Here is a 72089-nt window from a genome sequence, read left to right as displayed (position 1 = left end):
TACTGTATTAGGTTGGCAGGTGACTTGCTTGTTACTCATTGGTCCAATTATTAAATATGGAGGTTCAATGTGCTCTATATTAAAGGTTGAGTCCAATTCAATGATTTTGGAAAGTATAGAGACTAAAAGTGTCATTTTCTTGTGAAAGTTAGATTTTGGTTTTGAATTTTATTCTTTGAATACGTTACTTTTACACAAAAAGATATAATTTCGACTACATTGCGTGCACCATGTCCAACTTATATCTTATTTATAGTATTTGTACTTCTAAGTCTCACTTTTTGAGCGTAGTCTTCCATTTAAAAACCATTGAACTGGTTTTAAAGAAAAACTTGTTGTCATAATTAAATAAAAAATAAGTATAAAAGTCAAAAAATAAATAAATTAATTAACTAATCACATTCCACAAAGTTAGCCTAACCTGATAACCTGCCCTCAACTATTATTAATGTCACTTTGAATGATTTTTATTTATTAAAAATATTTAAATTTTGTTTCGACTATTTATAGAATGCTCATATAAAATTTAGCATAATGCTCCTAATATCTCAGGACGGGCCGTGTTTGGCTATTCCATTTATATTTTTAACATTATACGCGATGAAGGTCCGATTTGGACATTTCAAAAGTATAACAACATATGATGGTAGGTTGAAAGCTAGAGGTGAATATGATTCCATTTTGGTTTTGATTCCAAAATAATCAAACTCTAAATCAATAATTTTTGGATAATGGAATCAATTATTTTTGTTTTGAGATATGGAACAAAATCTAAACAAACTATTCGGTTCTGGTTCCATTAATTAAATTTTCAACTAATAAAATACAAATTAAAATCTATCACTATGTCCACAAATTATTAACACATAAAAATAAATATCAAACATTCAGCAACTTCAACTTCAAATTATCAATCATCAAGTAATATTTTATAGTAAAATTCATTCACAAAAGTCCAGACTAACAAACAAAATATAATCATAATTTGAATACACAAACATCAATTTCCAGCCTTATACAAAAATATTGTCTAATAACAATAATTCACTAATATAGATGAACAAGTCATCGACAAAAATTCAATTTTTTTGGTTTGATATACTAATAAATACCGGTGCTTAGATTATAACAGGACAAGCTAATATTGAGTTTGATTCTTGATTCTAGTTCAGGTTCTAGAAATAGAACCAAACCAGAACCAGAATCAAATAGTTATTAGTTTTAGAAACAAAATCATCATCATCATCATCATCAAACCGAATCATTCTATTTGATTCGTACTGGTTTTGTCTGATTTGATCAGCTCATTTTGTCCACCCAGTTGGAAGCTTTGGGGTGCACTTAGGAAAGATAAATATTTTTAATTTTAGATTTTTTTTTTTTTCCTTATTTAACTTTAAGAGCGCATCTATCTTTTCATGGGATAAAAGTCACAAAACAATTGATATGGACTACTTGCACATAAACCTTGAAGGTTGGGGTGAAAATGTTTAGAACAAAAGTGGGGGACTCTGTATGCTATGTAGAAAATAATTAGGTAAGAGAGGCAATAATAGAAAAAGCAAAGGGGTTTAGGGTTTTTCTCAAAATCCAGAAGCACAAGTGCATTTGAGATACAGAGAAGAAAAAGGTGGAACATGGATTCATTCTCCTCGCCTTCTGCTGGATCTTTGCCAAAATTCTCAACTGAGGATTTGATGGGTAAGCTTAAAGTACAGCTTGCCCAGGCTTACGCTGAGGAATTCCTCGAGGTATTATACATTTTATTGTGTGTACATTCACATTTAAGCTTACCAGGCTTACGCTGAGGAATTCCTCGAGGTATTATACATTTTATTGTGTGTACATTCACCATTACTAGACCTCTAGCTATGTCAAAGGGTTTTCAAATTGTAGCAATCCCTTATTGATATTGTGATTGTAACGATCAAATGTCCTTTTTTTTTACTTCTATTTTTCTATTTTTGTCATGTAAGTCTTTTTGTTCTTTTGGGCCTTCTGTTTGTTTTTGTCTTTGGGAAGTAATGTGTTGTAGACAAGATTTAAAGGAACGTTTTAGCATTTGATGCATATCATGATTAATTTAAATATTTCCTAGGAGTACCATCTTGTAGAACCAACTGAGATTAATTTTATCTTGATTCTGGAAAATGAAGTGAAGAATGAGGAGATCTTGTGGGTTTTAGGCCTAACCCTTGCATTTTTATCAGCTCACTGGCTAGATGATGGATTTGGCAGATAATAGAAAAGATGGGGTTTGGATTGAATATTGAACAATATCACTGCTTCGGGTAGAACTTGGGTGTGACAACACACTACCTTTGCAGAAATAAAAGCTTGAGTGTAGAGTAGTTAACTTGGATTAGGCTTGAGATTTGACCCATCCAGTTATAGAGCTTAGTTTTAGCTTGAGTGAATCTGAATTTGACTATAGACTTTATGGAACTTTTAACATGTTTTAAAATCCCAATAGTTTTTAATATTTGAAAACTATTCTTGATGACAAAAACTAAACTTGTAACATTATTTTGTCCTACCAATTGGTCAAACAAACAAAAAATGTTTGATGAGAAAAGATCTTTCTTTTGTGTTATTACACCTGCATGACTAATGTGGATTGGGTTAGGATTACCCAAGGTAACTACGGACATAAGAAACACCGATACTTGTAAACTCAGTACGTACCCATATTCGATATGCATCAAACTTGGTATACCCTTAGATATGTACTGGAGACATATTTTTTAATTATTTTATATATTTTTTTATTTTTAAAATTTTTGATACGTATCGGATACTATTTTTTAATAATTTTTATATTTTTTTATTATTTTTGATACATATCCACTACACTAGGACGCGTGAAGAATAGTATTATTAGTTTCAAACTCTTTTAAAATTCATTGTTATTAACTATAGATTGAAAAAGTTTTTTTACTTTATTGAATATTAATAATAATTATTTTAAATACATAATTTAGAGTTTTAAATTAATTACAACTCCACGTTTTATTGAAAATATACAATATTATTTAATCTTTTAATACATGTAAAACCAAGTTAATGGTTGATAAATAGATTTTTATTATGAAAATAGATAGTAACTAATATTAAGTTATTGGGGTTTGTTATCTTTTGTGCACTATATGAGAGAGAATAAAATAACTTCACGACAAGCTGAAGAATTGGTTTTCATTAATAGCAATCTACGTCTTTTATCAAGAAAATTAGATCTCTATTCAAAATGAGAATCCAAAATGTGGGACATTGTCGGAAACTCATTTGATACTTTTGAAGGTATTGGACTGTTTAAAGTTGCTAATATATCATCGGATTAGCTAGAGTTGAAAAATGCTAATTTTAATGATGATGAAGAAGCCGATGTTGATGATATTGAAGAAATTGAAGTTGGGACCATTAAGGATTAAGAATCAATGTTTTAGTATTTTATTTCATATTTATTGTTATGTTTCTATTTTTTAAATTTTCTTATATTTATGAGATTATGTTAAATTTTATAACACGTATCCACATATCCTAATTAAAAAAGAAAAAACTGTATCAACGTGCCTTTATTTTATCGTATTCGAATTACATATCCGTATCCTTACTTCTTAGCTATGGACTCTGTGTTTAGGGAAAATGGGTTTAACTGACGAAGTGTTTAACTGACAAAGTATCATTGACATTGTTACCTCCAGATACCACGAAATGTTTAGCAACTAGAAGAAAAAAATTACAGCTAAAAATGAAGCTAATTATATTGCTCCTTGTCTGACCATTTACAGGAGGTGGTGTTGCAGCGTGGTGTCTCATTATACCAAACAATAACAATCTCCACATGAATTAGACCATTAACCTAACAATCCAAATTTCTTGTTTCAATAAATTATACAAGCTGAGGTCTCTAAGTAAGTTGAGTAGAGCTATATTCACAGAGAGCCAAATTTGTTTACTTGTGAGAGCATGTTGACTATGTGCTCTTCTATCAACCATTTTCCAACAAATTCCCAAATGAAACTCCTTCAAGTTCAGACTATCTATCGATTGTCTTGATCAGAAAAACTGTATACTAGGCTTTTTAATTTTTAATTTAAATTTATAATGATGAGCTGCATTCATCTGGCATCGGAAGGGGTGCAGAGATATATATGTTTAAATGATGCAAATGGTTCAGGAATGATTATCTGTAATAGTAGATGTTGTCTGCTAAGAATCATTTGTTGAACATGATAGAGACATGCAAATTATGTGCTTACTACATTGGATTAATTATTGGTTTTTCTTCGATGGTCTCGCAGACCGTGCGAGGAAAGTGCTTTGAGAAATGCATCACCAAACCTGGCAGTAGCCTAAGTGGGAGTGAGAGCAGTTGTATCTCCAGGTGCGTGGATCGGTATATTGAAGCCACTGGTATCATTGGCAGAGCCCTCTTTAATGCACAGCGCTGAAAGCAGCTAATACCAGGGACTTGAAGAATTTCATGGTCTCAGGAATTCCTGGAGAATCAAGTACAAGTAGTAGGCTTGGAATCATGATCCTTTTGATAATATTTGATTGATGATATATGAATGACTATGAACTTCAAGGTTGGCCACATAAACAATTTGCCTCGTAGGTTAATTAATTTTTGATAGGTTTTATGGAGTTATTGATACTTTTTCATAAATATGTTTCTTGTACCTGCTTGTGAGAATGGTTTCTCGGTTTGATTACTCAGGGGCTTGACTCCCATTCCCTCCCCCATCCTAGGGTCTCTACTTGCACTGTCGGATGGGTGGTGTTGTCTTATTCTATTTTCTCCGACCTTCTGATTTGAAAAGGGAACGGCATAGTGTTGTACATTCATTTAGCCGACATTTTTTATGAGTCCATTGTATATTCACTAGGGCCCCTATTGTTAGTTCCATTTAGTGGTGTTTTTTCTACCCTCTCAATTCAACGTAGATTCCATCCCCATTCTCGAATGCATGTTTTTGAGAATGTTGGCAGTTGATTATCTTACTCAGACAGTTGCAACATTCAAACATAGTTAATGGCAATTTTGTTTAGAGAGCGAAAACTAGAATTGTGTTGATTATAGTGACTAAATATGAAAATCAATGCCTTTTAATTGTATCAAAAATATATATTTTTAGTTGAAAGCACACTTGATTTATCCCCTTACTCTAAATAGTGGATTATTTGTTTCTTTAACCAGTTGGTTATCGATCTTCCTATGTACAATACTACTATTTACATAAACAAAAAGAAGGGGAAATAGTTTGTTTGTGTGATATTTATTAGAGAAATCGAGTGAAAAGGAAAATAGTCACTTCCAACTGTAATAAAAAAGTATAAACCTTTATCCGTCGAGCGACAGCCCTTTCACTTGGCGCCATCGGATCCCTAAGGTCGACTGTTTGTCCCTACTCAGTAGGTGGATGTTGCAATCAAGCTCTCTTTTGCCTTAACACTCGAGGGCCAATCTCTGTCAGGCTCAAGGAAATCTTTGCACGCCTCCATTACCTTTTGGGAGGCCTACGCCTCAATAGAAACTATCTACATGAGACTGTCTCCTAACACGTAAGTTTCAACTTGCTAAATTGAAAACCTGGTTCTTTTAAGACAATAATATATGGAGTATATTCGGTGTTTCGAGACCTTAAAACGTTCGAGATCCAATCACAGCATGGATTTCCCAGGAACTTCAATCAACAAAGCTTGTGCTGAAGAAGATGTCACCTATTGCCTGTATGTAAATTCCTCAGTTCTTCCCATGGTGTTAAAAGGAGCTATAGAGATGGATTTGTTAGGAATAATTAGCAAAACGGTCCAAGTGCTCAGCTTTTGCCTTCTCAAATAGCATCTCGGCTCCCCACATGCAAGCCACTCCTTTGCCTTTGAGCGAGCCACTCAATCCACGCTCTGTTGTCAGTCGTCATCATCACCAAGGAAGCAACCAAATCCAAAAGCTCTACGGTTTGGCGCCTGTCTCTAATTTTTTTTCTTTGTAACAGCGATGGAGTTTCATTAGCCCTCCTACTAGTAGCAAACCTTGACAAAATTATCTTAGATATGTGGTAATTAAGGATAGTATTTAATTAGATGAAGGATTAGTAGCTTTTGTCAAATTTTGAGTTGATGAAGATTCTTCTGGTACCACCTGAATAATGCAGTCATAGAAGGGGGACTTCCATTTAACAGGAACTATGAAATAAATGCTAGTGAGTACATAGCAAAGGATGCAAGGTATATGTTTTCAAGAACTCAACGAGTAAACGTAGCTCCATGTTTATGAAGAAAATGTTACAACCTTAAAAAAAGGCAGCCACTCATAAGGGTATGAACTTTGATCTATAAACAATCAAAGTCAAATTGTTTTGAACTGAATGCATACCATACATGTTTTGACAAGTCTACATGTACTCACACTTTTTTAAAAATGATTTACTCACTACTCACAACAAAGGGTGGGGACCACGAGCGGTCATTTTTAAAATGCACCTGGGACCTGCACATATGTGAGAGTAAGTAAAAGATTTTGTACACCAAAATTTGTACATATATAGTTATCCACATGTTTTAGTCCATTGGATTGGCTGCAGAAACTAGTAGTAAACAGGATTTAAATCACCCATTGGAATCCCTGGCAGTAGAACAAATCTTGGAATCCTGTTTTGTTCTTTATTTCAACCCAGATTTAAAGCTAAAATGATTCTAGGAGATAAATTGTATTACACTTGTTGACAGGCATAGAGCATGTTGCAGGAGATATGTTTATGACTTTTTATGAAATGATAAGCCTCACATTTAAATGACTTATGTGAGACGCAGAAACAAAGCAAGGGTAAAAAGGAAAATGACCTGGGATGATTTCACAAGCAGCAGTTACTAGGAATAATTGACAGGGCTCAGTAAGGCATGGAGAAAATGGAAAGAAAGTCCAAGTATCCTTCTATTTTCTTTTGTTATTTCCTAGGAAGGATTTCGCCACTTTGATAGAAAAATTGTAACAAATGCAGTGACATAATTCCAATTGGCAAAAGATGATTTGATGGGGACGTTGATTGTGTTTAAAACAACCCAATGAAGAAATACCATGGGACATTATGCCAAGAATTCCAATCGACAACGGATGATTAGATGGGGCATTGACTGTTTTTAAAACAACCCAATAATGAAATACCATCTGACATTATGTCAAAAATCATGTCAACCATTATGTTACTGTAGCATAATTGTAACAGGAATTATGAGAAGAATTCATACACAAAATTACTTTACATTTCACTGCAATTTACATTTCTTTACAGCACTTCCTATACAGGAATTCAATATAAAGTTCCTGTTTATATTCAATCCTTGTTCTTCATTAAGAAAGCCATTTTTTCTTAACCAAAAAAATAAAAATAAAAAATAAATAAAATAAATAAATAAAAACCCCACACAGATCAGGAACCTAACATTTTGGTATCAGAATGGAAACCATTTATAAGCAATCTAAGGTCAACTTCATTCAAGTTGAATAGAAACCAATCTAGGGCCAAGTGATGTGTGTTATCCACTCTGAATTTCAGACTTTCGTAATGTAAAAGCACTATAATTATGATAAACAAAAACCCATATATGAAACGACAAAAAAAGGCCAATATCTATTGCCAGTTATGGAGCTAAATACATAGCCTACGATGAAGCACCAGTGATCTGCACAGTGAGCAACACATCAAACAATTCTTAAAGATGCATTTTCCATGGCTGTGAAGCAAAGCACTACACCCAGTTTAGTTGTATTTGCATACTTATCATTCTCTTTCTCAAGTCCTCATTCTTTTAGGACCATGGTGATGCTATACGTTCTGCTAACAAATGTCATCCAAAGAGAAACTACTAAATCAAAGAAAAGGAACTTAATTGAAGACAAACAATATTTAGATAAAATCTAGTTTGATAAAACCATAGAAAGAATTCACAAGTTCAAATGGGTCTCCAACCCAAACAGTTACTAACATCCATAACGTAGCTTGATACCTCACTCATCAGATCTATTCTCTTTCTATCTGAATTGTCACGTGACTGATGTTATATTCCCTCCTGATATAGTTGACGACTTTGTCCAGCACCATGTCAGCATCAGCTTCGGGACGAATTTTAACATGGCAAGCTAATAAAACTTTCCCCACTGTAATAGCCCATATATGCAATTCATGGATTGCAACGACATCCTCCATCTCACAAAGACCCCTTTCAAGCCTCGTTGCATCAATCTCTCTCGGAGTGCTCTCCATAAGAACCTCAAGAATGTTGCGTAGCATCTTAATGGTAGTGCCCAACACAATTACAGAAAAAATGAGAGTACAAATCAGATCAATGATTTTCCATTTTGGTTTATACCAGATAATTGCGCCGCCAAGCATAACCCCTATACTTTGGATGGAATCTCCTAGAACATGAAGGTAAGCACCCTGAACATTAATATTCCGCTGCTTCTTCTGTTTATGTCCACCTTTTGATTTACTTTCACTTTCCGAGGGGCTCTTAATCAAAGGCTCTTTGAGGTGTTCATCATGGAAATGATGATGCTCATCGTGTTTGGTTTCTCCCTCGTGATGGTGATGATGGCTGATAATGCTCACATCATGAGTGTGCATATGGTCATCCTCATGGCCATGATCCTGGTGCTCATGTTCATGATGACCATGATCGTGGCCGCGGTCATGACCATGACCGTGACCGTGACCGTGACCGTGATCATGTCCCAACATGAGAGCCATAATAATATTTACCAGTAACCCAAAAGCAGAAACAACAAACATCAGAAAACCCTTAACTTCACCTGAATCATGTATGAGCCGAGCAATGGCTTCATACACAAGTATCCCAGTAAGAAGCCATATCAACTGAATTGAAACCAGTGCCCCCAATATCTCTATTCTGAAAAATCCATAGGATTGACGAGGGGTAGCTTCCCATCCTGCTGCCCATAGAGAAAACAAAGATATTGCAAAAGATGCAACATCAGATAGCAAATGAGCTGCATCTGTCAAAATTGCAAGGCTGTTGGCTTTAATACCACCAGCAACTTCAGCACTCATGAACACAATGCACAACACAACTGCAATCAGAAGCTTCCTCATGGAAGCTGAACGCTCTTGTGCATCCCTGGAACTAGTTTTGGCATCCGAAAAACCACATGGTGCCTCTCCGCATACCTTGTTTCCACCAAAACTTTTCTCTGTAGCTGGCGCATCAACGGATACCTCAATAATACGCCCATGCTCTGAATTTTGTGCATCCATCTAGATATGTGCAACAAATTATCAAAAACGGTCACGAATAATATAAACGTAGGTTAAAATCATAGCAGAAATTTCTTGATATTGTTCGATTGCTTGCAATCAAGCACATCATTCAGCAAGTAGCGTAATCACAAGCACAGCATCCATGTAACATGGTAAACAATATCTTTTAACTATGAGATATAAAATACTTTCAACAAAACAAAGAACAATCTTATGGGGTAGCTATGAAACAGATTAAAATTAAAATAATATTCCATAGTATTCATCTGGCAAAAGTTGAATGTCATCTAGGAACACGGACTAAACCAGGGTTACCATTTACAAGCAAGCCAACTAACTCAAGTTATCAACAAAAAAAATTACTGGGAAAATTAACACGAGTGCTTCCCCATTTAATTGGGAAGAAATCTTTCAGATGCTGATAGGGTAGTACCCAAAATCATACTTTCCAGTTGTAGTTATGCATTCGACAACTATAAGAATATGTAGTTTCATTAATGGCTTCCCCAGCATTTCTGTCTCCAAATCTAATGGTTTTCCGACCAAAGTAAGGATTCTTGATGGGTCTTGTGAGTGTTCAAAGGATGAAAAATCCATTTTTGAAACAATATGGGGGTTGACTATATGAATGTTGCCACCAAACGGCAGAGTAAAGACCAGCAAGCATTCCACAAATACTCAAAATAAAAACTGAATTCATATGGATTATCACGAATCGAGCAAGCCAACTAACTCAAATTATCAACAAAAAAAACACTGGGAAAATTAACAGGAGTGCTTCCCCATTTAATTGGGAAGAAATCTTTCAGATGCTGATAGGTTAGTACCCAAAATGATACTTTCCAGTTGTAGTTATGCATTCGACAACTATATGAATCAATGATGCTCGGACTCTCCAAAAATGGCGAAGTATTACCGACACGGGATATGTGTCGGATTCTCAGTTTTGAACTCGGACATGGCTGGAAAAGGGCAAAAACAATGGACGGTGAAGTATTGCTTCTGGCTTGCGTTTGTAGCGGCAACAACCATTTGTTTCGAATCTTGTGATAGAAATATGTAGAAATTTATGGAGGATTGTAGCAACATTTGCAGAATTTTGCAAAAGGGGAAAGATGAAAGTTGGAGAAGACGACCGGTTGGAGAAGATGATAGGTTTGGGTGTGTATTAAACGGGCTTCTGTGGAGCCCAATAAAGAAGTTAATGATATGAGGGAATTTCTGTAACCAGTTGGACGCCCTTCAATAAGTGTATTTTTCCAATAAAAAAGAAAAAAGAAGAAAAAAATGAAAGAATTAAGTGGTTTAAAAGTCAACAATTCATACTGCCATAAATTAGGGGTTATCCCTAAAGGTTTTATTACTTAATGTAAATGGCATGATTTGTTATTTGCTTTAATTGAATTATTTTTTAGGAAAAAAATTATAAGACGTATTCCCGAACCAGTATCCAAAATTCGGATCCTTTTAAACCGTATCCCCATATCTTAATTTTTAAAATGAAAAGAATCCGACTCCTAGATATGTACCCCTATCCGACACCCGCACCCGAGTCCGAGCATCATAGATAAGAATATGAGCCTTCATTAATGGCTTCCCCAGCATTTCTGTCTCCAAATCTAATGGTTTTCCGACCAAAGTAATGATTCTTGATGGGTCTTGTGAGTGTTCAAAGGATGAAAAATCCATTTTTGAAACAATATGGGGGTTGACTATATGAACGTTGCCACCAAACGGCAGAGTAAAGACCAGCAAGCATTCCACAAATACTCAAAAGAAAAACTGAATTCATATGGATTATCACGAATCGAGCAAGCCAACTAACTCAAATTATCAACAAAAAAAACACTGGGAAAATTAACAGGAGTGCTTCCCCATTTAATTGGGAAGAAATCTTTCAGATGCTGATAGGGTAGTTTCATTAATGGCTTCCCCAGCATTTCTGTCTCCAAATCTAATGGTTTTCCGACCAAAGTAAGGATTCTTGATGGGTCTTGTGAGTGTTCAAAGGATGAAAATCCATTTTTAAAACAATATGGGGGTTGACTATATGAATGTTGCCACCAAACGGCAGAGTAAAGACCAGCAAGCATTCCACAAATACTCAAAAGAAAAACTGAATTCATATGGATTATCACGAATCGAGCAAGCCAACTAACTCAAATTATCAACAAAAAAAACACTGGGAAAATTAACAGGAGTGCTTCCCCCATTTCATTGGGAAGAAATCTTTCAGATGCTGATAGGGTAGTACGCAAAATGATACTTTCCAGTAGTAGTTATGCAATCGACAACTATAAGATTATGAGCCTTCATTAATAGCTTCCCCAGCATTTCTGTCTCCAAATCTAATGGTTTTCCGACCAAAGTAAGGATTCTTGATGGGTCTTGTGAGTGTTCAAAGGATGACAAATCCATTTTTGAAACAATGTGGGGGTTGACTATATGAATGTTTCCACCAAACGGCAGAGTAAAACCCAGCAAGCATTACACAAATACTCAAAAGAAAAACTGAATTAATGAAGTAATCTAGTTTTAAATTTCCAGAAAAGAGTAAAATTAATCAATATTTCAACAGATGTTCAAACGAAAGGTTCGAGATACATACCTTCAAATTTCGAATATCGTTAAAACAGACACAAATAGAACATTCACCAATGGAATTAAGGTACAAAATTATCAGCAAGAACCTATACATTCACATGGCATACGTTGTGCCAAATACAGAAAACAAAAATAAAAAGCGAAAGAGGGATAAGAAACACATAAAAGACGACACCAAAGTACACCAACCATTATTCTTTACACTGTATAGTGCACAAAATTACATATATCATGACGTGTATACATAACAAAAACGCGACAAAAAGCGATAAATAAAATAATTGAACCTCTCATACGCTTCCTTCATAAAGAACATAGCAAAACAGAAAAAAGTTGATGCAAAATGAGAAGGAATCGGAGTTCAACTTTCACTCATCATATCTCATTATTAGGTTCAGGGAAAAAAAAGCTCGAAATACATTGAAGTTAAAAGGAAAAACACGCACAAATTGAGAGATGTATATAATCCAAAGACTTGATGAATATAAAATATGCTTGAATCTGAACGGCATCGTAAACGGTACCTTTTTGCAGGATAAAATTCAGAAGGAAGATTCTGGAGCTTTTGAGATTATTACTATTGCACTCGAAAAATGAATAGAATTTTGCTTATTATGGAAGTGGTCTACGGAGAATCATAAGCTAGGTTGGCAATATGACACTTTTTAATTATTGTTAGGTTTTTTTTTTTTTTTTTTTGGAATGAAATGAAAAGATTGGTAAAGGCGTGAGTTCGGTCGCGGATCCGGGCACAGGTCCAGGTCCAGGTCCAGGTCCAGGTCCAGGTCCATTATTATCGTTTGTTATTGACCGCTAACACTTGTTCCCATATGAATTCTAAATTTATGGTCCAACCGGTACTTTTAGAAAATGGCTTGATAAAACTTTCTAATATTCAATTTGAATTTTCAATAATTAAATATTTTTACAATGACTTTTTGGATGTCAAAAAATAAATATGTCCTTAAATATATTATACAATTACAAAAAAATATTTTTTGTTTAAAAGACAATACTGACATTTTAGTTAATAAGTGAAAATTAAACACCCACTTAAAATTTTAAAATCAGCTAACTTTTCTTATCTATTATTTCAATACAGATAAAAACTCTCACATCATTCATCTGCTTCAACTTAAAATCTCAAAAACTTATTGAACACTCAAAAAGAAAGTGTTTTTTTTATACAAATCAATAAGTATATGTACGTATGTTTAATTTCGTTTTTGTTCAATTAGTATACTTTTTAATCGATAAATCTGTTTCAAAGATTAATCTTCTAATAGATTCATAATTTTTTTAAAGCATAAACAAGCAAAAAATAGCAAAAAAGTAAAATAAAAGTAATTTGTATGTATTCTTTCAGACGAGATTCATGACAATGTTAATTTTCAGCCAACCTTATCGGCAGCGGGCTGTTAAATAGTTGACTGTAATAGTCATATAGTCGACTATTACGTGAGGCTATCCGATTGTTTAACAGTTAGACCAGCTGACTAGGCCAGCTATTAATACAGCCTGCCCGACCTTTTTTGAATAAATTTCTGTTGTCCAGTGGTTGAGCTGATTCCTGACTTTTTTTCTTATAATTAAAAATTATATTTCATTATGCAAATATGGTTGCAATCTCAATTTGTTATTTTAGTGATTCAAATTTGATGAGAAAGATCGATGGTATGAAAATGGACGGGTAATATAGATGACGGTATTCCAATTTCCATAACATTGAGTATATCATATGTGGAAATGTACCATGATTTATAAAACTAGCTAAATGTTGATCCCTCTTATACGATAAAGAATCGAGATTTTAATTCAACGAACATTCATCCATTTCAATTCCGCCTATGATGGCTACTTCTGATGCTGAAGTGAATCATCTATTTGAATTGAACAAAATGCACACAACTTCTCTTCGCGTGACTTAGTGAGGAATGATATTGTCGAAAGTAAACATGAAGATTCGGATAGAGTGGATCATAATGTCAATGATTTTTGGGGACACATTTGAGAAAGCTCGTGAGAATAATGTGGTTATTCCCAATACAGTTGTTCCTGATCGTGATCTTGTTGTTACACAGAGAATTCTCTTCATAATTTAAGACAACGAGAATGAAAATAAACCCTTGTTTGAGCACCATTTTTTGGGAAGAATGAATTTTTGAATAGTGTATTGATGGAAAACGTGTGGTTAAAAAATAAGAAAATATTTTGGATTTGCATGTAATATTATTTTATTGAAGAATGTGTGGTTGAAATGATATTAAAATACTGTTGAAAAATGTAACAAGGGCTAAATTTATAAATGAGGATTCAATTACTTTATCCCGTAAAAAAAAGAACGGCGTGGGAGCCATGGGCTAAATCGAGTAGATCGTCATCTAATTCTTCGCATATGATTCTCGATAATGAGGATTTGTCTGTCAAAAAACTGTTTGAAACAAAGAAAAAATTTCAGGAAACTATGCATCGAATTGCACTTAAATATAACTTAAAGTTCGAAGTGAAAAAATCAAATAAGTCATTATTGACGATTATCTGCGTCAACGACAGTTGTCGTTGATATTTACGAGTGACAAAGATGGACACGAATGAGTTATTTATAGTTTGCAAAATGCAAGGAAACATACTTGCAAAGTGAAAATTCGTTGAAAATATCACAAGGAAATCCGAACATGATTTATTGGTTCGACAGTTAATGCACAAGTATCAGAACCCACGAATGATTTACAGACATTTGGACATCATTAATGACGTTCATCGAGAGTACAAAGTGGTCATAAGCTACCATAAGATCTGAAAGGCCAAAGAATGGGTGTTGGAGGATTTAATGGGCTTAATCGAGGTGAGTTATGCTAAATTTGTCAGGTATTGCTACAACATGGGACAACTAGTCCTAGCTTGGCCTTTTTTTGTGAGACAGGTGACGAGAGTTCTTCATAGCTCTTAATCAAGAGAATTTCAAAATGCGATCAACCCCTAATTTTAGTCAATGGTACAACTCTGAAAGCTAGATACGAAGGTAATTTGATTATTGTTTGCCAACATCCAAATTTATCCTCTTAATTCGATATAGTCGATAGCGAAAATGATCTATTGATGCATTGATTCTTGACAAAGTTGAGGAAAGTAATTGGAGAAGTCAATGATCTTACCTTTGTAACTGATTGGGGACCATCTATAATAAGTGATATCATTGAAATTTTTTCCAATGCACATCATGGATATTACATATACCATATACAAGACAACCTAAAGACTGAGCATCAGGAAAGGCATCATTTCATTGTTCAGGAGAGCGGTTGAAGCTTATAGTGTTGAAAAGTGTAATAAGTTCATGGTTGAAATAGAAAGTAAATCATTACAGGCATGAGGGTATCTAACAAAAATTGGGATTGAACATAGGGTGAGCTCACATTTTTCAGGATGTCAATACAACATGATGACGTCAAAATATGATAAATCTCTCAATGCATCATTCAAGAATGATCGAGAGTTACCAATTCTCGCAATTATTGAGAACATTCATGTTGTTGACTATAGCAATAGTTTCACAACTGACGTGTAAAATCATAAAGTTACAGGAGCCTACTAGAACCAGCTCAAGAAAATAAACTCTTCAAGGCAGCAGAAGTTGCGAGAAAGTTGAATGTGAAATCACTAGATGAGTTGCGCTTCTCCATGAAATGCGCACATAAAATAGCATACATGGTAGACTTAATTGATAACACATACACTTATAGTCAATTTCAGTTGGAGAGTTTTTCATGTAAGCATGCAATCACGATGGCTATATATAGATGCTTTGTAGCGAGAACATTGTACTCTCTATATTACATGGCTGATTATTGGATAGCAACGTATGTCGAGACTATATTTCCTCTACTGAATGAAGCCAAGTAGGAAGTTCCCGACCATATTCTCCCACTTCATAGTTTGTTGCCACACGAAGTTGAACCACATGGTCTGGAGAGTTTTCTCAACCACATAAGTGTGGCTGTGCAAAGCAACAGATCATACTCGCCAATTTAAACAAGTCAGATCCCCCTAAATGACAATTAGACAGATGTGTAATAATATCTGACACTACCCGCTCCGAGTATGCTAGTGGGCCTGGAACGTGATGTGCTCCGATAATAGATATCAACTAAAAGTCCGACCCATTATCAAGGCTATGCAACTTTTATAAATTATTTTTAATAGAATTTCGACAATATTTTTCTGGTAAATATGACTAACCAGCCTATAATCCACTATACACAAATTTCAAAATATATAATGCAAAAAAAAAAAGCCTAAATATCAACTTTTACTAAGAAAAGGACATGAAATGTACATATGGATACAAAATATATGGTGAGCCCCATAACTATTTATAAGTGATGCAAAATTACATCTAAAAATGAACATGCGTCCCGAAACACTGACTACATGCTATATGAAATGAGTCATACTAGCAAACTCTGTCGTATGACTCTGACTCCAAAATCAAATGCTCAACTCCAAAAGATGCCCAAAAATTCAACTCCTGCTTGATAAAAAAAATCGTGGAAAAATATATGAGTTGATAACTCAATGAGTGGAGAAGTTCGAAGATAATTATACTTTCTCGTTTAAACATTTTTATCAAAAATTGAGTTTATATCATTTAACATCATCATATCATTTAATAATTCACAAGATAGCATCATAGCTAAGAAGTGAGACATCCTCATAACGATGTAAAATATCATCTCAAATCCTGATATAAATGTCAGCTGATAACCATACTATTATCTCATCACATCAAAATGTACTGAAAAGTCCACTAAAAATGTACCTTCTGACTAAACTATGTAATCTGGTCATGCGCGCGTAGACTGCCTCTCAGGCTAAGCACTCCCGACATAGGCTTCAAGCCGCCTCAGTGTACAAAAGCAAGTTTTAAAGACCTCTCATAATCAATTCTAGAACACGGTCAATGCCTATCAGCGAACTATATGTACATGGTCAAGACTCCTTCAACCCCAATCAAGACCTCTCAATGCAGTATAGAACAAGGTCAAGACCCCTTATTGAACTAAAAGAAGTAGATAATCGTGGGTACTTTTGTGGTCGATCTCAATATCGCACATGTCTCACATACCAAAATCACAAATATACCATATACAATCTTTGAAGTTCTACAAGTGTCATAGTAGAAGAATTTCCATAATAATCATATAATTGGACATATAATTGCACAAAATGTAATAGTATAATTAATTTATCAATATTCAAAAATATATAAGTTTTTCCACTCACAAAACTCTATATACAAAATCAAGTCGGTTGTTAGGTTGTCTCGATGTCCGTATTGTATCCTTAAATATAGTATAATTTTTAGATTAAAATTTTCCGCTTTAAGAAATTCTGATAATTAGATAGACGATACTAAAATTTAATCATTCCATATTTAAGCGATTTCTAAAGTTCCTTTAATCACTTAAACTAATTCTTCCTTCAGTTAACTTAATTAAATAGCTTATTATACTTAATTTAATAGTTCGCTTGCAATAAAATTGAATTTAAACTAATAATCTAACAACTATAAAATTAAACATAAATATGCAATAAGTAACTTTGTACTTACCTTTCGTAACTGAGGAATTCAAGTTTAATAGTATAAATCACTTATTTTCTAACTTGGCAAATTTTTTTCCTATTCTTCCTCTCTCTCTTTTTTCTTTTCTTTCTTTCCGCTTTTTTCTTTTTTTTTCTCTCTGCTTCGTTTTCTTTCTTGTATGTGTTGTGTGTGTTTATGTGTGAAAAATGGATTTGAATTTGTAGCATCGATGGATTGATATAAATCAATCCACCGCCTACCTTTTTTATTTTGTTTGTTTTTAATTTTTTTATGGTTTGATATCTTTGACTCTCTTTTTTTAATTAACGTATTAAAAAATTCATCATTTTAAAAGAATTTTGTCCTCAAAATTCAATTAACTAAGTTCGAAAAAGTCGTGGATATTGAGAATGCGTTTGTTCTTCACTTTTCCATCTCGCTTCTTTTATACCATGATTCTTTCATAAGACTTTAACTAAAGGAATAATCTTACTATGCAAGACCTGTTTCTTTTCATCCAATATCTGAACTAGTTTTTATTCATTGATAAGATTTTCCTTCAATTCCACAGGTTGAAATACTTAAACATGAGACGGATCTAGAATATATTTACAAAGCATGGAAATATGGAACACATTGTGAATTCTAGACAATTCCGTTAACAAAGCCAATCGATAAACAACTAGATCAATGCATTCAACAATCTCACATGAGCCAATATACCACGAACTTAATTTACCCCGTTTACCAAATCTTAAGACCCTTTCATGACGATAATCGCAGTAAAACTATATCCCTAACTGTAAAATCAAGATTTATTATGCGTCTGTCTGTGTAGTTTTTCTATCTATTTTGAACCGTCTTTAACTTTTCTTTAATTATCTTTACTTTTTCCACAGTAATCTGAATATATTCGAGACCTAATAATTTTCTTTTGCCCACTTTATCCCAATATACTAGAGTTTTAAATTTCCTACATTGCAATTCTTCAAAAGAAGCCATTTTTATGCTCAAATGATACTATTTTTATAGGCAAAATCCATTAAATAAATATGAATATCCTAATTCCCTTTAAATTGTACTACACAAGCTCGTAACTTGTCTTTCAAAGTTTGAATAGTTCTTTCTGACTAACCATTTGTTTGTGGATGAAAAGTTATACTAAAATGAAATTTGATACCCATAGCTTTCTGCAAACTGGGCCAAAATTTAAAAGTGAAATGAGAATCTCTATCTAAAACAATAGATACTGGTACCCTATACAAACTGACTATCTCATCAACATATACTTTTGTAAATTTATCTAGCGTGTAAGTGACTTTAATAGGCAAAAATCTAGAAGTCTTCGTCACTTTTGTCTACAATGATCTATATGCCATCATGTCAGCTCTGAGTCCTTGGAATTCTAAATAAGAAATCTATAATAATGTGCTCACATTTCCACTCAAGAACAGGCAACATTTGTAACAATCCTGCTGTTTTATGACGATTTGGTTTCTCTTGCTGACAAATGAGACACCTAGATACAAACTCAACTATTTTTTTCCTCATTCCATGCCACCAATAATGTTCTTTGAGTATATGATACATTTTATTACTACTTGGATGTATCGCGTAAGCTGAACCTCTTGTAGAGTTTCTCTCTTCAATTTCGAATCGTCTGGAGCACATAATTTGCTTTCTGTAACTAAAGTTTCGTCATCTCGAATGGTATAATCTCTATGCTTACCCTTACTAACTTCTTCTTTCAATTTGCTCAACGCTGGATCCTGAGTTTGAGCTGCCCTAACCTTGTAAATGAAAGTAGGTCTCACTTGAAAGTTGGCAAACAATGCTCCTACACTGGTAACTGACGATTGAACATGTAAAGCATTGAGCTCACCAAATAAAGAAGAACATGCTACATTAGTCTAGGTCATAGGACTCAATGTCTTCCTATTGAGAGTATCAACAACTACATTAGCCTTCCCTGAATGATAATCTATCTTGCAGTCGTAATCTTTTATCAACTTTACCCATCTTCTTTACCTCGAGTTTAACTCTTTCTTATCGAAAATATATTTTAAACTTTTTATGATCTGTATTTATTTGACATCTCTCGCCATACAAGTAATGTTTCCAAATCATCAAAGCTAGAACAACTACATCTAGCTCTAAGTCATGTGTAGGATAACTTAGTTAATGTTTCTTCAACTATTTGAAAGCATATGTTATAACATTTCCATTCTGCATCAAAACACAACCAAGACCCTGACGTGAAACATCACTATATATCACAAATTCTTCACGGGGGTAGACGGAAAGGTAAGAACTGGAGCTGAAACTAATCGATTCTTCAATTCGAGGAAACTTTGTTCGTAATTTTCATTTTAAACAAATTTAGCATTCTTTCTAGTCAAACTGGTCAAAAGAAGAGCAATTTTAGAAATTCCTCTACAAAACGACGATTATAACCTACTAAGCCAAGAAAATTTCGTATTTCTGTCATACTAGTATGCTTTTTCCATTTCACCACTGTTTCAGTTGTCTGCGGGTCTACATAAATTTCCTTTGCTGATATGACATGTAACAAGAATACTACACTATCAAGCCAGAATTCTAATTTACTGAATTTAGCATATAACTGCTTATTGTGTAGTCTTCAAAATGATTTTAAGATGCTCTGTGTACTCCTCATGATCTCGAGAGTATACTAATATATTATCAATGAATACAATCACAAATCTGCATAAATACGGTCAAAACATTCAACTCATCATATCCATGAAAGCTGCGGTGCATTGGTTAACACAAACAGCATAACAATAAATTCATATTGACCATTCCTTATCCTGAAAAGCAGTTTTTGGCACATCACTATACCTGATTTTGAGTTGGTGATATCTAAAATGCAAATCAATCTTTGAAAATACTGCAGCACCGCGAAGTTGATCAAACAAATCATCAATATGTTATAAGGGATATTTATTGCGAAATTGTCACTTTGTTCAACTGTCTGTAATCTATGCACAATCGCTTAGTGTCATCTTTCTTCTTCACAAACAAAACTGGTACTCCCCATGGAGATACACTAGGTCTAATAAATCATTTGTCTACCAACTCTTGCAACTGAACTTTTAGCTCTTTCAATTCTACTATAGCCATCCTATATGGTACCTGTGAAATAGGTACAGTTCCTGGAATCAGATCTATAGTGAACTTGATATCTTGTCTGATGGTAAACCTGGTAGTTCTTTTGAAAATACATAAGGAAAGTCTCTGGCAACTGTGATGTCCTCGAGTTTTATTTTGCTAGCATCCATATTAATCACATTAGCTAGATATGCATGACAACCTTATTAAGTAATCTCCTAGCATCAATAGCGAATATCACACGAGATGATAAAATTCTGTACTGTCCAATGAATATAACTTTAGGCTATTCTAGTTGTTTAAACACACACTCCTTTCGAAAACAATCAATTGAAACTTTATTTGTAGCTAAAAAGTTTGTACCCAGAATAACATGAAAATCATGTATGCCAAAATGTATCAAATTTGCCTTTAGCTTGTGCTCATTTACCTTAATCCCACAATCTCAATATATATTGTCTACTAATAGTGATTCACCTACTGGCGTACTCACTACCAAACAACAGTCTAAAGGTTCTAACTTTTAATTCATATATAAAGCAAATGCAAATGAAATAAAAGAATGTATAGATCCAAGATCAATCAAAATATGAGCATCTCTATCAAAAATAGACAACATATCTATGATAACATATGGTGACTTCTCTACTGCCTGCTAAGTCATACCAAAAACTTTGCCCTAAGTCTTCGATCGTTCCACTTGACCTTTCGATTTAGTACCACTAACACTTACAATATTGGAGTGGATCGCACTGTTTGCACTTGCTTTATTAGTCAAAGCGTTTCTCTGAGTCTGTCTTGTACTACCAACACTCTGCTAAGGAAGCACCATCTCGCACCATGCTACTTTTCTATGATAAAATTGGACAATTTCTTCTAATGTGTCCACCTTGGCTATAATGATAACAAACATCGCTCCCTTTGAACTTTAAACACGCTCCGAGATGACGTCTTTCACATAACTAACGATAAGAAAATCTAACATTAGTAGGACTCTGGTCTTAAATAATCTCTGGAAAGGACTTTGAGTATGAGTACGGCTGGCCAATGGTAGTTGTACAATACTGTGACTGAATTTAGGACCCTGACTTCCCTTCGACCGAGTTTTGAATTGACCTAAACTGGACACACCAGGGCAAGATCCTCTACCGTCTCTCTGTGGTGGTATATAGTTAGAAGTACCCTCCATTGTCTAATTAGTGCTTGTTCTGAAAATTGATTGTTTTCTACCAATTGGTCTATTAGAATGCTCTTCTCTACTCTCAAAACTGACTCAACCAATTTACCAAATTCGTTCCAACCTGTGGCTGTCACTGCTGACCTGGTCTTTTCTCTTAGCCCATTTTCAAACTATCTGTATTTATCAATTTCATTGCTTTACTAGATCTTGAACATACTTTGAAATTTCAATGAAATTAACCTAATATTCTGCAACAGTCATTTGCCCTTATACTAACTTCAAAAATTCCTCCTACTTTGCATCTTTATATGAACGAAGGTAATAAGCATCATAAAAGATACGTCTGAAATCGGTTCAAGTGATAATAGAAAGATCTTAATATGTACTCTGTACTGACTGCCACCAATCATATGCACTCTCCTTTAATAAGAAAGTGGCAAGGCACAACTTCTGATCATCTGGGCAACCTATAACATCAAATATCCTATCTATCTTGGTCATCCATGCTTGAGCAATTGCAGGATCGATTATGTAATAAAAATTTTCGTAAAGCTAACTTAATTAAGCGATACCAAAACTTAATCATTTCATATTTAAGCGATTTTTAAAGTTTTTTTAATCACTTAAACTAATTTTTCCTTCATTTAACTTAATTAAATAGCTTATTATACTTAATTCAATAGTTCCCTTTCAGTAAAATTGAATTTAAACTAATAATCTAACAACTATAAAATTAAACATAATTATACAATAAGTAACTTTTTACTTACCTTTCGAAATTGAGGAATTCCAGTCTAATAGTATAAACCACTTATTTTCTAACAACTTGGTAAATTTTCCTCTCTTTTTTTTCTCTTTGACTTTTCTTTTTTCTTTTTTTTTTTTAATTGAGGTATTATTGTATCATTGTTAAATGAACAATATTTTTATTTTTTACAATATTTACAATTATTTCACAGTTATATAAACAATTAAATATACAATATTTACAATTTTTCACAATGAAATAAACAATTAAATATAAAATATTTATGAATCACAATTGAATTCATACAAATCACGCGCTAACTTATTCTTCCTATTTTGTATTCAGGATTAGTTGATTTCATCAACCTTATATGATATACTAAAAAATTCGATATACTTTAAAAATTATAAATACTTACGATCTCAAGTATCTCGCCGTCGTCGTATCCTGTAGATGGCTAGCCTATCATGCACAATCACCCATCACTCGTTTAGCCATTAAAAGAACGATCACAGCTACCGACTCTAGGTTAAGTTCGAACTAATCGTGTGTCAAATAGGAATGATCTAAGTCGCATACATATATAGTAGAATCAGCAAAAAGATCTCCACGATAAAACAGTGATGATTCGCGATTACTGGAATGTATATATGCATACAACATCCCATAACTTTTCCCCAACATTCAGCCACATCCTTATGACCCACTCAAGCATATATTTTGGTAACTTGTACTCATTTACCCATAAGTTGTAGCAATCGATACTCAATGGTAACGCCATGCAAGAACTCAGTGCTCAATATGACTCGGCCAGAAATATCAAATGATCTAGAATATCTTTGAGCTCGATCGTGTAACAAGTCCACAGCTAGGTTGATGTGCTACATCAAAAAATATAAATAAAGAAGAGAGTTATTTCATTTAAGGTTGATGTACTACATAAAATAATATCAATAAAAAAGATGAAGTTATTTCATTTAATAGATAGAAAATCATGCATACATAATAAATAATAATATGACTATTTCACTTACATCGTTGGCGAGCAAAGCTCCCGAAGTGGTGATATCATGAAACCACTTATAAGTGTTCAAAATCGTCTTTTAAGCTATCCTGAGGCTAGCTCTGAAAAATAAAACAGAAAAAAATGTTAAAAGAAGCATAGATGAGTTAGCGTAGTATACTTTACCATAATCATAAAATATGAGCCAGGGCATAATTATTCTTCACTCCGTCTCGAACACTTTCCACTTAGTAAGGTCCACCTTCAAGAAGAGATTAGGGTACTCCAGTTGACGAACATCATCCTTTTCGCCTCAGAAGTGAAAGGAGAAATGACATACTATGACGGCATTCTTAGTCTCTTGCTGACCACCTACCCCGGCACGTCAACAACAAGTTTCTTATCCTTTGTCACGATGGATGTCTTCTCCTCATCCACCACCCTCCCTGTCCCTAGAACATCCTCCGCCTCACGGACTACTACCTTCTCCTCTTTCCTCTCGGAGCTCGCTACTTCCTTCATCATCAGGGTCACTCCCATCCGTACAGGGCACATCCTTTACCATGGGGATCGTCACTTCTCTCGTCCCCATCGAGGCCAACCCCACCATTATCCTCTCCTCTGTCACCTCACCCGTTCCCGTTGGGGCCACACCTCCCACTCCTCAGATAACAAAAATGATTTTAATGCACCATCCTCTCTCCACAACTGTGGATGACGCCCTCTACGTCATCTTCTTCGTCACCCCCTCGTCTGCATGCTATATCGCTTCAGAGCGACACGATCTCATCCTCGAGATCTTCTAAATGGCTTCATAGCACTCCAACATGATGACATAAATTTGCTACATTACCTCTCAACTCTCATCGCAGCTCCCCTACATCCTCTCATAGTGCGCCCACCTCTTCCACCATAAATTCAGTCAAGCGAATATTTAAATCATCTAAATAATAATTTTGACTATATGCAGAAGATCCACGGCGAGTTGTCCTGATGGGGAGGTGATCCCTTCACAAAGGTGATGTCATCGACGTAAGTGGTATCAAGGCGAAGATGATCATCAATCAACTGACCGTGCCCCTACATAAATAACAATATAAAAAATTATTAACTTAATTAAAATAAGCTAACTCATACAATATGATAATCAATTCACATACCTAATCTCAGTATAGGATGGAATCAGATATCTAGTCGTCTTGAGTATGTGGAACGGGTAATTCACACATAAAACCTCGACTCCCCTCCTCTGTCGATAGCGTCAACTGAGTTAGGACTTCAAAATGACATATTGACAATTCAACTAGTTAACGATCATGTGTTAAGATTTTGAGACGATATACAATATAATTACAATATAATTCGCAAATGTATGATACTCACTTGAGGGTCACCGAGGAGAGCTGAAAACTATTTTCCAAATGAACAACCGTCTATTCGGGATGCTCGCCAACTTTGCATCCAAATGTAGCATGTTTCCCATCTCCTCGCAAACTGGGTACACAAGAGGAAGACTGTCTCATATTCCCAAATCTATAACACATAATTGCTATATATAAATTCAGTATAAAAAATATTTTAACTTTGATTATGTTAAACATTTACGTGCACTTCCATACATTCTATAATTATCGTACTTACGCCCTGGGCTTCAAACGTGATCTGGTGAATATGTGTGTGGTGTCCTCAAAATATCTCCAACCTTACGGGTAGTTGTGGGAGGCATTGATGCCTCACCAACTTCCAAATGAAAGAGGTCGATCGAAGTCTTTCGGTGATGACACCTCATCAAGCTCTTAATAATATAGACCACTCCCAGTTTCAACCCGTCCAACATCTAGTCATACTCCTTGATTGCCCCAATTAATTGTGGGAGAAGCACCATTCCCTCTCCCTAAAAACACGTGTCGTAGAGCCTTTTGCTTCTTTGAGTACCATCGCGAACTGCTTCATCGCCCTTAATCTTGAGTCCAGTCATCATGGCAAACTCAAAAATAGAGAAACTAGCGACCCTATCCCTGAGGTCGAAGTGGAGGGCATCACCATCAACTGGATTAAATAGTCCACATAGTAGTGCATCAATGATCTACCCAGAGCACTGTATCTCTCTCAATTGATACAAGAGCCAAAGGAAAGATTACCATAGTAAATCTCAATGCTGGTCATATTTGCTTAAAAAGAATATTTAATTCAGTAATTTTCAATTTAAAATTCTTGTCAAAAAATTGCTACATTCGACGAGAAGAAGTTTTGTTTGGACAAATTTAACACTTATTACTCTACTACACTTAATAATCTACCTAATTTATAAAGAATAAACATTATAAATATCATAAAATTTGCAGATAAACATCCATAAAATTCACAAATTTTTGAAACTCATATTCCACAAAAAAACTAACCTTGGTAAAGATAATACCCCTGGTGACTGGGTTGTGCAGTGGTCGAACTGTGAGGATGGCGACTTCAACTGGATCCGACTGTTAGAAACTATGCGGTTTTTTTTCTTTTTTCTTTTTTCCTCTCAATTTGTTTTTCATAATGAGGATATAAATGGCTTTTGGTACATAATTTAACAATTAACATTTTTTTAATGGTTACAGGCCATTATGGAAATATGGTTGAGTCAACCAGCTATTTCATGTATTTTCACCGGTCCAACAAAACCCAACGTTATACTTAGTTGGCATGCCCTAGGTAGCTCCAGTGGTCCAGCCTTATTATCACATTATGTCCTGTTTGTTTTAGTCAAAAATTAAAATTTTAATAGAGTCCCTGTTTAATTTTAATTGTAATTTAAGTCAAAATCAATATTTAATTTTAACCACATGTCAAATGACCTCCAATTCTCAATCACACATTTTATCAACTTTATCAAAGTTTAAAAAAATAAATATATATGATTTTAATCCCCATCAAATAGGGACAAAATGTGTGGTTGAAAATTGATAAAAGTTGTGGATTTTATAAAATATATGATCAAATAAGTTTAAAAAATGAAGGTCAAGCGAGAATAATACACTGCTTCTTACAGTTGTTCAGGTTAAAAAACTTGGAGATTCAACATTGATCCCCGTGTATTGTAGCATTGCCTGTTGTTAGCATTTGTTTAGTTTTAATAGACATGTCAGCATATTGGGATAAGCATGTTAACGGTACGCAAGCAGAGTGATTTAGCTCCTGTTTGTCTTATTTTAAAACAAAATTCTTTAATTTTCATACTGATTTTCAACTACACATTTACTTAATAAAATATTTTACACGTAACTCAAAAAAATTTTCCTACTTTTTAACTATACAATCTCTAAAAAAATCATTATTCAAAACATCATTTTTCTAAATAATGGCCATCAAAATGTGTCTTAATTGCTCTTAAACTAAAATTTAATGACTTGATTGCTTAGTTAAAATTTAGTGACCTGATTGCTCTTAGAACAAAAGTTTAATGACCTCCAATATCATTAACCTCGATTATGGCATTTGCGATTGTCGTGCTATAAAGAACGAAAAAATATCGCATAATTTTGATACCAATTTGTTGTGATAGGCAAGAAAATATTATGATACAATATTGATCAGAAACTCAAAAATTAAATAATTGGAAGATGAATGAAGATTTCACTAAAATATAGAGAAATAATTACAATGATTTTGTTTTTTGATTTTTCTAACTTATTCTAAAATATAAAGAAGAGCCAAATATATATAAGGGATGTTTCAAACCGTAAAAACAGAGTCATAGATCAAAATGAATACTAAAAAATGCCTCAAAACGTGAAAATGGGCTGTAGTTGGATGAATATGGCCCTCAAACGCTAGGCTAGCACCAACCTCACTACTTTGGACACTCAAGCTCCTATCGAGCGTAAGGTGAGCATAATTGCACCAAGAGGTCCTCACTAGTCCATATCTTGATATCTTCAAACCCAACATAAATTTTAAATCTTAATTGGGCTTTCAAGCAGAAGTTCAACTAGAATTTGTCAAATAGTCTTTGAATAAGATTTTCTAAAATTATTCCAATAAAATAGAATTTCTCTTAATGCCTACCTTAATTAGAATTCTCAATCATTGTAATACCCCCAAAATTAAATACCAAATTTTGGAGATATTATCATTTAACATTCTCTTAAAATCATATATGTTGAAGTGAATAAATTTTTCTTCAACATAATAACCATCAATGACTTCATTTATAAAAAAAAAAAAAAATATCTGTACTTAATAAAATATAAGACGATTAAATTAAAACCTAAGTTTATTTCAAAGCGAAATCAAATCTAAACTATATTGGTACTAAGCCCGTGACACCACAAGCCGTCATCTCAAATGATCCTGTTTCATCATCTGAAAATGGGGAGGAATAATGTGGGATGAGCTAACGCTCACATGATGCATGCTGATGATATGCATACACATTACTTTAAAACGAAAGGTATTTCTTAATATGTATCCATATTATTTCATTTCTTTAAAAATTTAACGTCAGGAGCTCACTTGATGTATTACAATAACCAATCAGAATGCAGTGGGCCATATTATTTGAAACCCAATCAAATTCTATCGGTAGTACTGCAAAGCGGTTAACATTAACACTGAACATTTATCATTAAACATTGGTCGGGTGCACCGGTCCCCCACACCCCATTTCTCACTCACACCTTTATGACATAGACATATATCTCGTAATAAAAACATTCGGGGTACATATCTTTAAATATTCATTGAGTCATAACATTTGGAAATATTTTTTTCGTTGAAACTTCATGTATGCTTATGGATACATTGACGTGCATGAATATGTCATGAGAATAATTAATAACGTAAAACGTAACAATCAAATAGCAAGATCACATAATAGCAAATTTAGGTAACATATTTATACATTTAATAAGGGTAATTAGCACAAAACATCTCACCTTTCAAGGTTTTTGTGGAAAACGTCAATGCCTTTCGTTTTTTGGTAGATTTCATCCTCATTTTTACCTTTTTTTACGCAAAACCGTCAATTCCCCATTAAAATGTCCCGTCAAATAAAATAAAATGGATATTTTCTTTTCAAAATGCAGGGGTGAGATTGTTCAAACCAATTTGTTCTTCACTGTGGCTTCACTCATTCCTTCTTCAAATGTTCATAACTAAAAAAGTAAAGTAATATGAAAAAAAAAAATTGTACAAAATTATTTCATTCAATAAATAAGGGAAAATGACACAAATGACAGTATTTCTGTTTGAAAAGAATCATGGCTGCTATAATGCTTGATTTCTCAAAAAATTTTGAAATGGTATATGAAGATGTAGCTAATAAACTTGAGATGGTCATCCCCATTTCGTGCTTACAAAGGGTGTAAATAATGGGTAAAGTGAGAAAACTAATTAAAATGTGATTCTATGAACGGACAATACATAAGATGGAGAAGATGATGAAAGATGAAAGGGTATTTTTCCCATTTTAGCATAAAATCGAATTGGTGGTAACAATCCCTATCTTTACATTGTTTTTGTGAAAAACATCCTTACCTTTATATTGTCTTTGAGAAAAACATCCATATCTTTGTTAAAAATTATGCAAACCGTCCCTAGTTTTGAGCTTGATTGTTGAGTACTAATTTTGCTGAGTAGGGACAATTTGCACAATTTTTAACAATGGTATGGATGTTTTGCACAAAGACAATATAAAGATAGGAATGTTTTTCGCAAAGATAATGTAAAAAAAGGGGTTGTTACCACCAATTCGATTTTATACTAAAATGGGAATAATACTCATTCATCTTTCATCATCTTCTCCATCTTATGTATTGCCCATTCATAGAATTACATTTTAATTAGTTTTCTCACTTTACCACTTATTTACACCCTTCGTAAGCATGAAATGGTCATCTCAAGTTTATTAGCCACATGTTCATTCTCTTCATATACTATTCCAAAATTTTTAGAGTAATCAAACATTACAGCAGCCATGATTCTTTTCAACCAAAAATATAGTCCTTTGCGTCATTTTCCCTTATTTATTGAATGAAATAATTTTGTACAAATTTTTTTCATATTACTTTACTTTTTTAGTTATGAACATTTGAAGAAGAATGAGGGAGTGAAGTCACATTGAATAACAAATTGATTTGAACAATCTTACCCCTGCATTTTTGAAAAGAAAATATCCATTTTATTTATTTGACGGAGCATTTTAGCGGGGAGTTGATGGAAGGATGTTTTGCGCAAAAAGGGCAAAAGTGAGGATGAAATTTGCCAAAAAAAAATGAAAGGAATGAACGTTTTCCACAAAAATCTTGAAAATTAGGAACGTTTTGTACTAATTATAATGTAACGTGCACATGAAGACAAAGGGAGGTTTACTTATTTGAAATCCTTGACAATTTATTTTTAAAAAGATAAGTGGAGATGTCCTTAGTCGCCTATGATGTCAACGTGCCCAAAAATCCGAGTTCATAACCATTTACTTGGAAACTTCAATAAAGTTCACTCTTTAAACATGATCCATAACATTTGTCCATTAAGTTAGATCTCTATTAAATGCCCAAACTGTAAATTGAAAGTGTAGAAATGAGTAAAAATTAGATTTTAAGTTAAAAACATTCTTAGCTTATAAGGTACAGCTTGGTTAAATCATATCTACCACATTAATTTATGGATATTAAGTTACGTATAGAGGATACACTAACATTTTAAGGGTAAAAGACAGAAAGATAACGAGGATCATTAACTGTGAAAGAGTAATTTGGCAAGAAGGATAACAATATTTCAATTATCATATGCATCATTCAAAAATTCATACACAATGAATTATTTAAAAGAACATAACCCATACAAGATACAAGCTAAGAATACTGTGATTTAGAAGTATACACTGGATTGTTAAGTTCAAAATTCGGATTACGGGCCATATTTAATTAGTAAAAATAGCAAAGCCAATATAAAGAAGAAGGGAAACTAATCAATAAACGTGAAATCAGGAATTGTTAATTATCACAATTGGGCCTTAGATAGGGATGGCCAAGAATTAATCCCAAGGAATTCGATAATCACATTAAATTATATAAAAAAAAAAAAAAAAAAAAACTTGATGCCCTACCCATGCATCTAATAGACCAGCCAGTCCAAGGCCTCCAAGACATACATAATTATATAATTATAGCCATTCATGGAATTTGATAAACTTATAATATGAAAGATAAAACTAGTCACTCAATTGTTAATTAGAATTTGTAGAACTTTTGTACCTTGTAAACAAACCTCTAACAAATAGCACACGGATATATACAGCAATGGAGCCTTTGGGTTGAACCTGTTTCTTTTGGGAGGGATGAATACTGACTTTTGTTTATTTATTTATTTTAGAAATGAGTAGAATTAGGTCCAAATTTGTTTATTTACTTTTTGGACAGTGTTGTTTGGGGCCATGATTGTGCAATTTTGACAATTATAAAAGGATTCATTAGTTGACATTATTATTTTACCTATTCCATTCCCAACAAACCATCTGAACTTTTAATTGGCTCTCTCAACCACCCCCAAATTGGTGCCAACTAATGAAATTTTGAATCAACTTACTATTAAAAAGAGAATAGATTATTGCCACAATGTTTAGATTCCAAGTCTAATTAAAAAGATAATAAAAATATCACATAATATATTATAAATTTAATTAAATTATATTTATGTTTGATTTAGAATTACTAGTCAAATTGATTGTTTAGGACGTCCAAATTACACTCCACTGCAACAACATAAATAGGAGAGACAAAATAAAAATAATATTAACGTAATTAATTTAAATAGACATGATAATTCATGAGAAATAAGAGCGCGGCATTACAAAATTATACCCCTTAAAATAAATTTCGTCCTCGAAATTAAAACATATCAAACAAATGTGGGTACTTTGTTTTTACCGCTTTCCATTGCATAGAACTCCTTTTTTTTTTTTTTATTTACCTCTTCTAGTACATATTTTTTCCTATACTCTAAATTCTGAGCTATTGTCTTCTCTATCTATGATTTTGATGGATCGCAAGTGGAGAGGTCCCTTGGTTGCTTACGGCTCAAGTGTCCCAAGATATTAACATAAAGTTACATAGCATTTAACATGACTATGTACTATATGTAATTCTAACATGAACAAAAATACCTAGTAAATTCAAATCCATTTTAGTATAACATATTGAAATGATAATCTTCTATTTATATTAAAACTCTATTTTATGGTATTCTTTAGTATTTTTAGACTCAAATTCCGTTTTAACTAGGGTTTATTGAGTTCTCTATAAATAGGACTCATCCTTTCGCTGTAAACACAATTAATTTTTGAGAGATATTATTCATAGGAATAATTGTTTTCAATCTTTGTTCTTCGTTGAACTAATTTCGAACTTATTAATATTTATTTCTTGTGGTGTTCAAACAATTCGGGTAGGATTCTTGAATTTTGTGATCGCATGATTAATATATTGTCGGCGATTGTATTGATTATTTAGTTCAACATTTTTGGATCAAACTCTAAATTTTGAATTCTTGGCTTTCTTCGGTTGAATCAATCTTGTGTGGGCTTTGAATCTACTATTGCTACGTGGGTTCGCATTAGTTGATATCAAAGTTTAAGTTCCAAAAATCATATCCTTTTCTTTTGGGTTTGAGTCTTTTGTTTGCTTTTCTTTCATTCTTCGTGTTCTTCGCGTTTTATGGTTTTTGAGTCTTTAATCCATAAAAATATCAAAAAAAAAAAAATCAAATTTTGTTTTTGTGCTAATTTTAACACTCAAATCAGTTTCTGTTTCTTTTGCTAGTATCATGGTTGAATTTTCCAGAAAAAATGCAAAAATTGTCAGTGGTATACAATTTCTTTTTTTGAGTAAGAAAGGTGAGTGTCCAATCAAAATTCAATAACTGCTTTCTTGGATTAATATTAGTTTACAATCAAAGAGTTACATTCTTTTGCTTATTTTTTTTTTTCCTTTCTTAAGTCTTATAAGTACAATTTCTCATTCACATCCTAATTTGAATTCTTCGAGAATAAAAATAGTTGAAATTGAATTAATTCTTGAAACATTTGGACAAAGCATTGAGTGAAAAAAGGCAAAAGTGGTGAGACTAATAGAAGGAAAAAGCCAAATTTGAGTGATGCACGAGCGTATACACATGAGGCAAATATTACTTTAGAATTATGATGTTTGAAATGACGATTCTACTTCAAGCGGGAATAATAATTAAGTCACTATGTCATATGAGTTGATACGATGGTTCGACAAATTGTTTGAAGATGTGAGAGAAATGTTGGATAGGCAAGAGGTGTGGATGGAGAGATAAGAATCATTGCTTGCTAATTTACATGGAGAACAACCTAGGGAAGTTTCCAATGCAAGGAAGAGAGGTAGGTAGGAGTAGGATACCCGTCGTGGAAAAGTACTTGTGGTGATGTGTAGTCTTAATATGCAAATCAAGGTGTACAATAAAGAGCAGCAAAGGGAGAACATCTTTCATATTAGATGCCATGTCAAAAACAAGATATGTAGTTTGATTATTTATGGGGTAATTGTACTAATATTGCTAGTACTACACTTGTCGAGAAATTAGGACCGACTACAATAAAACATTCTAAGCCTTATGAATTGCAGTGGTTAGATGAATGTGGAGAGGTTAGGTAGATAGGCAAATTTTGATGAATTTCTCGATTAGGAGGTACAGAGATAATGTGATGTGTGATGTAGTTTATATGCATACTTGGTACATTTTGTTGGATAGATCATGGCAATATAATAGGAAGGTAAAGCATAATAGATTCAAGTATAGGTACAACTTTATAAAAGATGGGAGAGATGTTACTCTTTTACCCTTAACACCACAACAGGTTTACAAGGACCAGTTGAAATTGAGAGGTGGGGAAGAAAAAAAAAGCAAGAAAAGGCAAAAGTAGAGTGGAAGAGAAAATAGTGAGGTTGCTAATTGTGAGGAAAAAAGAGCAAAGCCAAAAGAGAGAAGAAATAAAAAATTTTGATAGGAGAGAAAAATCCAAAGTGAATCTCTACGCAAAAAGGAGTGAGATTGAGAGTGTTTTAGTGAGAATTAACAAATCCCTCCCCAATTTGATTATTTCTTTATTACACGAATTCAAAGACTTATCCCATGAAGATTTAATTAGTGGGATACCACCCATTGAATATCCAATTGATTCTTACAAGTGGAGATTTTGATAAGCAGTGAAGGAGAAATATTCAACTATGACATGGTAAAGTATCAATACACCATACATATGTTAGATGATGGTCTAGTATCTAGGAATAGTTTTTCACTTGGGGCATGTACCTTTACACATGTTAATGCATCTAAAATTTCTATGAGAATAATAAATCATTAGTCACATGGATACATAAGCAATCATTTACCAGTTTATGATATTCTAGTATGTTGCAAAAACTTAATTGAGCATGATAGACAATTGGGGGTGCATTGTTGGTGATTTGAGGAATGAGAATCTATATTTCAATCTTAAAGTCCTTAACTGTTTGGGTTTGAATTTATGGAATATGTTCGGAATTAATTTAGTATCTTCTAATACTTCAACTACACATTTTGATATGGTTTATGGTTTAAATCCACTAACTTTCTTTGGTTTAATTCCATTAACTACTGTTATAAGTCGTAGTTTAGATGGAACACTGGGACTTGAATTACATGCGTCTCAAGATAGCAAAGGGAAAATGTGTAAAGTATTCAAACCAGGTGATTGGGTTTGTATGCCTAAGCAAAAAGGGCCTGTTCGAATGGGAAGAAGGTCAAGATTTTATCCTAGAGGAGATAAATCATTCCACGTCATTGCAAGGATTGAAAATAATGGCTACTAATTGAATCTTCAAGGTAACTTGGTGATAATTTGCATTTTCGATGTTCTTTATCTTGTTTCCTTTGATGCAGGTACAGATTCGAGGTCGAATCCTTTTGAAGAGTGAGTGGATAATATGATCCATAGCACGATGGCAAATCCGGACAAGGATCCGTTGATCGTTGAAGAAGGTGCTATAACTAGTTTGCAAGCGAAGAGGTTTAAAGAAACGATGTGACTACTTGCTCAAGCCATTGGAAACAAAACATTGATCATGACTAGCAAAGAAACAAGACTCGTGTTGGGCTCGAGCGAAGACATGAGGTGGATCAACTTGATTCAAATAGCAGAAAAAGGAGTTGCGACCACATAGTTGTAAATGTATGCAGCCGCATACAAAATTCATGTTGGCCTATTCGATCGCATTCCATAGAACTGTGCGACCGCATAGTACATCTTGGACAAGTGAATTTTCCTAATTCGCGTATTCTTCTATTTATATTAAAACTCTATTTTATGGTATCATTTTAATATTTTTAGACTTATATGTTGTTTTAACTAGTGTTTATTGAGTTCCCTAGAAATAGGACTTATCATTTTCGTTGTAAACACAATTAACTTTTTAGAGATATTATTGAGAGGCATAATTATTTTTAATCTTTGTTCTTCATTGAACTAATTTCGAACTTATCAATATTTATTTCTTGTGGTGTTCAAACAATTCGGGTGAGATTCTTGAGTCTTGTGATCATGTGGTTAACATATTGTCAGCGATTTTATTGGTTATGAAGTATTCAAACCAGGTGATTGGGTTTGTATGCCTAAGCAAAAAGGGCCTGTTCGAATGGGAAGAAGGTCAAGATTTTATCCTAGAGGAGATAAATCATTCCACGTCATTGCAAGGATTGAAAATAATGGCTACTAATTGAATCTTCAAGGTAACTTGGTGATAATTTGCATTTTCGATGTTCTTTATCTTGTTTCCTTTGATGCAGGTACAGATTCGAGGTCGAATCCTTTTGAAGAGTGAGTGGATAATATGATCCATAGCACGATGGCAAATCCGGACAAGGATCCGTTGATCGTTGAAGAAGGTGCTATAACTAGTTTGCAAGCGAAGAGGTTTAAAGAAACGATGTGACTACTTGCTCAAGCCATTGGAAACAAAACATTGATCATGACTAGCAAAGAAACAAGACTCGTGTTGGGCTCGAGCGAAGACATGAGGTGGATCAACTTGATTCAAATAGCAGAAAAAGGAGTTGTGACCACATAGTTGTAAATGTATGCAGCCGCATACAAAGTTCATGTTGGCCTATTCGATCGCATTCCATAGAACTGTGCGACCGCATAGTACATCTTGGACAAGTGAATTTTCCTAATTCGCGTATTCTTCTATTTATATTAAAACTCTATTTTATGGTATCATTTTAATATTTTTAGACTTATATGTTGTTTTAACTAGTGTTTATTGAGTTCCCTAGAAATAGGACTTATCATTTTCGTTGTAAACACAATTAACTTTTTAGAGATATTATTAAGAGGCATAATTATTTTTAATCTTTGTTCTTCGTTGAACTAATTTCGAATTTATCAATATTTATTTCTTGTGGTGTTCAAACAATTCGGGTGAGATTCTTGAGTCTTGTGATCATGTGGTTAACATATTGTCAGCGATTTTATTGGTTATTTGGTTTAATATTTTTGGATCAAACTCTAAACTTTAATTTTCTGGCTTTCTTGGATTGAATCAATCTTATGTAAGTTTCATAGCTCTTATTCTACGTGGATTCATATCAAATGGGTTCAAACTAAAAAACTTGAGTAATCAAAATTTCAAGAACATTATTTGACATTAAATTGTTCGAATCATGAACAACAAAATCAAACGTAATTAACAATCACCAAACAAGGATGAAACAAGCCATGTAATAGAATCACCACAAAATGCTTCAATTGAATGATCATTGCTAAAATCACCACTTTCAATCACAAACAAAATAGAATTAACTGAATCAACATCTTTGTACTATATGAAGGCATATTCTCAAAAACAAGTCTGTGTTCTAGAAACTAAATACAATGGCATCGCTAGTAATCGTGGCAAAACAATTTAAATCTATAACTTTTCGATCTTGACTTAAATGGGGTCATCAAAATAGTCTACAAACAAAACTCCGATGGTACTAAACAAAACTCAAAATCCGCCTGAGTCTTTAAACTATGCTGATCTATCAAAGATTTTATAGTACCTTGCAAGATATATAATTGGGACTTTTTCCATCGCTTCAACACAATATTAGCACCTCTATAAACCTTTAGAACTCCACCTTTACCAATGAATTTATACTATTTTAAGTCAATAGTAGTTAAGGAGATAATATTTTTTTGCAAATCAGGAACATAAGAGGCATAATTATTTTTAATCTTTGTTCTTCGTTGAACTAATTTCGAATTTATCAATATTTATTTCTTGTGGTGTTCAAACAATTCGGGTGAGATTCTTGAGTCTTGTGATCATGTGGTTAACATATTGTCAGCGATTTTATTGGTTATTTGGTTTAATATTTTTGGATCAAACTCTAAACTTTAATTTTCTGGCTTTCTTGGATTGAATCAATCTTATGTAAGTTTCATAGCTCTTATTCTACGTGGATTCATATCAAATGGGTTCAAACTAAAAAACTTGAGTAATCAAAATTTCAAGAACATTATTTGACATTAAATTGTTCGAATCATGAACAACAAAATCAAACGTAATTAACAATCACCAAACAAGGATGAAACAAGCCATGTAATAGAATCACCACAAAATGCTTCAATTGAATGATCATTGCTAAAATCACCACTTTCAATCACAAACAAAATAGAATTAACTGAATCAACATCTTTGTACTATATGAAGGCATATTCTCAAAAACAAGTCTGTGTTCTAGAAACTAAATACAATGGCATCGCTAGTAATCGTGGCAAAACAATTTAAATCTATAACTTTTCGATCTTGACTTAAATGGGGTCATCAAAATAGTCTACAAACAAAACTCCGATGGTACTAAACAAAACTCAAAATCCGCCTGAGTCTTTAAACTATGCTGATCTATCAAAGATTTTATAGTACCTTGCAAGATATATAACTGGGACTTTTTCCATCGCTTCAACACAATATTAGAACCTCTATAAACCTTTAGAACTCCACCTTTACCAATGAATTTATACTATTTTAAGTCAATAGTAGTTAAGGAGATAATATTTTTTTGCAAATCAGGAACATATCGCATTGCATCAAGTGTTATAACACTCTCATCAATCAACTTAATTCTAACCCTTCCTATACGAACTATTCGACAAGGTGTATTATTATCAATCACAACACCTTTAAAATCTTCTTCATGTGCTGTAAACAAATATTGATTGTTCCACATATGAAAAATGCAAGTCGTATCAAGAATCCAATCATCTTCAGGTCTAGAATCGCCATCAAAAATCACCAAAAAACTTTCATCATTGTGAAAGATTTCTTAATCACAAGCTTCACCCGAAGTATTTAATTGCTTTCTCTTTTGATTAGCTGCAACTTATAGCAATCCTTAACCAAGTGTCCCTTCCTCTTGCAATAATTATAAATTCTATTTGTGAAGTTAGACATTAATTCACCCCTTCTAGAACCACCATCAACAATAAGGCTATCTCCATGAGCCTCAGTTCGAACGAGATACTTCATCTTCTCCTTCGACTAAAGAGCATTATAAATATTTTCAATGGTAAGTGTATCATGACTATATAGGATCATGTCTCTAAACGACATATATAAAGGGACCTTGAAAAATGAACATTGGAGGCTACATAAGGGTGTCCATAATAGACACAATGCCGAGGCGCCTGCCGCGCAGGGGCTCATAGGCGTCTCAGCCAATGGAGAGGTGCCGAGTGTCCATTATGGACACCCGAATGTAGCCCCCAATGTACAACAAGCATAATCCTATATAAAGAGGGGAAAGAACATACAAAACGAACCCAAAACTTCATCATATTTACTCTCTCTGGTTTCAAGATCAGTGACGATTTCCTTAACATAGCTAGATAATCTTCAATAGATGTATCTTTTGTCATACGGATGAGAATAAAGGCGCTACTTCAAATGCATTTTGCTAGTAAGACTCTTAGTCACGCACAATCTCTCTAATGTTAACCATAATGCAAGGGCAAAATTTTCCTTCAAAACGTCCAGAATAATGTTATTCGAAAGATGAAGGTCAATTTATGTTAGGGCCTCCTGATTCCTACATTATTTCTCCTCCTGATTCTAAGTTGTAGGCATCTTGTCAAATCCCAACAACACATCATCCAAATCCATCTAAATGGGAATTGCTAGCATCTTTACCTGCCGCAATGAAAATTTTATGCTACGATCTAAAAACAGAATCTTATACTTTATGGTTGCCATCCCAAAATCAAAAAAATAATTTTTTATGAATTAAGTCTTAGCTCTGATACCTGTTTGTCATAAATAACAAAGAAAATATCAGATAATCTCAATACCAATTTGCTATGATAACAGGCGAGAAAATAATATATCACAGTATGAAATAATTGATCACAAACTCAATAAATAATTGGCAGAGGAATGAAGATTTCACTAAAACATAGAAAAAGAATTACAATGATTTTGTATTTTGATTTGTCAAACTTATTCTGAAATACAATGAAGAGCCTAATATATACAAAGGATGTTTCAAACCCTAAAAGTGGAGTTGTAGATGAAAATGAATGATCAAAACACATCAAAACGTAAAAACATGTTTGGGCCAGATGAGTATGGCGCTCGAGGGCCAAGTTGGCACAGCCCAACACTCAAGCGGCCTGTGGACAAGCTTCATTGGTTTGGACGCTCGAGCGCTAGACAAGCATATAATTGCACTGAAAAGTGTCCTTAGTCTATATCCTAATATCTTCAATCCAATAAAAATCCCAACTCCCAATTATAGATTTTGAATAGGATTCCAAAAGCATTCCAACAAATAGAATTCATCTTTGTCGATTTTAATTGGCATTCCCAATCATCTTCAAAATGGAACTCGGGTCACATTCTAATTCTAACTTATTGGTTAGGAAGATAAGAAAAGACAAGCTCCATTTCAATTTCTCTATTTATCCGGTTGCTAGAAATTCAAACTGATGGAAACTTTGCCTCAACAGATGCCAAAATTTCAAAAGGGGTATGAAAAAGAAGAGAAATCAAGGCGTGAAGAATTCCATTATGTCAAGTCCGAATCTTTGGTGTAAAGATGCCTCAATGATTGTGTAAACAAATTGGCATTGAAAATCATAAAAGTTTCCATAAACAATTTTTTTATTTTTTATTTTTTAACGACAAAAGAAATTATAAAGAAGATACCTATTATTGAATCATTGATCTTGTGAAAACTATCGTCCTTAACCAATTAAGATAAGAAAAAAATTTATAAAAGTTTTCATAAACTAGAAGCATAGCAACCAATTTTTGGAGCAAGAATTATGTTAACGATTCAATCCTTATTCTCTATAGATTGACCTGATTTCTTTTCATTTCTTTTATGTACGAAAAAAGGAAAAGATTAGATATAACATTCAAAGAATATTCTCGTTTTCTTAGTGATTTGTACAAATAGTGATATTTTATGAGTTTGGTGAAGCCTATAGGTTATTTTTTGTACTGTGTTTCAGTTTAGTTGTGCCAAAACTTATATATTGGTTGTAACAAATTTTAGGACTTTTATTTAATAGTTTAGGATTTTTCTCAAATTTTAAAAATTATCACATAAATCATTGTATTATTTTTCTCCAGCTTCTTAACTCGTTGATCGTAGGTAGGCCCGGTCCTGGGCAGAGGCCTAAGGCACCCAAGACCATTAGGGGTCTAATTTTGCCCCCACCCCCCCCCCTTTTTTTCTTTTTTAACAAGGTGAGCAGACCTAAAATAAGGTGAGTCGGCCCAAGACTAATTATCCAACAACAAACAACATCCTTTAATCCCACAACAAAACAACATCCTTAATACACCTTTGAATTTTGTCGCTGGGGGGCCTAATTTTCATCGTTCGCCTCAGGGCCCATCAAACACAGGACCAGCTCTGATCGTAGGAAAGTGAGTAACTTGAAAGCATTACAAGGGTTGGGATTTGCTTTAGCAAACATAAGAGAATGGCCTCTTAATTGTATGTTACGTTTGAATTTATAGCTCTTGTATACGGGAGATTATTTTAAAAGTGATTTTGTTAAAAAGTAGGAAAAATTTTTAAAAATAAAAAAAAAAATATATCTTTCAGAACTCCACCTTCACTAATGAATTTATTCTATTTTAAGCCAATAGTAGTTAAGGAGATAATATTTTTCTACAAATCAGGAACTTATCGCATTGCATCAAGTGTTATGACACTTTCATCAATCAACTTAATTCTAACCCTTCCTATACCAACTATTCAACAAGGTGTATTATTATCAATCACAACGCCTTTAAAATCTTCTTCATGTGTTGTAAAAAAATCTTGATTGTTCCCCATGTGAAAAGTGCAAGTCGTATCAAGAATCCAATCATCTTAAGGTTGAGAATCGCCATTAAAAATCACCAAAAGATCTCCATCATCGTGAAAGATTTCTCAATCACTAGCTTCACCCGAAGAATTTAATTGCTTTCCCTTTTGATTAGCTGCAGCAAATTTTTCTTTATTCTGCAACTTATAGCAATCCTTAACCAAGTGTCCCTTTCTCTTGTAATAATTACAAATTTTATTTGTGAAGTTAGACATTAATTTATCCTGTATGTTACGTTTGAATTTATAGCTCTTGTATACGGGAGATTATTTTAAAAGTGATTTTGTTAAAAAGTAGGAAAAATTTTTAAAAATAAAAAAAAAAATATATCTTTCAGAACTCCACCTTCACTAATGAATTTATTCTATTTTAAGCCAATAGTAGTTAAGGAGATAATATTTTTCTACAAATCAGGAACTTATCGCATTGCATCAAGTGTTATGACACTTTCATCAATCAACTTAATTCTAACCCTTCCTATACCAACTATTCAACAAGGTGTATTATTATCAATCACAACGCCTTTAAAAACTTCTTCATGTGCTGTAAACAAATCTTGATTGTTCCCCATATGAAAAGTGCAAGTCATATCAAAAATCCAATCATCTTAAGGTTGAGAATCACCATTAAAAATCACCAAAAGATCTCCATCATTGTGAAAGATTTCTCAATCACTAGCTTCACCTGAAGAATTTAATTGCTTTCCCTTGTGATTAGCTGCAGCAATTTTTTCTTTATTCTGTAACTTATAGCAATCCTTAACCAAGTGTCCCTTTCTCTTGTAATAATTACAAATTTTATTTGTGAAGTTAGACATTAATTTATCCTTTCTAGAACCACCATCAACAATAAGGCCATCTCCATGAGCCTCAATTCGAACGAGATACTTCATCTTCTCCATTGACTAAAGATCATCATAAACATTTTCAATGATAAGTATATCATGACTATATAAGATCGTGTCTCTAAACGACATATATAAAAGAGGGCAAAGAACATAACAAAACAAACCCAAAACTTCTTCGTCATATTTACTCTCCAAGGTTTCAAGATCGGCGACGATTTCCTTAAAACAGCTAAATAATCTTCAAGAGATGTATTTTTTATCATACGATAAGAATAAAGGCACTGCTTCAAATGTAATTTGCTACTTAACTCTTAGTCATGCACAATTGTTCTAATCTTAACCATAATGCAAGGGCAGACTTTTCCTTCAAAATGTCCAGAACAATGTTATTCGAAAAATGAAGATGAATGTGTGCTAGGGCCTTCCGATTTCTACATTGTTTCTCCTCTTGATTCTAAGTTGTAGGCATCTTATCAAATCCTAACAAAGTATCGTCCAAATCCATCTAAATGAAATCGCTCGCATATTTACCTGCCGCAATGAAAATCTTATGTTGCGATCCAAAAACGGAATATTATACTTTATGGTTACCATTCCAAAATTAAAAAAAAAAAAAAAAAGTCTTACGAATTAAGTCTTAGCTCTGATACTAGTTTGTTGTAAATAACAAAGAAATATATCGGATAATCTTGATACCAATTTGTTATGATAAGTACAATATGAAGTAATTGATCACAAACTTAATAATAAAATAATTGGCAGAGGAATGAAGATTTCACTAATATATGGAAAAAGAATTACAATGATTTTATATTTTGATTTGTCAAACTTATTCTGAAATACAATGAAGAACCTAATATATATACAAGGGATGTTTCAAACCAAAAAAGTGGAGTTGTAGATAAAAATGAATGATCAAAACGCGTCAAAACATAAAAACGTGTCTGGGCCTGATAAATATAGCACTCGAGAGCCGAGATGGCACGGCCGTCAAGCGACCTGTGCACAAGCTTCATTGGTTTGGATGCTCGAGCTCTAGTCGAGCGTTAGACAAGCATAATTGCCCCGAAAAATATCCTTAGCCTGTATCCTGATCTTTCAGTCCAATAAAAATCCCAACTTCCAATAAGGCTTCTAAATAGAATTTCAACTACAATTTCTCAAATAAATTTCGAATAGAATTCCAAAAGCATTCCAACAAATAGAATTCCTCAGTGTTGATTTTAATTGAAATTCCCAATCGTGTTCAAAATACAACTCAGGTCACATTCTAATTCTAACTTTTCCAATTGCTAGAAATTCAGACTGATGGAAACTTGGCCTCAAAAGATGCCAAAATTACAAAAGGGGTATGAAAAAGAAGAGAAATCAAGGCGTGAAGAAGCCCTTTATGTCAAGTCCGAATCTCTGGCGTAAAGATGCTCAATGATTGTGCCAGCAAATTGGCATTGAAAATCATAAAAGTTTCAATAAACAATATTTTATTTATTTATTATTATTTTTTTAATCTCTGGTGTAAAGATGCCTCAATGATTGTGCCAGCAAATTGGCATTGAAAATCATAAAAGTTTCAAAAAACAATTTATTTATTATTATTTTTTTTTAACGACAAAAGAAATTATAAAGAGGATACCTATTATTGAATCATTGATCTTGTGAAAACTATCGTCCTTAACCAATTAAGATAAGAAAAAAAATTTACAAAAGTTTTCATAAATTTTTGGAGCAAGAATTATGTTAAACGATTCAACCTGATTTTTTTTTCATTTCTTTTATGTACGCAATAAGGAAAAAAATTCGATATAACATGTAAAGAATATTCTCGTTTTCTTAGCGGTTTGTACAAATAGTGATATTTTATGAGTTTGATGAAGCCTATATGATATTTTTTGTACTATGTTTCGGTTTAGTTGTGCCAAAACTTCTATATTGGTTGTAACAAATTTTAGGACTTTTATTTAATAGTTTAGGATTTTTCTCAAATTTTAAAAATTCTCACCTAAATCGTTGTATTATTTTTCTCCATCTTCTTGACTTATCGAACGTAGGAAAGTGAGTAACTCGAAAGCATTACAAGGGTTGGGATTTGCTTTAGCAAACATAAGAGAATGGCCTCCTAATTGTAAGTTACGTCTGAATTTATAGTTGTTGTACACGGGAGATTATTTTAAAAGTGATTTTGTTAAAAAGTGGGAAAAAAATTTTAAAATATGAAAAAATATGTATTTTCTTAAAATGTGTGATTGAAAGTGAGTCACTTACCGACTCTAATCGTAAAGACGAGTAGGCGACAGGGGACGGTGGAAATGGACAAAGAAATTATGAATATAAAGCAAATTGTCTGTTACATGTCATTCTCGAATTGACGTCTTGGGCATTTGGCCCAATTAAATGGACGGTCCAAGTTGAAGTACAAGTCACAATAAAATAAATAAATTTCCAATTTAGATCGTGACGTCTCTCACTCTCTAATTAGGACAACATGGAGCCCTTCTAGAAGACTAGGAGGCTGTTTGGGAGTGATTTTGAGAATTGATTTTTTGACCGTTAAAAGAAAAGTTGGGTCCATCCGTGAGAGAAGAAGTCAAATATGACAGCTGAAATAGTGAAATAACGATCAAAAAATCAATTTTTTGGGCGAAAAAATCGGGCCCAAACAGGCTTTAGAACTTTTAATGACTTGAAAGTATTTTAAAATATTTGATTTATATTTAACTTTTTTTTAAAATAAATCTTAATATTTCTTTATACATAACTAACGAGGTTTCTCAATTGAGATTTTAATAAATTTTAATTTATTTATTTTTTTTTCAAATTTTAGGTATCACCAATTAAGATTTGATGAGTTTTAAAAAGAAACATGATATAAGTAAAGGGATTTTTCACAAATTTTATACAGGAAGACAGCTGTGAAAAAATCATGTAACTGGAGAATTTCACTTTTAAAGATCATTTTAAATTTAAGTTTCCCCTAAATTCATTAAAATCAAATGTCCGTAATTGAGATTTTAATTAATTTTAATGAAATCTTTACAATTTAAGCATATCCTCATAACTTAGAAATTTATAAAAATCTCATTAACTGAGGAATTTTAAAATATCTGAATAAGTTTCAAGCTTAAAAATATACATAACGAACTTTTTTGAATTTGGTGAAAATATATTCAAATTCATGAATTTATAATTTTTTTAAATTCATCATAATCTCAATTGAGAACAACATAAATTGTGATACATAATCATCGATCGGATATTCAATATAAAATGTGAAAGTAATCTACATGTAACTTTATGAAGACAGACAAGTAATACCAACAATTATTTATTTTCATATAAAAATATGAGTGTAGTTTCAAATTAAATTTGAATCAATATCATAATGACGTACCAATTCCTCTCCCTTAACCCACCTTTTTATAAAAATGAATAAATGACAATGGAGACAGCCAGAAGACCCAGGGTGTCTCTATAAATTATTAATAATAATACTTTCAATTATTTATATCAACGAAAAGAAAACGAATCCCTCGTTCTCCTCCACTACTTCAGTGCTCCTCCGCCACCCGCCACCGCCGGAAAATTGGGAGATGGGGTTTCTATACTACGCCATAAGACTACCAAAGGTTATAAACCTAACATTCTTCTTGAACATATTAAGCCAAGTGAGATTCTTAATTATCGGGGCACTCACTCGTCTTGGTCTGTACAAACCGCCGCCGGAGGAAGAGACAGCCACGGACAATTCGAACAATTATATTCTCATATTAGATGGATTATCCCCATCTCTGGTCCCAGTTCCTGTTCACGTGGTCACAGCAGCCATTAAGAAAAGAGTTCCTATTGTGAAATACAGAGATTTTCTGGAACGGCTGGATCAAGATGAAGACGGAAATGGGGAAAAGGTATGCACGATTTGCTTAGAGTCTGTGGAATTAAGGCATGAAATTAGAGAGCTCTGTAATTGCAACCATGTATTCCATAGAGAGTGTTTAGATACATGGATTGATGAGGGCCAAGTGAGTTGTCCTTTGTGTAGATCTATGCTGCTTCCTCCGAGAAATAGAACGAATCATCTATGAATTTCAGTATGCTTACAGTTTTCAATCTCAAAATGATTTTTCCTTTTTTTAAAATTTTACAATTCTTGTTTGGCTTCTTGTGCCCGGGTTCCATGAATGCGTCCAAGAATTATATTAATGCTAGTCTGTGTAGACACCACGGAATCCAGAGAGAATGGCGTCTAGACTAGGGATGTCGATCCAGCCTAGGCTCGGGCTAATGCTTCCTCGGCCCCAAAAAAAGCCCGAGTCAGCCCGATTCGAGACTCGGGAGAATTGAGCCCCATTTTTAAGTGCCGGCAAAGCTTGAGCTGGCCGTGTGCTGCTACCTTATTTGAAATAAGGCAGCAAATAAGGCAGCAGCGATATAGTTTTCTAATGTACATTATTTTCTTAAAAAATGCTATAAGTGCAGATTTTTTATTACTACATTCAGAGAAGGGATTGATCCCGAAAGAGAGGTCTTTCTTTTTGGTTTATGAAATTGCTTAGGTTGAAAAGCAAGTCAATGATAACATGGTCAACAACTCAGGCAAGAAATTCTGAGAAGCGGCTAACGATGCAAGAGCTCTTTTGCAAGAAATTTTTAGGAAAAAAATCTAATGGAAATTTAGGTTTAACAAATTTTATACAGGAAACACAGCCGTCTCACAGGAATTTGTTGTCGTCTTGTATAAAATTTGTTAAAAAAATCTATGCCTGCAGAATAATTCTATTTTCTTTACAATTGTCATTATCTCATTTATTTTTGACCTGAATCTATGGTCTTTGGAAGCTGAAGTTCCGTTCCGTTTGGTAACTTCTGTTTATGGTCACTTCCGTTAACTATAACAGGTGACCTAACTACACATATCGAGGCAAAATAATCCTACGGTTGAAGCAAATTGTCAACCCAAAAGCATTCACTAAATTTTTAAAGCAATGTACGTAACCAAATTGCGTTAATATATAGCCCCTGTTTGGTACTCATTTTTGGAGCCAAAAGTGCATTTTTTCTGTCACATCAGCACACAATTTTTGACTCTACACTCTAATGGGGAGACCCGCGATATGATGTTTAAAATGCATTTTCATCTAAAAAATGTGCACAAAACGGACTCATATATAGCTAGGAAAATGACCGAATTAATATTCAATCAATGCCTATACCTAATGTTAATAGCAACGTGAATCGGCTATCAATCTCTATTTTATCTTCAATCGTGTAGTGTGATTGGTAATTGGACGAAGGGAGTTCATATTTAATGTCTTTTAACCCCATTATGCTAATATTGGATATTTCTATTTCTATTATTTACTCTTATTCGACCGTAACTCGTATAAACTATATGTAATTTTTAATTTAATATCTATGAAAATAGCTTAGCTTAAATTCAAGTTATTACACACGAAACAAAAAGTATTTATTAATATTTATTTTTCAGTCGACACAAAATGGTTGGACAAAACTTTCACCTAAATATACTTTTATGGAAATACAAGCGTCAAAAAAGAACTATATACTTGGCCTTCTTGCATAAGAGAGTTGCCCAAAACACACAATCTTGGTTTCTTTTCTTAATGGACTAAGGGGTATTTGAGAATGATTTTTCATCCCCCAAAAATTGATTTTTTAATCGTTATTTCACTATTTTAGTCATAAAGTTTGATTTCTTCTCTCACAGGAGGTCCCCAATTTTCTCCTAACGATAAAAAAATTAATTCTCAAAATCGCTCCCAAACGGGGCCCTAGTTTAAGCCTATTGTAATGGGAAAAAGAAGTCTCTTTTTACTTAATGAAACTAAAATCTATTTCATTAAGGGCCCATTAAATTCTAGGAGGAAATTAGGCTCCCTACTCTAAAGTGAACAAACTAGATTAATAAACTTAAACAAACTAAAACCTATAATGACCGTAATAATTACGCCTTAAATCTTCCAAAACCCCCCAAAACCAACCGATTGCAGAGAGAAATCCCATGTTTACAATCCATCCAAACCACAGATTTCACTCTCCTCTCATCTCTCGACGACTCTACCAGGTGCCTTAGCCCTCACTCTTGTCTCTCGCCGCCTTCCACCACCTATCACCGGCACCTCTCACTCTCGTCTCTCGCCTCCCAGGACCCAAATCAATATATTTCTGTAAGGACTTGTTTTCTTTTCTTTTCTTTCTTTTTTTTTTTTACTTTTAATTTTTAAATTTCATTGACAACGTATGTTTTCTGATTGGGTACCACTATTTTCATCCACACTTTTTATAAGTACATCCCACTCTAAATTCATCTCTTATAAAATTTAAAAATTTTAAAAAATACTATTTACATCCACGTCATTTTCAATCTTGTCCTTATTAAATCCATTCATTTAAACACTATATTTCCACTTGAATTTTATACATTCATTTTAGGTGGCCAATATCAAAATATAAACAATTTTTACTCATTAATTCTCGTGATAAATGATGTCTACCATCATCTAAACTTTACAAATGCACAATTCGCATATATCAGAAATAGGCACGAAAGAAGTTAAGAGATAGCAATATAATTTCAATCTCCTTATCAATCCAAAGGATCATATGCTTTAACATAACCTTTTTTTCGTGTTTTTTTGGTCGAACATGGGTTGTTAATATCTTTAAATTAATATAAACAAAAGAAACATAGTAAAGGGCTGACACGCTGACAATCATTTTTTTCTGTGTTTTGGATTCATGTCCAATAATACCACGTGGAGCTATAATATGTGAAACTTTGTTGAACTAAAGAGTACCTCAAATACTCCAACTGCAAGCCAGGGCCTGCAACATCTGAGAGCAATTATTTACCAGTGTCAAGGCCAAAAACTCTTTCCCATTATCCAAATTTTTTTAATCATACACACCCCCACTAGTATTCGGCTTATTACTCTCCAAACCCTCATCAGACTGCCCTTTCTTGGAATGTCAATGAACTGCTCGAACTAATTATGGGAAACTCCAAGCTCTTGCAACAATTACAGTCTTCATCCGATTTAGATCTCACAATCCCGGATAGTATTTCATTAGTATTACTACTTCTATTATGGATCAACGAATTATGAATATTGGAAGAGCTCTCGCTAGTGTTCAAGTGATTCAAAGAAGTGAATTGCTTAAATAAGTCATGAGAACAATCGGAATATGACGAGAGTGACGAGGAGGGGTGGTGGCAGAGGAGGAGGAACTAATTTACAGCGAGGCCCATTTGGTAGATTTAGATGGGGGTGCCAATTTTTTATTCTTAGAAGATTTCAAGAAAATGAATCTAGACCTTTAAATTAAGGGTTGGGATTATTTGTCAAATTCACTTGTCAAAAAGCTTTGTGGGAGGAAGGCTACCTTTTATTATCCAGGCTGCTCATTATTACTCATGTCTTTTTAAGTAAATTTATATGTGATTTAAAATATAGTAAAATTTTATTTTTAAAAGTGGATATACTTATAAAAAGCATTGATGGAAATAGAGCTACCCTTTTCTAATTTTATGTTTAATGGGTTGGTCATAGATTGTTAATTGAAATATCTAGATTAAAATGATATAAACCTTGATTTTGATTTTTTATTCAAGTTAAGTTCCCCTGTTCAAGTACGTTTTTCATCTGTGAAGATGATTGTGTGAGAATTGACGTGGTGGAAGTGAAGCGTTGAATAGACAGGTGTAAATTTCTTTGTTGATGAAATGGCATTCGTGGCATTAATGTTTTATTATCGCTTAAACATGGACTCCTCCACCTCCAATAACTGATTATGGGCTATCAAGGCCAAAAATGGAGGCAAATTCCCAACCCACAAGAAGAAATCCATAGCAGTAAGGCCAGTTGCCGAGAAGGCACCAAATTCTACCCAGCTGATGATGTCAAGAAGCCGCTTTCCAACAAGCGCAAGCACAAACCCACAAAACTTAGGGCAAGTATTACTCCAGAGCAGTGTTAATTATACTGACCGAAAGATTTAAGGGGATGCGTGTTGTTCTCTTGAAGTAGCTTGCTTCTAGATTGTTGCTTGTTACTAGACGATTCAAGATCAATGGTATTCCTCTACAACGTGTCAACCAAGCCTACGTTGTTGCTACTTCCACAAAGGTTGACATCTCTAGGGTGAATGTGAAGAAGCTCGATGACGAGTACTTGGCTACGCAAGCTGAGAAGAAGAAGGGCGAGACTGAATTCTTTGAGGCAAAAAAAGAGGAGAAAATGTGCTTCCAGCAGAGAAGAAAGATGACCAAAAAGCTGTTGATGTAAAATTGTAAAAAGCTATTAAGAGCATTCCAGAATCGAAGTGCTCTTTGGGAGCGAGATTCTCTATAAAGGCTGGAATGAAATCTCATGAGCTCGTCTTTTAGATGAATCTAACTTATTTGGTTACTCTTTTTCCTGTATCTTATCTTCCTTAATTTTGCATCAGAGATTAATCTTAGTACACGGTTTTTATCTGTTATAAACAATAAAGTTTTGTTGCTATCACTTTTTTTTATCTATTTTCTGTCACTTTTTTTTTATGTCACTTTTTTAAATTTCTGTCACTGTTTTTTGAATTTTTGTCATTTTTTAGTGTTTGTCACCTTTTTTCAATCGTCTTTTTGAAATTTTTAGCACTTTTGACAAACATCTTTTTTTTAATAAAAAAAAGTGACATTAAACTTTTAAAAGTGACGTTGTGTCACTTTTTAAAAAATAAATAACACTTTTATTAAAAAGTGACGTTGTGTTACTTTTTAATTTTATACAGTATTTTTTACTTCTAAAAAACTTTTCATATAATTTTTCAAAAAACCTCTAATTTTAAGGATACTTTTGTAAGTTGCCCTAAATTTTAGCCCTTGTTTGAGCCCCATTTTATGTGAAAGAATGCATTTTTAAATAGTGATTGATGGATAATGTGTGGTTAAAAATTAGGAAAAAGTTTTGAATTTGCATGCAATATTATTTTATTGAAAAATGTATAGTTGAAAATGAATTTTTAATAGAATGGAGCTCAAACAAGGACTTGAGTATTTTATGATATACTACAAAAATGTGTATACACATCATATATACTATATATATTACATAAAACAACACGAAAAATACTGCTTCCTTAATTTCCTCAATTAGTCTTTTTGTAATTGAAAAATTAAAGTCTTTTTGTAGCTGAAACTAAACATGAGCAAATTATTTGTGTCCTTGGCTAGTTTCAAAGCCCATACAATTAGAGGCAATTATCCCAAATGGTATATTGGTGCATGGAGAGGCAATGGCAGCAACGGGTTATTGCCCAACCACTACAACAGTAGCCTGGGGAAATGTTGTCTGCTGCTGCAACTAGCCATGGCAGTGGCAGATTGCAAGCCATGGCTACTCGAGTATCTGCTTTGGGTGGTCTAGTCGAGCATCTAACGCACAAGCAACAAATTTGCATTATTTTTTTAATGATTCGATACACCACATGAGTTCATGAGTCTTTAGACTCTTATTCCTATTCCCTTATATTCCAATGCATCATTTAGAAACTCAAAACAAACCATTATTTATTTTCATTTATTATTGATGTATGCAAAATGTTGTCCATCATTTTAACAAACAAAATATTAAGATATGAAAAAATTGATGTGGATGGATATGAAATTACACAATAGAAATTAATTTTGTACTTTATAAAGTTCTGTCAATTCACTTGATGCAATCGTTGGATAGCAATAAACAATTTGGTTGGAAACCATTCATAGAACATTAAACAATATTGTTTTTGTTGAAATTTTATGAAACTTTGAATCTTAATAACATAAAACATTATTACTTTATTGCCAAGATCCTCTATGTCAAGTTAACAAAAAAGTTAATAATGCGAGACATATCTTAATTATTTGAAAAGGATTATTTATTACTAGATTTTGATTTCAGATCTTGAATCTTGAAAATTAACTTGGAATCCCTTCTTGATTGCTTCTTACTTTCAATCTTGAATTTTGTCTCCTAGGATTCTTTGATTCTTGTTCTTGATTTTCTTTCTTGATTCTTGATTATAGATTGTATATTCTTGATTATGGATTTTGGATCTTTCTCTTCAACATGTCTTCTCTCTAAATTTTTGTGTTGATGTGATGACACAAATAATGAGAAGTTACATATGAATTGGAGACCATAATTCTATATATTGTTTTTTATTTTGCTCATTATGATATACAATTTTAAAGGAATTCAATCTTTACACATATAATTCAGCCCACACTTAGGGAATAGTCACTCTCCTCCTCCCGTCCATTGAATATTTTTGTCTCCTCACCTCGTCTTCCGTACTTGATTAAGACGACGTGGATGGTGTGAGACGAGACAAGATGGGGGCGAGGCGGAACGGGTCTCCAGCCCCATTTTACCGTCCCATTTATTTATTTATTTATTTTTGTTTTACTTTTTGCTTTTATTTTTTTCATTTTTTTAATTGACAAAAATCATCATCATTATTATTTTTTTGTAGAGCAACCCAATCCCTTTAGAAAGATGATTCTTATATAATTTTGTGTGATAAAAAATGTATATATTAAAATGAATTTTAAACAAGACAATGACCCTTTCGTTGCCCCGATCCCACCACGTGGCAAAGATCACATCCCACCGCTCTCATATACTTGATTAAGACGGCGTGGATGGCATGGGACAGGAAGGAGGCGAGTTGGAACGGACCCAGACCCATTTTACCATCCCTTTTTTTAATTTTTGTTTTATTTTAACTTTTATTTTTTTAATTGATAAAATTCATTACTCTTTTTTTTCCCCACCAATTTGTAGAGCAACCTAGTGCCCTTTAGAGAAGATTATTCTTTTATTTATGTGTGATAAAAAACTTATATATTGCAATGAATTTTAAACAGGATAAGGACCATTTTCTCGCAGGGCCGTCCCAGACCTTTAGTATTGTGGGGTCAAAATTTTAAAAATAATGTTTTTAATAAACAACATAATATTAATGAAAATAAGTTTATATGTATTTTAACACTTTGAAAACGTCGTATAATTACATAATTATTAATATTATTAAATAAATTTTGCTACTTGTTTACTTTTATTTATCATTTCATTGGCAAATGCTGAGCTAACATTGAGTAAATTAAATTGAATGTAGAAATTAAATGAATTGAAATACAATTCAATTTTAATTCAGGAAGTAAATGAAATTCAAATCTAAAGCAAATATAAGTCGAAAGTAATTCAAATTGCATTTAATTCGTAACGACTCTAAAAAATTTACATCATATTTCATGTAAGACGTCCGAATAAAACGATATAAATTATATTGAAAAATTTATCTTGCAAAAATAACAATTAATTGAATTTTTTAAAAGAAAAAACGAGTTAGACGTCTTTTTTGAGACGTACATTTGATACATATTTAACTATTTTCGATATCCGTTTGAACCATTCGATATGAAAATGATGTAGTTTTCGAAACAAACTTTTACATGATATAGACGATTTGTGGATTCAGATAGCATATTATCGCAAACGAATTTTTAAAGTTAGGAAATTATCAAAATTTTCAAAATACTAGTTTCAAATGCCCTACTTTAGCATGTCACAACTTTTGCTATAGTTGACCACTTCGCATATCATTAATGAGTGAAAAATTAGGTTATGAGCACTTCGAAATGATATTAAGAATGCAATATTTTGATTTCATTTGACATTTCGACGAGTGCGTCAAAGTAGATTGTAAAAAAAAAAAAAAAAGGCAAAATTTTGTAGGGTCATTTGACCCCATGTGGGTCCCACCCCTGTTTTCTAGTACCTTGACCCCACCATGAGCAAAGATCACGTCCCGCGGCTCTCGTGTACTTGATTAGATAAAAAATTTTTGCCCTATTCGATACGGAACCCTACGGTTATCGAGTTTAGTGGATTGTCTTGTCTTCTCTAAGTAGTTGCCTCCTCCAAAGTCTAAATTATTTTTTTATGAAATAATGGGTCATTTCTTTGGACTTTTGAAAAATTAAAAGCTATTTTTAAGATTAAGAAATTGTTATTAAACATTAATAATTTTGTGGACATCTTTTTCTGATTAAAAGAACTTTTAGATGAAACCTAAAGTTGATTTTTCAAAAATTGAAACTCTGCCAAATGAAGCCCCTCTTAGACAATTATTTTTACAAAACTCTGTTTGGTACATATTCATTTCAACGGCACATTCATATAATAAAATACTTTACAAGTAAACGTAATTTTTTTATTTTTTACTTTTTAATCACACATTCTTCTAAAAATCACCATTCAAAATATTGTTTGTCCTAAATAATGGTTGTCAAACGGGGACTAAGGCTTGTAGTAATGATGAGCTAACCCTCAATCTACCTTTTGCACTCTCATTCAAACAAATTGATGATCCCAAGTATTTTTATTTTTATTTTTATTTTTTGAGATGATGAAAAGCAGTATATAACCGACTTTATTGTTAATAATGAAATTTGTTAGTGGAGTGATGGGTTGTGTCAAGTTGAGCATTACTATCTTTTACAATTTCGTTTAGTATAATCAACTTTAGATCATGGACCTCTATTGTACGTGTACCGTGCTAGCGATGGATGCTGCTACTCTCAATCTTCTAGAAGGAAAAGAAGAAATTCAAAATAAAAAAAAGAATAATTTCCAACATAAACAAAAAGTTGATTGATTTGCATTGGGAAGCGGGGACCATTTCACAGCCCGTGAGGTCTAAAGATTCGCCAAAAGCCAATAATTAATTTAACTTTGATTTTATGCTCCTGTTTATCATCTTTTGCTTTATATTATTTTTTTTATAATACTCATTTTTAATAATATATTATTCATTAAAATAATATTACACGCAAATAAAAAATTTTCTTCTTTTTTAATCACGCATTCTCCATCAACCACTCTTCCATAATACAGTTCTTCAAATTAATGAGACTCAAACAGAACCTAAATACTCAGCACTCATTTCAAACCTAGCCATAAATATATCGAGTTTGAACATGTACGTTATCATAGTTATTACGTTCTTGTTTAGGTTTCATCATTTTCAAAATTTATTTTCAAACATACAGTGTTTCATAAAATAATATTAAACATAAATACAACATTTTCCTTATCTTTTAATAGTACATTATTCAAAAATTCAATATTCTAAAATAACATTAAAATGGAGCCCTTATAGTCTCCTGATTGGAACCTTAGATCCATCAACAGATGCAGGGGCGGACCTTGGTGGAAGGGGGGGATTATAAGGGCAATTGACCCTCTAGATTTTGGGGGAAAAAATTTTTTTTGCTTAGCCTTTTTTTTTTCCTTAGCTTTTTTTTATTAGAAATCCCTTATAAATTTTATTTTTGACTTCCTAACCCAAGTTGTTTGGGTTCACTCCTGAACAGATGAGCCTTTGCACGATGGATATCCAATTCCATATGTTTCGGTTAATAATTCTTTGTTCTTAACAAATTACGGTTGATGAGAATCAAGAGTAAACCACCACTAGCAATTTCACATGCTTGCTTCGCCTTGCAGAAGTATGCGCTAACAAATCTTCGTTTATTCTTTTGTGGCTGGCTACAGGCCACTTAGCTCGAGGCTAAATTTGAATCGACCTAATTTCAATCAGATCAAGTCTATAAATTATACAAATAGTGACCTCAGAAGTTCTTTTAAGTGAGATTGAACCACATCAATTATTTTTAGACACAAATAAGGCTCAGAGATTTATGGGCCTAAATCCTAATAAATGCTATGGTTGCTATACGACTAACCACCAAAAAATTTGAATGACAAGGGCCCCTGTACGGGGCCAAGTTGGCCCCACGTGATTGGTTGGGAGCTGACCAGCATACAGGGCCTTGTGAAAAGTAGCAGGGCCCAGTTTTGAAAGTGTGAAACTGTGACCAAATCAAAAGCTAAGGGACCGTTCTCTTCGTATTTTAATTTTGTAGTTTTGACTTTTGAATTCATTTTGAATTTTGTGTTTTACGTGCCTGTTTTGAAATTGCTATAAATACGTTCTCTTTGTCATTATAGAAAATTGTTTCTCAAAACATAAAATTAGAAAACGCGTTTACTTTAAAATTTTGAGAATAATTTTTTTATAATATTTTATTCAAGAAATTTGATTATTCAATAAATTTTAATAGTTAAATGTTAATATAGTATTAAACATAGTATTAGTTGAACTTTATAGAATTATTTCGTGTCAATTTTTATTCCAATTTGACCATTATGCTCCGTGATTAAAACTAATGACTTGTCTCAATATCAAATTCCACCTCATTTTGAGTCGGGACAATAGTTTTTAATCATGTATAAATACAGAATGGCCAAACCGAAACAGAAACATAAATCGAAATTCAATAACATGAAACATGTTCATGAAATATAAAACTTGTCTTGATTAAAACTTCAAACATACAAATTATTTCAAAAGTCTATAGTCCTTTTGAGGTAAATAACACATTTGATGCTATTATACTCACAATCAAGTATCATATCCAAAAAAAAAACATCCCCCCCCCCCCCCCCCCCTTTTTTGGTTGATTCTTTTTTTCTTTTTGGGATGGAAACATCCCCTCTATTCTAATGCAAAAGAATGTGTGCAAAACATGTCATGGCTCTATAACTTGTGCTTTACATTCACAATCTGGTTTCATTGAGAAAAAGATAAATTCTGGCCAAATAGAAGCTGCACAAATTACCAACTAATAGCAGTGACAGCAGCCTTACACTAATATGAATTACCAACTAATAGCAGTGATGGTAGCCTTACACAAATTTTTTTTTCCTAATGAAATTATAATATCTATATAACAATACACCTAAAATATAAACTGCAATCATCCCCAACATTCAAGTGGGCATTGGGTTAAGCATCTACACCTTATCTGCAATCTTGAATAAACTGCAAAACAGAAAAATCAACCATAAAAAGTTCCTAAGAATTGGCATAATGCAGAATCCAACATAAAAAAGAGAAACATCACACCTAACAACATTTGCAATCTGCACTTGGCAGAAGGCTTAAGTAAGCAACAAATGACAGATACCTTTTGTTGGAAGTTCCACATTTTCATGGTAATATTATCAGATCAAAAGAACAGTGTACAAATATGCTTAAGCTTCAGAATGCATCAGCAACAGCTATAGGAAAGATTTAATTGCTCCCACATATTCTTGCAAAAGCTAAATTTGTTTAATAAAATAGTCAGTTAATGGTCTAACTTCATAGGAATATTCACTTTGAACATTATCTTTTACAAGTTCCACAACTGAAATTGAAAAATGAGCCACCAAATTCATGGTACATTGATAACTTCTCGCCCAAACAGGTACTAGTGTCACGAACTGCTAATTTCTCAGCAGCAAGCATGAATGTTAATTGTCCAAATAAATTAATCATTAAAATGGTAATAACATCACAAAAAGATTCTAGGGAGAAAGTCAGGTCCCATAGGAGCAACAAAGCAACAAGGGTCCAATTCCACCTCCTGCAGAGCATTAAAACGGTACAAATTGCAACCTGCAAGAGAATGACTCTCAACAAAAGATCGCATCACTCACTAACATTCCAACTCAGGAATGTGATCTCAATGAACAGAGCGAGGACCTCCTATACCAAATTTTCAAACTTGCAGTGCAGTTTTGTAGACCATTGTCTCCTTGTGAATTTGATGGCAACTATTCTCAACAAGGTCAAGAAGAAAATAGATGGAAAACAAAACAAGCCTAGAGGAACATTACAAGGTTTGCTTTCATAAGGAGTAATTCCGGGATTTAGATTCTGTTAGGAACTTATTATCTAGAGTTGTTCGGCTTTGGTCCATGAATATCAATGACGAGCTTATTATTGACTCAATCACTGACTTGCGACTAATCTGGTACCCAAGTACTAACTTGTATATATAAATCAGAAATCAAGGCAATGCATAGGCAATGCATCGTATATTCCAATACTCCCATTTTCCTCGTATAACTCCATAACGTGATTAGACTTACCAGTTAGGACCCTGGCAAATGACAAATTGGATGTGGATTCAGAACTTACATATGTATAATTTAATAATAAATATGGCACGATGAAATCAAGCTTAACATTGACATTTGATCTAATAAAACCATAACAGCATTTGTCATCTATATGCCCAGGACGTGAGTAAAATTTCCAATACTTAACATCAATACTATCCAAAGAATGGAATATGTGCAATCGTAATTTGAATACTGATCACCAACATTCACGTTTACCTATCACAAATAAATACTGAAGAAAATGAAATTAAAAAGAAAATAAGCGGGGATGGGCTGACAATTTACAAGAGCACAGGGAGAATTTGGGTATTTGGAGAGAAGAGTCGCGGAGTGCTTGAGGGCGTTCTTGAACTGGTGAGAATCAATGGCATCCCAAATGGGTCGGACCCGTCGCTCCGGAATGTTGCCCGCTAACCTGAATTTGGACGCCAGTCAGGAAAAAGAGTTCTTAAGAATTTTGGTCGCTTAATGGGTGCACTTAACAGAACGGGGAAAATAAAAATAAATATAAGGCAGGGTTGGGAATTTGGAGATGCGCAGGTGAAGGGGTCTCTGCCTCCTATCCAAAGATTGAAGAAGAGGAAGAGGAAGAAGAAAGAGGAGGAAGGGGCCAAGATTTCAATTTGCCTCTGTGTTTAGGGTGGGGAAAATGGAAGAAGAGGTCGTTTCCCGTGTTTTGGATTTACCGCGTGTTTTTTCCTCAAAACACTTAAAACGTCTTTTAAAACGTCTAAAAAGACGTTTTGAGTTTTCTTCACATATTATTTTTTTTTTTTTTTTATTTTTTGAAAAAAGAGAACGCATTTTCATTATTTTGAAAAATCGAAAATTGAAAACGGACTGAAAACAGTGAATAGAACAGGGCCTAACTTAGTCACGCAAACATAATCCATTTTCCGGAGATACTAATTAGCACAAATCCAATAAACACACTATTTATGAAGAATATCCTAGGTATAATGAAGAGTATAAAATATTTTATACATCTCAACAATGATCTTTACTTTGACATGTCATTTTTTTTTTCCTCGTCTTTCATTTGAAATTGTTTTATATGTTAATTACCAATCAATTTAAGTATAATTTAAATAATTTAATAAATAGATTATTTAAATATGTATCTTGTTAAGTCCTCGTTTGAGCCCTATTTTTTTGAAACTTATTTTCAATCACACATTATTCAATAAAATAATTTTACACATAAACTTAAAAATTTTCCTTACTTTTTAACCTCACATTCTCAAAAAAATAACTATTTTAAAATACATTTTACACCAAAAATGGAGTTAAACAGGAGCTAAATATAATAATTCTAATGGAGGAATTAAGAGTGAGTTTGCTCTCCAAAAAGTAGAGAGTTTTTAGAATATCTCTAATTGACACACTATTCATAAAGAGTTATTAATAATACAGAACATCATTAAATTTAAATAGTTAATTCTTTTATACAATAACAAGCTCTTAATATTTTATTTTATTTTTTGGAAAAATTAAAAATTTATTATTTTGTTTTCATTTTTATTTAACATATCTTTTATGTGTCAATGTTCAATCAATTCAAATATGATTTGAACAAGGAAAATTTAATTAAAAAGTTAGGTCAACAATAATATTTGGTAAAACAGCCTACAGCGAATAATGTTTAGTAAAGTAGCCTTTAGTCTATTTTGTCATGTAAGCGTAGACATTTTAACCGAAAACGAACCTTTCGAATCAAAATCTAACCGGAACCTTTGGTTCCAAAAAGAAAAATTAAAATTTGGAATCGAGAACCAGCCGACTCCGAAATGATTCTTCGTTCCTGAACTGTGGATACTTAAATGTAACCAAGTTTATACAATTTACAGGCTGAGTACAAAAAATACAAAACATAAAATCGTAATTTGTCTAAAACTCTAAACTCCAACTCTAAGGAATCAAGATTGACTTTTATTTTTTATTTTTTTTTCTCGCCTCATATTAGATTGCTGCATTTCAGAGGTTAGTAAATATTAATCTTTTGCAATTTGGGTTTTCTAGTAATCAAAAAGTTCAAGTTAGATTGTCGTGTAAGTTGATTAATCAAGTGTTTAATCTTTACAATTTGACCTTCTTACTTTCGTACGCTATTTACAAACTTAAGTAATTTTTAAAATTTTTTTTATAACATGTTACAATCGAACTTAATATATTCATAGTTTGGGCTATGGTGTACCTTTCTTATTATCTTCATTTCGTGGTTCTCTTTTGAAATACAATTTTTCTTTTTTACTCAGATAGGGCGAGTTTAATAAGTGGACTGCAATTTCTTGATATTATATAGTTATGTATTTGGTTATTTTTTATGTCAGTTCATTTTAAGAGTAGAAGAATTTAAACTTTATCCATAATTAAATTATAGATTTTAACATATCTCATTCATGGATCGAATAAAATTTATTAAGAAAAAATTATCTCTTCTCAAGCTGTAATTTAATTTTTATATATATTTTTGTGGTTTTTGTTTTGTTTTTTGAAGATTTCTTAGCTAGATTTTCTTTCTTGCACAAATATTATCGAATAGTAGCATGTTGTCATATGTATTGAAAGTGACTATATGAATATATTTATTAAACGTATATTAAAAAAATATTACGAGGTAGAGCCGAACCAGAACCAAAATTGACGATTTGATTTTAGATTTGGTTTCAGTAATTATAAGGACCCAAATTGTTCCTTTTATTAAATACCCAAAGTATAATGGGTGGTTCCGGGTATTGAAATACCCGGACCAATCCAACTGACGCCTACGTATCATTTATTACCTGTCATGAATACGTTTCATTTGAACCGTCTAAAAAATTCAGTTTCAAACCAAAATTTACATTTCTCCTAAATCTCCTTTATTCTCACATCTTCAAACTCACTTTCATATATTAAAGCCACATTCATATTTCACTTCTTTCTACTTCATATTCATTATCATTCGTTGTAATTAATGATTATATACTTAAGTTACTTTATTTGAACACAAAAACAAATCGAAGGGAGCAAATTTTGGAAGTGGGTCAACAATATTCGGTTCCAGACAGCTGAATGTATGATTTGTAATTTGAAACTTAATGATTTGTTGTTATTTCCTAATTATATTCTACCTCCAAATTATAAAAAAAATAAATTGGGAAAGCAAAATTAACATTGAAATATAAAATCGGAGTGTTGCAATTTTTGTATATTTGGGTACCTTTTTCTGTAAATGGGCGTAGGGGTGTCAAAAGAATCGAGCGACTTATCAACTAGGCTACTGGGATCGTGAAAAGACAACTTGTGGACAGCTCAAGCTGGTAATTGAACGAGCTCGAGCCAAGCAAGCAGACTTGCCTAGATGAGCCACGAGGCCAGGCTCGTTATATCAAAAGTGGCCAAAATATCCACTTTAATTTTTTTCCTTCCTTCATTTTTTTTTTTGTAACTCTATGAATACCTCAATCCAATTCCAAATTTTTTTTCACACAACTTTTCAACAACAATTCTCACTCTCTTCCACATTCTACAATCTCATACATTTATTTCTAATTTTCTACCTTTAATTTCAATTATTCGATATTAGTTACCAATTTACTACACTACAAATTTACAATTACATTTTTATGCATAAACTTTCTTTAAATTCTTGATTTCTTTTCATACTCTTGATTTACTTACTTAATTATTTACTATACACTATACAATATATACTATGCAAATTACAATACATATTCTATACATTTTATCAAAATTCACAAATAGTTCCATGCTCATTTGTTCAAGGCTTGTTCGGTATCGGAGGTGAATCACCTATGACGTCTCAATTTCAAAATGAATTTGTCAGTCTCAACGAAGTACACAATCCCAAAAATATTTCAGATTTGGATGCTCACGGAAGTAGTAATCCAATTGATATGGATGACATTGATGTTCCCGAAGCGGAAGAGGAATTAGATATTCTCGATGCTAGAGCGAAGCGAAAGGGAAAAAGACGGGCAAAATGTTGGAATTACTTTAAATTGATTCCAATGAGTTGTATAGTCGATGGAATTGCAGAGTCTAAAATAGTATATAAATAATGTTAACAACAATTGGCATGATAGAAGGGCTATCCACCTGGATCGTTACCACAAAGCATGTGCGGCCAAATACAGGGCTTTTACTGTAGGTCAAACGCAACTGCAATTTGGTAGTCCAACTGTCAGTTCTATTTCTACAATATTTTGCACGTGAATGTATTTAGAGAAGAAAACTCGAACAGGAATGGTGAAGTTCGTTGCCTTTAACAATAGCAGACAACCAACATTTCATCTCCTATGTAAAAACATAAAAAAAAATCAACCAAGGTACGTTAGGGTAAGTAAAAACAATCTTCGTTCTGATACATTAAATATTTTCTTAATACTAAGAAACAATTGATTACCAACTTACAAAAATATGGGGATGTTATACCTTTAACTTTAGATATATGGAAAGGAATAATAAAAGATGTCATTTTGGTACATGCATAAAAAAATTATTGAGTTTTTTTACAATGCTAACAATTTATATGTATAACGTTATTATGAGTATTATTAGATAATGTCATTGTGAGAGTAAAATTTGTTCTTTTACGTTTGACAATGCAAGTGTTAACAAGTCAATTATCGACAAATTGTGTAAGGTGCTACAGTTTGATTTCTGTGGTTATTTATTTCATATTTGTTGTGCGTGTCATATTTTTAATTTAATTGTGTACGATGATTTGAAACATATTAAAAATGAAATTTAAAGAATTAGGAATGCATTAATATATAAATATCTATCACAATTTCACATAGTAGAAAACAAGTTTTTGATGAATTTTGTGTTGAATTTGGGGTGACGAATACAAAAATATTTGTTAGTGACGTATGTCATAGATGGAATATCACTTACTTATTTTTAAAATCATGCGAAAGATTTGAATATTTAATAACTAAATTTTATAATGATAATTAAAAAAACGATGATGATACTATTTTGAACGAATCCGATTGGCTTTTAGCTTTTAAAAAAAAAAAAATTTAACAAGTTTTTATGACTCTACAAATATTTTATCAGGAATTTACTATTTCATCAGTTATATGGTGTTTAAACGTCTTTATACAATTGTAATCGCTTTTCATAAATACAAAAATTACATCAATTTTAGTGCAATTATATATTATATGAAATTAAAGTTTATAAAATATTGAGACGATTTTTCTTTGTTATTTCATTTTGCATGTATCATAGACACCGATACAATTTATTAGGTACTAAATATGTAAATGATTAGATTTCAAAAGTTTTAACTTTTAATACTTCTATCATTATTAGAAATTTAAACAAATTTTATGTGAAATGTATGAATTATATGCAGATCGAATGTGTCCAAATATTAATAAAGTATTTTCTGCACCTACTCCTTCTGCTGATATCGAAGAAAATGATATTAAATTAATTTATTTGAAGCATTAATTCGTATAGATATGACGCAAATGCAATAGGTTCATCTTGTAGTAGTATGTCTATCACATGTTATTAGACATTTGACGCAAGTCTAAATGTATTGTCTTCTGAATTAATTGATTATTATAATCATAATATGCCTAACAACAATATAATTAAAAAAGTTTAGAAGTAGTAATTGAATTCTGAAAAAAGTACGAACGACGATGGCAAGTGGTTTCTGCAATTATAAAAGACATACTAATACCTTCAGTTAATATTGTAGTTTCGGAGTCTGCTTTTAGTGTAGATAAAAGGGTTTTGTTCGAGATCAAAATTCACCTGAAAGAAAATATTTTGAAAGCATTAATGTGTGCGAAGGAGTAGCAAGACACTCATTTTCGACTGTAAGATAAATATGTCGAAATTGCACATTGTCAAGTAAGTGATATTTAATTTAACCATTGTAATCAAAATTTAGTATTTTATAATACTATTTTTAATTTATTTTTTTAAAAAAATTGTACACGTAACAAGATGTTTAGGTATAATTTTTAACCCCCCTACTTGAAATTTAAGTAGTCAATCTCAAGCATAGATAAATGTGGAAGGTTTTATCTATTATTAAAAAAATCGACGAGCTTGCGAGCCGGGCTTGTGGGCCCATTGCCACCACTAGATGGGTGCCACTTTTCAGAGTGTTTTAAATTTTTAATGATATTCTTGATGCAATATTCTCAAATTAATCATTCCTTCATTCTTTTATAGCATTATACTGTTTTGAGTAAATTTAAATGGCATAGTTTTAAACTATAAAATTTCATTTTATTTCTACTACAAATTTGTTCTATAATTAATGGGTTGCCTTTTGTTTATTATTGAATTTGCATTTTATAATATTTACTTTTGATAATTAATGAACTAACATATTATGGCCCCGTTTGGTAGGGATTTTTTGCCCCAAAAAATTGATTTTTTTACCGTTATTTTACTATTCAAGCCGTAATTTTTGACTTCTTCTCTCACATGTGGACCCCACTTTTCTTCTAACGATCAAAAAATCAATTCTCAAAATCCCTACCAAACGGGCCCTATATAATTTTGTTGAATTGCAGATATTAACTATGGTACAATGATTATCGTTTGTTATTTCGTTGAATTTGAAAAGAGAGACAAAAGTAGATGAATTTGAAAATGGATAGGAAATAATCAAGACACCATAATAAATATTTCATATGTGGAGTTTTGTGATGAAGTCCTAAAAGCGGTTAAAGTGTACATCCAAAAAATGTCGGATTCATTAAAAAGAAATGAGCAAAAAAAGAGTTATAAATATAGTAGGTGTAGTCAAAGGGGCCATAACCTCCTTACTTGCAAAAATGACCTAAACTGGTTGACATATTGATGAGACTTTTTTCTTATTATTATTGAACTTAATTTCAAAATTGTGATGGTTCTGATAAGTTGTTATGGATGAATAGATGGTTTTGACGGATATATTGAAGTAATTGTTAAATTTAATTATTAAATTGTGATTTTTTTTTTAATAAATTTTGATAGATTTGTTTGTTCAAACCAAAATGACAAATGACCGTTTTAAATGTATGGGTGTCATTTAGGGTTTAGAATACACAAAATATAGCATATGCAGTCATTCAACTTGTACAACTCATCTATAATATTTCAAACATTATTTTACTAGTTTCGGAGTGAAATCAAGATCGTATGACCCAAAATGGCACGTGATCTTTTTAAACATATAGGTATTGTTTCTGTTAGAAGTGTGACTTAAATAGGAGTCTAAATTGTATTAGATTTCTTACCTTTTTTGGGACTCTTTTAGGGCTAGATTTTATACTATAAATACAAGGCTCTTCTTTCAGTATTGTTGAAGCCATTATTGTTGTAATTATCTCCTTTCATAGATTGAATAAAATAACATCGTTCCTCTATCAGTTCTTTTATTTCTTTACTTTAATCTTGTTCTTGGGTTATTCGTGATCTTATTAATTACTTCAATTACAACAAGTTGGAATTTATTAAATCTCAATTCCTACATTATTGGTCAATCGGTCTCTACAAGTGGTATCAGAGCGGAGTTATTGGTGATTTTTGGCCTGAAACTAATCGAAAAATCGTCTGAAAATTACCAGAAAATCAAAAAACGAATCTATCCAATTTTTCGATTTTCTGCCAGATCTGTTTTTGCATTTTCTAGTCAAACCAAAAAGAGTTTGGAGAAACGAACACCACCAGTGGACTCAGCAGGAAGAGACGGTCCAGAAAGGGTCACAAGTCTCCGGCGCGTTTTCGGCCAGTCGCCGACGGTGAAACTCCGGCGAGAAGAGTGGAGGCGCGTGCGGCGATTTTTGGCGACGATGTCTTCAGGCAGTTTTCTCTGGACGACGAGACGGACCTTGTGGTGGTGTCCAATTTCAATTTTGAGCAAAATTATGGTTCTGGACTATTTTGCCCCTTCCTGATTTGATTGAGATTTTTTAGAGATGAATTCGTTGAAGTATGAAATTCCGCTATTGGATCGCAATACAAGATTTTTGCTGTGGCAAGTAAAGGTGAGAGCTGTGTTGACGCAGATGGATCTTGATGATGCTTTGGTGGGTTTTGATAGGATGCCAGCAAGCTTGTCTATGGAGGAGAAACAACGGAAGGATCGGAAGGCTTTAGCGCAAATCCAACTTCATTTATCCAACAATTTGCTACAAGATATTTTGAAAGAGAAGACAGCGGCTGTTTTGTGGCTCAAGTTGGAGCAGTTGTGCATGACAAAGAGTTTGACGAGCAAACTGACTCTAAAGCAGAGGTTGTATTCTCATCGCATGGCAGAAAGAGGGTCACTGCAGGACCACCTTGCTGTGTTCAAGGAGATCGTTGCAGATTTGGAGACGTTGGAGGTAAAATATGATGAAGAAGATCTAGCACTGGTCCTGTTGTGTTCACTATCCAATTCTTTTCGTCATTTTGTGATACTATTCTGTATAGTTGTGACACGTTATCCATTGAGGAGGTATATGACGCCCGGTTCTCAAAAGAGAAGATGGAGTTGTTGGTTGGAGATCCTGCATCTAGGAGTGAGGATGCTCTTGTTACTCATGGTGATCGACGGAGGGGTAGATCGAAGGTGAAGCACAGCAATGTGTATTGTTATTACTGCAAGAGGAAAGGACACATCGAGAAAGACTGCGACAAGTTGCAAGGTAAATGTGATTTACATGCAAATCATGCGGGGCAATCAGGTAATTCAAACGAGACTAATATTGTTGAAAATTTTTGTGATGATGGAGATGTGATGTTGGCTGTATCTGACGGGGAATCCAAACCTGAGGAGTGAATTCTAGATTCTGCTTGTTCGTATCATATTTGTCCCAATAGGACTTTGTTTCAAACATATGAGACGGTGAAGTAAGGTGGAGTTGTCATGGGAAACAATCAATCTTGCCGGGTTGCAGGAATCAGTCGAGTCAGATTGAGGCTACAGGATAGAACAGTGAGGACACTTAATCAAGTTCGCCATTTTCCAGACTTAACAAAGAATCTCATATCACTGAGTACCTTGGATGAAAAAGGGTACAAATCTTCTGGTGGAGGTGGAGTCTTGAAGGTTCGAAGGGGTGTTCGGGTTGTACTGGAGGGACGGAGGAAATCCCAGTGTACATCTTGCAGGGGAGCGCAGAACCAGTTCAGAGACATTTGGACAAGTTCAGTACCGTGGTGGGCATTCAATTTGGTACAGTACCACTCGGGTTTGGCTCTGGGTCAGTTAAGAACTTTGTTCAAGGGAGTGTTGGTGATTCCGCTTTGCCACCAATTTTAGCGAGTACACTATGTTCTTGTAATGCCAATGGACTCATGGAGCGTAGGTACAGTTTTGGAGATGTCTGTAATGCTTTAGAAATCATTGAAGGTGACAATATTAGCAAGGGACCTTCTGATTGTACATTTGGTGTGGTTTCTACTACAGGGTGTGCTTCGACCCTATCCAGTTATTGTTAATTCTAGGAGGAATTTTGGGAACCCGGGTTTGGGTTCGGGTGTCGCTTGTGGACGCCGGGTGGGGGAACGTGTTATCTTGGAGAGTTTGGTTATTGCGTTGAGGAGATTGGTCAGTTTATTCTGATGCAGACGGATTATTTCTCAAGGTGGAGAAATTTTGGAGTTTCGTTCGTTGCACCGAAATTTGAGTCAAGGTGAAAATTGTTAGAATTGTGACTCAAATAGGAGTCTAAATTGCATTAGATTTCTTACCTTTTTTGGGATTCTTTTAGGGCTAGATTTTATATTATAAATACAAGCTCTTCTTTCAGTATTGTTGAAGCCATTATTGTTGTAATTCTCTCCTTTCATAAATTGAATAAAATAACATCGTTTCTCTGCCAGTTCTTTTATTTCTTTACTCTAATCTTGTTCTTGGTTATTCGTGATCTTGTTAATTACTTCAATTACAACAAGTTGGAATTCATTAAATCTCAATTCCTGCATTATTGGTCAATCGGTCTTAATAGTTTCTGCTTATTTTGTGTTCGTATCCATTTGAAAGTGTAAGAATTAAAGTTTTAACTAATTTTGAATTTCATGATCCCCACAAATTTCAAACTATAGTGAATCGCACCATATATCCAGTAGGAAACAACACTACACCTAACATCAAAGGAAAAGGTATGTGTGATATATAAAACATAACACGCGTATTTGTTCAATATGTACAGCTTATCAATTATTTTTCAAATATTGTTTTACTATTTTTGGAATAAAATCAAGACCCCGTGATCCAAAACATTACGTGGTCGTTTTAAATATATCGGTGTCATTTTCACTAATTTTGTGTTCGTATCGCTTCATTCTCCTCTATGTCTACTAGAAAGTGTAAGAATGAACGTTTAACCATTTTGGAAACCACAGGACGCAAAAAGTTCAAACTATAGGGAGTCATACCATACGTCATGTTGGAAACAAAACTACAATTCACAACAAATGAAAATGCAAGTAATAAGTGTGGTATACAAAACATAGCACGTGCATTCGTTCAACATGTACAACTCATGTATGATTTTCCAAATATTTTTTTACTAGTTTCAGAGTGAAATCAAGACCTCGTGATCTAAAACATCACGTGGTTGTTTTAAACGTATGAGTACATTTTCACTATTTTCGCATTCATGTCACTTTATTCTTGCTCGTATCTACTTGAGAGTTTAAGATTGTAAGTTTTAACTACATTTGAATACCTCGGCCCATACAAAGTTCAAACTATATAGAGACACACCATACATTCGGTTGGACTGCACGATACTTAAAAACAAAGGAAAACATAAATAACAAGTATGGTATATAAAACATCGAACATATATTCATTCAACATGTATAGCTTATCTATGATATTTCAGCCATTGCTTTACTAGTTTCGAAGTAAAATCAAAACCGAGAATTCAAAATGGTACATGATCATTTTAAATGTATGGGTGTAAATTCTATTAATTTCGTTTTCATTTCATTATCATTTGTTTCCACTTGAAAATGTAATAATGAAGTTTTAACTACATTTGAAAATCACAATCCACAAAAATTTCAAACTATAGCAAGTCACACCATACATTCGATTTGAAAGTACATTACACTTGATAACAAATGACAACGTAAGTGACAAGTATGGTATATAAAATATTGCACGTACATTTGTTCAACATGTACAACTCATTTATGAAGTTCCAAATATTGTTTTCACTAGTTTCGGAATGAAATCGAGAACATGTGATCGAAAATGGCACGTGGTAGTTTAAAACGTATAGGCGTTCATTTCTATTAATTTCGTGTTCGTTTAACTTCAGTCTTGCTCGTATCCATTTAAAGTGTAAGAATGAAAGTTTTAACTATACTTAGATGTCACGATCCACGTTAAATTCAAATTATAGTGAGTAATATCATGCATCTGATTGAAAACTACACTACACTTGATTAACAAAAAAAAAAAAAAATCTAACTAATAAGTATGATATACAAAACGTAGCACATGCAATCGTTCAACATGTTAAACTCATCTATGATGATCTAAACTTTATTTTTACTAGTTTCGAAATGAAATTGAGAACTCGGGATCCAAAATGGCATGTGGATGTTTTATACATATGGGTATCATTTTTATTAATTTCATGTTCGTTTCGTTTTATTATTACTCGTTCAACATGTACGAGCCATCTATAATGTTCCAAACTAGTTTCAGACTAAAATCGAAACCATGATCCAAAATGGCATGTGATCGCCTCATATTTACACGTTCAACATGCACAAGTCATCTATGATGTTCTAAATTAGTTTCAGAGTGAAATTGAGATCTCTTGATTGAAAATGGGACATGGTTGTTTTAAATGTACAACTGTCTTTTTTCGAGCTGGATGAACCTACAGAATTAGTTAATACAATTTGTACTTTCAAGACTAAATATAGAAGTTGTCATAAAAAATTGCATGCTCTTGTTCCAACTAAACTGCTTCAATGTTTGTAAAAGCATACATACAATAAAAAACATTGCAAAAGTTTATAGCAACAACGGTCAGCATCTATATGCCAGTTCTCCAATCAAATCGTAAATATCACTACCAACTATACAAAATCAGCATCCATACACATTTTTTTCAACTAAATCACAAAAAATACTATCATCTAGATAAAATTAGCATCTTAAACTGTTGACATATAAAAATTCAGCCCAAATCGAACGGCCCAAGGAATGAAGCCCAATTGGAGGATCCTCAAATCAGATAGTCCAAAGAACGAAGTCCAATCAAACAATTCAAGATGAAGGCCCAAATAGAGAGGCCCAAGAACGCGGTAACGCCATCGCCCAAGTTTGTAAGTCGCCCAGAATCTGAGCGAATGGAGTGCCATGCAGTTGCCCAGAGCTGTTACTCTATTCTCGTCCAAACCTTCAAGTCGCCCAAGGTCTTAGCAAACATAAAGCGTTGTGATTATCAAGAAGTGCAGTTATCAAAGCAGTTATTAAAGCAGCCCTATCACGTTCCACGATTCAAGGAATTCAATCGAAAACGGTTGAACGACGAAGAGTAATGGCAGCAGTTAAAAAAGGCAGTTTCATGACAAGCTGGCCATTACGAGGAAAGTGGGCAGTTGTAGAACAATCAAGCAGTTTTTAGGCGGTTGATCACAAAGAGATCATCCACGGAGTATAAAAGGGAGAAAAGACATAGAGCAAAGGATTGAATCAAAAACTTTCGAACAGAGAACATGTAATTTTAATTTTCTTAGCTTAGACTTAAACACTTTTTTCAGTAACTCGTGTGCTTGCGCCCCTTGGAGGCATTTTGTTTTTGATTTCCAATTGTAAAGTCATCGCCAATAAAAGAACACCCCTTTTTGGGACTTTGTCTCAGAGGTTTGTCCCTTACACAATCGTCTGATCCCTTTTAATTGTTAGCGACTAACCCGCGCGAAACAATTTGGCACGCCCAGTGAGACAGTGGTGTTTGGTGTTGAAAATACAAAATGTGAAACAATATGCCTCAGAGATCCGATAAGGAAGCAGCAAGTCAGGGAGGAGTTTAGTCTGTGATCGAGCGATATGAGGAGCAGCATGCCTCTCCACGAACAGATGGACAGAATTAGAGCAGTAACAGTCGTTACGAACCAATGACGAAGTTGAGTCCTCGAACCATGCGTGCATTACTTGGAGAACTCACACAAGATGTCGTTGAACAGGTAAATCTTCGAAATATTCATAATATGGAAAGATTTACCCAAAATGGGAATGCACATTATGACAACATGGCCAAACAACTAAACACTTTGAACGAAACAATGAATAAGTTAGTAGGCCAAATATGTCAACCGGTTAGACCTCTTGTAAATTATTTTCAAACTAGGACAATTGTGGGACATAATCCCTCAATTCTAAATCCGAATCAAGGGGTAGAACCACTTTCTGGTCCCTCTACTTCAAACCAAGGGGGTACTGCGGTGCTAAATCAGAACAATGGTAGTAGTACGCCTAACTTGGGGGGTAATCCAAACATAAGAGATAATGTCCTAAACAATGGACAGAATACCCCACGTGTTAATAAGGGAATAGATGTTCAGGCTAATGGTAATTGCTCTAATTATGGTAATTTTGTTGCCAATCAAGGACCAAACATCAGGCCTCATGCAAATTAACCGGTTAACCAGCCTGTAAGAATTCCATATGACCCCAACGTCATGTTGAGGAATCAGATTATGGAAATCGTACAGGATCAGATGGCTTTTGGGGTGCGTCCCGTCGTTAGGCCGACTTACACAAAGCCATATCCTGATTGGGTAGACCAAGCATATCCATGGCCTAGAGGGTACAAAGTGCCAGAATTCTCACTGTTTACTGGTTTAGGAGAGGTGTCAACTCTAGAACACATAGGGCAATTCACATTGCAAAGTGGTGATGTAACCGATTACCATAAAATGAGGTTTTTCCCTAGTTCATTAACAGGAGTAGCTTTCTCCTGGTTCATCAACTTGCCAGCGAACTTTGTTCAAACATGGCAATAATTGGAACAGCTATTTCACGCTCAATTTTATAAAACTGAGTCTAAAGTCACTTTGGCTAATTTGGCGAATCTACGTCAAATGCCAAACGAATGGGTAGAAAGTTTTCTCCAAATGTTCAAGACAGCAAGAAGCAAGTGTTTTGTACGTCTGCCTGAAAAAGAATTTGTCAAAATCGCTCAGGGCTGCTTGAGCTTTGATTTAAAAAAGAAATTCCAGGACAAGGAATTTCCTGACCTTTTCCAGTTGAGTGCGAATGTGATTAGGTATG

General features: G+C 33.2%; 3 protein-coding genes and 1 pseudogene across 7 annotated transcripts in view; 3 read left to right on the top strand and 1 right to left on the bottom strand.

Annotated features, from left to right (window-relative positions):
• LOC111407611 (mitochondrial import inner membrane translocase subunit Tim13-like) overlaps positions 1–4937 on the top strand; it is a 6328-nt gene extending 1391 nt beyond the window's left edge. Inside the window, exons 1-2 of one of the 2 annotated variants that reach the window (XM_023037218.1) lie at positions 1499–1751; positions 4302–4937. In XM_023037218.1, coding sequence (XP_022892986.1) covers positions 1638–1751; positions 4302–4451 — 264 coding nt within the window. In that variant the 5' untranslated portion in view covers positions 1499–1637 and the 3' untranslated portion in view covers positions 4452–4937. Of the gene's footprint in view, positions 1–1498; positions 1752–4301 lie in introns of those variants that run through there. The other variant, XM_023037217.1, reaches the window with a different exon arrangement.
• A 2933-nt stretch (positions 4938–7870) lies between these two features.
• LOC111407610 (metal tolerance protein 1-like) lies at positions 7871–12559 on the bottom strand. Of its 4 annotated transcripts, none has more exons than XM_023037213.1 (2): positions 12410–12559; positions 7871–9278 (listed from the first exon to the last, which is right to left on the bottom strand). In XM_023037213.1, exon 2 carries the CDS (start codon positions 9276–9278, stop codon positions 8025–8027), a length of 1254 nt encoding a protein of 417 aa, XP_022892981.1. In that variant the 5' UTR covers positions 12410–12559; the 3' UTR covers positions 7871–8024. The 4 variants fall into 4 exon arrangements, with proteins under 4 accessions (XP_022892981.1, XP_022892980.1, XP_022892982.1 ...); XM_023037212.1 differs by having other exon boundaries at positions 12332–12535; XM_023037214.1 differs by lacking the exon at positions 12410–12559 and adding an exon at positions 12173–12307.
• A 32675-nt stretch (positions 12560–45234) lies between these two features.
• On the top strand, positions 45235–45940 carry LOC111407608 (probable E3 ubiquitin-protein ligase RHA1A). Its single transcript, XM_023037210.1, has one exon. The coding sequence runs from the start codon at positions 45371–45373 to the stop codon at positions 45860–45862; it is 492 nt and encodes a 163-aa protein (XP_022892978.1). The 5' UTR covers positions 45235–45370; the 3' UTR covers positions 45863–45940.
• A 409-nt stretch (positions 45941–46349) lies between these two features.
• Positions 46350–50189, top strand: LOC111408451 (annotated as a pseudogene).
• Positions 50190–72089: the final 21900 nt, after the last annotated feature.

This window comes from Olea europaea, chromosome 13 (assembly GCF_002742605.1).
Source record: "Olea europaea var. sylvestris chromosome 13, O_europaea_v1, whole genome shotgun sequence".
Taxonomy (NCBI): domain Eukaryota; kingdom Viridiplantae; phylum Streptophyta; class Magnoliopsida; order Lamiales; family Oleaceae; genus Olea; species Olea europaea.
This window is presented reverse-complemented; position numbering and strand designations above follow the sequence as displayed.

Excerpts from the sequence above, each read along its gene's own strand:
- LOC111407610 (XM_023037211.1), bottom strand. The coding sequence starts at position 11,979 with ATGTATAGGTTCTTGCTGATAATTTTGTACCTTAATTCCATTGGTGAA. Across the intron at positions 9,279-11,889 it reads ACGATATTCGAAATTTGAAG|ATGGATGCACAAAATTCAGA; the intron begins GTATGTATCTCG and ends GCACATATCTAG.
- LOC111407608 (XM_023037210.1), top strand. The coding sequence starts at position 45,371 with ATGGGGTTTCTATACTACGCCATAAGACTACCAAAGGTTATAAACCTA.